The 72,089-nt window shown below is 33.3% G+C and overlaps 1 pseudogene; it reads left to right on the top strand.

Moving 5' to 3' along the window:
- Positions 1-71,303: 71,303 nt before the first annotated feature.
- LOC140626998 (proliferating cell nuclear antigen pseudogene) lies at positions 71,304-72,086 on the top strand (annotated as a pseudogene).
- Positions 72,087-72,089: the final 3 nt, after the last annotated feature.

Genomic DNA, 72,089 nt, shown 5'->3' with positions numbered 1-72,089 from the left:
CAATAGAAGAGAGAGAACCAGTGTGATGAAGACAGATGGGACAATGGGGCCATTATTTGAGGTCTGAATCAAATTGTATGGAAGCTTGTAATTATATACCCGTGTGCTTTGCAGTTTTATAGGTAATATATATTTCCCTACCTTGTATATTCCCCAAAACTGTTTTTCTTAAGCAAGTTTTTCTTGAATTTTCTGTCATTGGGAATTTCTAAAAAGTCCCTATTAGTTAAGAAAGATAAAGTATGCGCCTATGATTCTTCCCTTCTTCAGGGGACTAACTACACCTCTTTTTTTCTGATCATGCGGTTCGCATGTGGCTGGAATGTGTATATAAGCATTGTTAGAGATGAGGGTTTCCTGGGTTGTCAACACGAAAAACTGCCTTTCCCTAGATCTTTTAAATGATAAATAAGGAAGTCAATCTCACTAGTGCAGAGTCATACATTGTAAATTATTGAAAGCTAGAAACAGTTGTGTTTCTCAAGTTGTTTCAAAAGCCTGCTCCCAATGAGATAGGAATATTTGCTGCTAAAAATGGAATTATGAATACTAAATAACCTAATGATGACACATTGATATAAATTCATGATATTCTCAAGTGGAAGCAAATAAGACTATTTTTAATTGTTCAAAGGTCAGATAAATTAATAGGAATTCAAAACCTAGGGAGAAGTCAGAAAAGAAAAAAAGTTAAACTCTGGAAATTAATTAAATTTTACTGTAAATTCACATCAGGACCTGGAATGTAATTTCACATCCTGGACACTAAAGTATTTAGTTATGAGGAAATATATGTATAATTTCATATGAAGTTTGTCTGGAATGTCACTGAGGTAAGAACTCATAAGTGATAATGTCTAGAGATGGAAATAAGGAGAGACAACAATGAACTGGGATATCTTATTGATTTCCCTCAGTCTCTTTTTTACTAGAACGCAGAAAATGGAAATAGCTTGGTGATTGTGGTAAGAAAAGGCATATCACACTTTTCAGCCCCAGTTTGCTCTTTCTTTTCTGCAGTATAACAGGAATAGAATTACCTATTGGCTATCTTGTCTGAAAGAAGAAGTTATGGCAGTATAAAAGAAGAAATCAAATTTGCAGGAAGAGAACGTAATGCATCTTGTGTTGCATTATGATATTTACTCAGGCATTTACCTTGCATTTCAAAGCCATAAAACATAATAGGCATTGCTGACAGTCATTCGAGGAATCAAGGAGTTCCTTTTAGTGCTGTGATTGCCCAAGAAAGAGTGCTGTGCAGTGTGTTTAACGGATAACCTATCAGAAATAATATTTGAAAGATTTTAGATTCTTTAGTCACAGTTTCTCCTTCATGCACAATTTCCCAAAATGCAAATCTGTTATTAGAAACTTGTAATTAAAAATATATTACTGGGATTTGTAATTATTAATTGAAAGTCTTATGTGGTTAAATCTGTAGCATGGATCTATGGAAAATAATATCAATCATCTTGCTAAGCTGTCCTCATTATCACTGTATATAATCAACTGGAAAAATACATTGCTATTGCTGTGTTTCTCTCTATTGTTTTAAAACTCTTCTTTGGAAAATTTCTTTTGTAAACAAAAAGACACCCTCCTTTAACATTTCATGTTTCTACTAGGGGCTCAGAGTAGTTTTGGAGATGGTCTTTGACACTTTATTTTTTTTTTAACTGACTGACCTTGGCTTATTTATTTAACTTCTTTAAACCGAATTTTCTTTATTTGCAAATATTATTGATTAAAACCAAATTAATAAAGTCATTGAGCAGATTAAAGAAGTAGCAAAGTCCTGCTCGTGTTCTGATACCTGACACAGCAATTGCTTTATCTTTGTAGACAGAATGAAAGGTGATACCTCATAGAACATGTGTCTAAAGAGATAAGCTTTAGTTTAATATTTTTAAATAGAAAGCTACATATATTTAAATTCTATATTACCTTAACATGTACCAATAGGATATGGTGTTAACTTTGGTCAATTCTAAATTTTCTTTTTAAATTTTTAATTATATATTGTTTTCAATTAAAAAATCTTAATTGGGGCACCTGGGTGGCTCAGCTGCTTAAGTGCATGACTTGATTTCCTTTCAGGTCATGAGCTCAGTGTCATGGGATCAAGCCCTGCATTGGGTTCTGTGCTCAGCCTGCTTGTCCTTCTCCATCTACACCTTCCTCACCCTATCAAATTAAAACAATAAAATCTTTTTTAAAAATCCATCTTAATTAGAAGGGGTATTTCTTTCTTTCTTTCTCCATAGTATATGCACAGCTAGGTAAAGGAAATGAAGACAAAAGTTTAAAGTAATTTCTTCAATATAAATCAAAGGTATCTTAATTAAAAATAAATTTTCTGTAATCTTATTATTACCTCAAATTGATTCTCTTTCTTGGTAAGAATAATCTTCTGGAAAGACTTTTTAAAACTTATTTTTATTTTTTCTATAATTAATATGGTAAATGTAGAGGGAAGGATGATTCGAAACGTCCCTTGAAGCCCTTGTGCATAAAGAAAAACAAAGATATTATTGTATGTATTAATTAGAATAGTAGTTGGCTTAATGACTGTATGAAAAACAATATATACATCTGTATAATAAATTATTTTATATTGTTTAGAATTTTATTGTCTTATCAGTGGATCAATTTATATTTTATTCCATAATCAAAATAAAATTTATAATAATCCTATTTTGAGAACAAATGAGCTATACAATTAAACACATTGTGAGAAGTTTATATTTCCTCCCAGGTGAATTCAAATAACTGAGAAAACTAGAATTTTAAGAAATTATTTTTGATTCTCAAGCATATTTTTTTTTTCCTATTCAGGAAATTTAGCAAAAATTTCAGTCTCAGATTTTAGAACTCATATTTGATCCAAAGGAAATGAGAAGAAAAGCTCATTTTTTTTTTCAAACAATGGGATTAATGCCTCAAGTCACGACATTACAGTCAAATTTTATATATTCCCTTAGGAACAAGAATAAAGCAAGTTAGACTTTTTTTTGCAAAGAGGTCCCAGAGATAGCTTGGATGACAGCTCTTCCCTAGGTCACTCTGAACTCCTATTTGAGAATGTGACTCTTGAAAATGTATCAATCACAAGGCCAACATTGGTGAGGGAAAAAAGAATAGCAGTATATAAAACCTAAATTTATTTAAAGCCTTAATCTAGGCATGCTGTTGAAAGAATTTAAAATAGTCTTTTACTGGCTCTGTGAGATAAGTCTTTAATTACAATTGCTTTAGGATTAAGACTGAATTCCCTTTTAATAGAACAAAATATTTGTATTAATTTATTTTTAAGATGTATCAGTATAATATTTTTTTTTCTCTTTCTCCTCTTTCTTTCCCTCCTTTTTTCCCCCTCTCTTTTCATGTGGATTTTGGCACATAATGAATATATTATCAGCATAATCAACAGACCTGAGTTCATGCTGCTTGGTTTATATGTATCAGAGACAGTTATCCTACTTTTGGATTTATTTAGCTGAGGTGAACAATTTGCTAATATTCCTTTTGTTGTAATATTTCCACATTTGATTGGCATCTCCAATGTTCTGCTTTGGCTTTTCTTATGAAAATAAAAACAATTTTGGTAATATAATCCAACTGTGGTGTGTTTACACATAGAAAACAGTTACCTGATTTATACTGCTGTCTTGCTAAAGAGGTCTAAAAGGATTGCACTGAAATAGACCATTAAAAAAATAGAACTCAATCTTAATATTTGCTGGAAGAATGGTGAGACTCTGCCAAACTTCTGTAAAGTCAAACTTATAATTATCATTCACAAAAGGTAAATTTATAGCACTCAAAGTCGGTAAGGCATTTTTAAACTTAAATACATCACTGTAGTACCTTGACATTGAGTATCACAGTCACCTACTTAAAAGTACCCTGCACAATTTAAAGCAGGATATGTCACCTCAGCACTTTATATTGATTGAACAAAATTTCACTAACTGGAAGTTGAAGCATTTTATCAGGCACAGATTGTCCCCACCATGCAAGTTCAATAAACTCACCTGGTCCTCTAACGATAATAAAGTGGCATTTCACCACCTCTATTGTGATGAGAATAATAAATGAAGAGCACTGCCCAGCTTCTAAAGCCTCTTCTTAGAATAAAAAGGATTATATTAAGGAAGAAATTTGTTTATGAACAATCATAACCTCTAAAGTAAACAAAGATCATAAACATAGTTGAGAGATACATACTCAAGATGTTTTGAAATGATAAAAGGTTAATATAGCACAGTTCTAAAATGTTAACCAGGAATATAAAATGTTCCAATCACACAGAATGATTTAATCCCAAAATAAGGACATTGTTTAGCCTGTAAGAAGAAGTTTATGAGTTAAATAAGATTTAAAAATCTTTGAATGTATTTGAAAATGCAATTTCTAATGAGCATAATTCCCACATTTTTTTTTAAATTTATTTATGATAGTCATACAGAGAGAGAGAGAGAGGCAGAGACATAGGCAGAGGGAGAAGCAGGCTCCATGCACCGGGAGCCTGATGTGGGATTCGATCCCAGGTCTCCAGGATCGTGCCCTGGGCCAAAGGCAGGCACCAAACCGCTGCACCACCCAGGGATCCCCAACTCCCACATTTTTAATGCAAAAACTATAGTATTATTCATAGCCTGAGGGGTGGTCAAAGACTGAAAAAAAAAAAGACAAAGAAGACCATGTTTCATTTACTATACTCCTTTTTGTAATGGTGAGAAGTGAGGAAAATACTATTCTGGAAATATCTATAATTTGATTTTTAAACTTGAATTAACACAGACTTTATAATTGGAATGATTCATGAAGTACTTGTTTTATACTGTAAACATTTAGGGAATCTGATTAAAGATAATGGTATATCCAGGTAGTGTTTTGGTAGTGTTTGTGCCTGCTTTTCTCCATCAGGCACCATACAAATCAGGCCATTGGCTTCTCATTATATTTTCTTAACTGAGTCCCTACTTCTACTCCTCCCACCTCAGTCCATTCTCTGATGAATATCGTGTGTGTGTGTGTGTGTGTGTGTGTGTGTGTGTGTGTGTGTTTTATCCCTAATGTGAATTGGATCACTTCCTACTTAAAGCCTTTTAAAGACTTCTACTATGCTTATAATAAAATCTCAATTGCTATTTTGACCTATGTTACTACCAAATGTTTCTCCAATCTCACTCATCTTTCCTTTCTAGAGCTCACATTGCTCCATTTACCTTTCCTTTTTAGGTCTGCAAATACACCAGGTTCCTGCTGCCTCGGGAGCTTTTAACATTTCCTGAAGCCTGATGTAGCTCCATCCTTCTCAGCTTCTGTGCCCAGATGTAGGATCCATCACTAACCCAGGGAAGCCTCCAGAGACATTGAAGGTAAAGTGCTCCTCGGCATTACTCTTTATATTATTACTTATCCTTCTGTCAGTGTATGCAACTAGCAGTTACTTTAAATTCTTAGTACATTTATGCTTTCTGTTTCTGGACCTCTGACTAAAACTAATTGAGGTTAAGAACTATGCCCATCTCTTCACTACCGTATTCAGGTCAGCCAGCTTCAGGTCAGATACTCAATGACTGCTTATTGAATTAGTGAGTGGTTAGTCAATCAATCTCGTGCAATAAGAATACCAGGTAAGACAAAGTTTATGACTTTTCATGCATAAATATACACTTTCTAATTCTAGTGGTGTTATGTAACTATAATTTTGATTGTTCATATCAAAGGTGATGCGTTTTATGATCTCTGTTGGTTTGATTTAAAGCCTCCTGCCTTGTTAATAGTTATTCCCTTACTGTAGAAATAGGAACTAATTTTTACTTTTATTCTTTGGACATTCCTTCTATATTTTATGTTAGTTTACTAACCCATCCTCAACTCTTACAACTCTATCAAATCCAGTTTAAATTAAATCTTATTTTTAACAATTTCTTGCGTCTAGACAAGTCATCATTTTGGCAAAGAGTACAAACTTGTAGGTAGAAAATAATTCTGAATATCTAATGTACAACATTATTATTTTAGTCAACAATTTTTACTGTATAATATACTTCAAAGTTTCTAAGAAATAGATCTGCAATGGTCTCACTATAAAAAGAAATGATAATTATGTGAAGTGAGAGAGGTATTAGCAAACACTATGGTGATAATCACATTGCAATATATAAACATATCAAATATATACCTTGTACATATTAAACTTACACAGTGTTATATGCCACGTGTATCTCAATAAAAAACAGAATTGAAATTACTAGGTTTCACTAGTCATTCTCTAGAGTCAAAATTTTATTTCACATGAATTTGTATAAAGTAAAATTACTACAGTGGTTATAAGAGTTATAAGCATTGGTTCTGAAGACAGACTTACCAGAATTTAAGTCTGCCTTTGCCACTTAGCAATGCATTTTTATACCATTTTTCCAAAGTATATCTGAATTGAAAGCAACCATATAGGTTTTTTCTCTTAATGATTTGCTTAGAAAAAATAGCTTGTTCATGTATTCAGCAATTATTTTTCTATCTTCTTCTATAGCACTATCCAAGAGAAATAAAATCAAATCACAGAAGTGTTATATATATAATTTTAAATTTCCTGGTAGCCATGTTAAAAATAAATTTAAAAAACAGGCAAAGTTAATCATATACATCTATAATTTAATTAAAATATTATCATTTTATTTTATTTATAAGATTTTTAAGATTTATTTGTTCATGAGAGACACAGACAAAAGGCAGAAACATAGGGAGAAGGAGAAGCAGGCTCCTCGCCGGGAGTCTGATGTGGGACTTGATCTCCAATCCTGGGATCAGGCCCTGAGCTGAGGGCAGAGGCTCAACTGCAGAGCTACAGGCATCCCAAAATATTATTATTTTAACATGTATTCAATACAAACATAATTAGTGAGATATTTTCCATTACTTGCTACTAAGTCTTTGGAATCTGACATGCATTATACACTTACAGCACACCCTAATCTGGAGTAGGTGCATTTCAATGGTTGATATATGCTGCATTAGACAGAGATTTAGATTTGCTCTCATAGTAAGGATTCGGCAATGAACAAAGCAACTCAATTTGGGAGGAGGCTTATTTCAGAAACAGAAAAACATTGCTTCTGTTAATAGTGTCATGCGTACTCTGAGGTCATGTGTTATAGCAGTTACAGCAGATACTCTGTTGACCAGGCTGCTGGGTTTAATCCAACTCTTGCACTTCAGAATTATGAGACTGCAACCAATTTTCTTAGCTTCTTTATGCTTCAGTTATCACAGAAATTTTTAAAAAGGCATAATAATAGTACTTATCTCAAAGGGGTAGTCCTAAGGATTAAATGAATTAATATATGTAAAGCAGTTAGAATAGTGTCTGTTACACAGGAAACAATATATGAATGTTATCTCTTGTATAATTAGTAGAATTGGTTGGGGAGATAAAAAATTGAAGCATGGAGTAGAAGGACAGAAGACGGGCATGTTGTTGCAATCTTAATTGAGGTACGAAGGGAAGACATGATGGAGCAGGTAACATTTGAGTGAAGGCCTGAAGGGGTTAAAGGAAAGATCCATATAGTCACCAGGAGTAAGAACAATCCACTTAGTGACAACATCAATTGTAAAGCCTTTAAGGCAGAAGCATGTCTGGCATGTTTATGGATTAGCGAGGAAGATTCTGAGAGAACAGAGCAGAGTAACCAAGGGCTAGAATTATAATAGATGATTTTAGATAAGTCATGAGGGAAAAGTGAAGACCCACATATTCCATATATCAGCCTCATCAGTTCAATCAGTTGACTCCTGATAAGGGAATATTGTTCTTTCTCCTGTTTATTTCCTCAGCTTTCTTGGGAATGAGGTGTAGCCCTGTGATTATGTTCTGGTCAATATAGTACAATTAGAAATAGCATGTTCAACTTCTGTACTGTGTCTTGGGGCAAGTTGTCCAGGGTGGTGGTGGTAGTGTGGCTTTATTCTCCTCTTTTCAGTTATAATGCTGGCTGAAATGTGGATTTTACCCTGGAGCCTTAGAACTTATTTTCAATGGTAAAATGAAAGTTTCATTTTGAGAGTGAGTGAGGAGCCCCAGCCCTCATAATCCTGCTCTCATCATATCTACCCAAAAGAGAGAAATAAATGTATGCTTTTTATAAAACATTGTAATTTGAGGAGGGGGTTGTTTTTTTATCACAATATTTCTTAATTTTATCCAAACATCTTTCTAAGGGCATTTATACTTAAAAATGAGCTAGTATTTATTGACTGCTTATTATGCTCCAGCTACAAGGAAAAGCCCCTCACATAAATTGTCTCTTTAATTCTCACAAAAAAAAAAAATCTGTGAGGCTAATATTGTTAATAGTTGCATTCCCTGACAGGGAACCGAAACTTAAAAGATGTCAAGTAGTATATCAAAGGCTATACATCTGGAACTAACAGAGGTGGATTTAATTTGGTGATGTCTAGAGATCCAAAACAGTTTGTAAGCATTACACAACAATATAAAGAGAAAGCTTCCAGAAGAAGCAATGTCTTGCACCAAATAAGGGTTTTCTGGCAGTACTTAGGAAGTCTGGAAAAGCTGAGTTTGTGGGGTAAGATGAATTTAATGATTCTGAGGGTTAAATTTTAGAGACTTTCACATATCAGCTAAAAACAATTCCAACTAATATGAAAACAGTGGCAAATCACTTAAATAGCTAAAATTCTTACCGCGTAGGGGCGCCTGGGTGGCTCAGTTGGTTAAGCAGGTACTTCTGGCTTGGGTCATGATTCCAGAGTCCTGGGATTGAGCCCCACATCTGGCTTCCTGCTCATCAGGGAGCCTGCTTCTCTTCTCCCTCTGCCTTTCCTCCCTACTTGTGCTCCCTCTTTCTCTCTCTCAAATAAATGAATAAAATCTTTTTAAAAATTCTTAAAGGACAAAGAAATGAAAATCAAGAATATTTCTCAATTTTTCAAGTTTCTACAGATGATATTATGCAAGTATATATGTGTATATATGCACACCATATAGATAAAAGTGATAACTACTACGAGAAACTACAGTAAGTTTTTAACAAATACTTATTGGAATATATTTGAAAGATCCTTTAATTGCAACCATATATCAGTATCAGAAACTATAGATATGTGACCAATATCTAGAGTGATACATCTATACACATATAGATATGTGACCACATCATTAGGTAGTACATTCAGGTATATTTTTTTCCTCTATTGAGGCTCTACTATCACTTTAAATATTCTGTACTAAAAATTATTACTAAAATCCATTTGCAAAGAGAAGTTTTTTTATTATCCTTAATAAAAAAATAAGAAAATTTTAATAGAAAGTTTTAATCTAATGCTCAAATATGAACATATATATACATCTATATATGTCTAATCAGTCATTTTACTATAACTTTTTAAAAACATTGAAACAAATTTCCAGACATAACTTCAATTGTCATTCATTTAGATTATATGAACCATGGATAAGAATTATTTCTTCCAGACTAGAAGATAATCCTATAAATTAACTTTCAATTTAATATTTTATATATTATGACTTTTTTGGTCTCTTTCATGATTTATTGACCCAATTACTTTTAGATATCCACGTGAATAGGCTGTGCATGTTCTTGACATGTTTCAGCATCCAAATAAATAATTTGCATTGTTTTTTAAAAGGAATTTATTTATTTATTTATTTATTTATTTATTTATTTATTTATTTTTAAGATTTTATTTATTTATTAATTATAGACACAGAGCAAGAGAGGCAGAGACACAGGCAGAGGGAGAAACAGGCTCCATATAGGGAGCATGATATGGAACTCGATCCTGGGACTCCAGGATCATGCTCTGGGCCAAAGGCAAGTGATAAACCACTGAGCCACCAAGGCGTCCCTAAAGGAATTTATTTTTATCTCATTTCTTATTTCACAGTAGAGTTTTCCACATAGGGCTCAGTATAGTAAGTTTAGTGGTTGCTGATTGGTGAATTTAAAAATAATACAATAAAATGAATTTAAATAGGACAATCATAATATATAGTAAAAATAACTAATGCATGTTATAATTTTAATTTATTTTTTAAGGATTTTATTTATTTATTCATAGACAGAGAGAGAGAGAGAGAGGCAGAGACACAGGCAGAGGGAGAAGCAGGCTCCATGCAGGGAGCTCGACGTGGGACTCGATCCAGGGTCTCCAGGATCACACCCTGGGCTGCGGGCGGCGCTAAACCGCTGAGCCACCAGGGCTACCCTATAATTTTAATTTAAACAGTTATCTTGCATCGTAAAAATGGGATACTGACTTTCACTACTTAAAGAAATATATTAATCTAGTGTGTACTAGGAATAATCAAGATGCTGGGATATAATGGTGACTAAGACAAAGCCTGTCCACATGATACATTCTAGAAGGGGATAGCCGTAAGCAAACAAAAACATGTATGTTTCAATATTCTATTTTAAGAAAAATCATTTAAAAAAAGACAAGAGAGGCCCGTAGTGATTGTGAGACAATGATATTAACGTAGGGCAGTCACCGAATTTTTTAGTAGATTACATGTTAGCTAAGCCATGAATGAAATATGGGAGCCAGAGTGACATGGAAATGAAGTGAGGGAAGGAGTGAGCCAGGAGATAATCTGAGAGAAGTTTATCTCAAGCAAAGGAAAGGACAAGTCCAAGGTTCATATAACAGAGCTGAGCGTGGGATGTTCATGGAATAGCAGGGGCAGCTATGATTGGAACAAAGTGAATATAAAGAAGATTGATAGAGGAGGAGATGAACGTGGCAGCAGGGAGCCAAATCACGTAGAGTCTCTTGGGCCATCATAAGGTATTAGGACTTTATTCTGAGTATGTGAGGAAAATATTCACTGGTATAGGGCAGAGGACTGTCATAATGATATGATTACTTTGTCATGTGTATGTTTGACTAGAGGTAGAGGATTATAAATATGAAAGCAAGGCAATAGTCAGGAAGTTATTGATATAATAAAGATGAGAGACCACTGTGGCTTCAAAACGATATGACATCTTAAGATTTCAGCTACATTTTGTAAATGAGGATTCTCATTTCAGTATAGACAGGTTAAAAATATAGGTACATCTACTTTCACACATACCAAGCGACCATCTATTTAAAGACTTAATAACATCCCTTAGCATAAGAATTGAATATCCTTTCAAATAACTATCTATACTCATTGGGTGCTGCTAAGAAAAATAAAAATCATTTGAAATATCAAATTATAGCATTTTATACATAAACTCCATAAGAATGAGCATAGTATACATAGATAAATGGTCCTATGATAAAATATAGTGGCTATATTTATCTTTTGGAAATATGGCAAAAGATCTTTAGAAAGGTAAGTAAAATGCACTCATTAATATTCTATAGTATTTTCTTAAACCTATATACATATTGTACATTCCAATGTCAAATTCTATTGCCGCATCTTTAACATTAACATACATTTAGTTTATCTTCTCTCCAATTAAGCATACAAACTGGGGAAATATTAGTCCAAATCACTTTCCATGTTTTCCTACACAAAGACGCCTCTTCCCATAATTGATCCCAAACTCATTAACCCACAAAACTTGAGTTTTAATCTCAGTTATAATACATAAGAATCATCATAATCATCATCATAATCATAATCATCATTACAGTAAACATCTAGGAGAATTATGTGGTATATGAAACAGCATACAAAATAAAAAGATTTAGAACATATTTTTATTATAATATAATTGTAAAATTAAGTAATACATAATTGACTAGTATAGTATGTGTAGGGTAATATGGGGAAAATCAATAATTTATGAGTAATATGTAGAATAATAAATAATTGGTAAATAATATAAAGAAAACAATCTTAGAATTAGCAATTGTCCATAAACATTTTAATCTATAGGAACTGAAGCTGTAGTGCTGTGATGGTTAATTTTATGTGTCAATTTGACTGAGTCCGAGAGCCCAGATTAAACATATTTCTAGTGTGCTTGGGAGGGTCTCTGGATAGGATTAGCATTTGAATCAGTAGACCAAATTAAGCAGATTGCCCTATACTGTGTGAGTGGGCCTCCTCCACGCTGTTAAGGTCCTGAACAAAAGTTAGAGGATAGGAAAATTCACTCTCTGGCTGATTGCCTGAGTTGGGATGTTGGTCTTCTACTCCTGGTTCTCAGGCCTTGAGACTCAAGCTGGAATGACACCCCTTAGTTTCTTGGGTCTCCAGCTTACAGATGGCGAATTTTAAGACTTCTCAGTCCCCATAATTGCATAATTCCTTATAGTACATCTGTTTATAGATAGATGATAGATATATAGATAGAGGATATATGTTACATGCATGTATATTTATATATTAATTAGATAGAGGATATATGCTACATGCATGTATATTTATATATTAATTATGTTCTTTTATTTCACTTATATATACAAATGAACTAAAACCTTTCTGTAGGGGAAAAAATGTCTTGAATAGTAGAATTACATAATCATAAATATATGTGTGTAGATAATTCATACATGTATAATTATAATCAATCAAATGGGCATCTAGTTAATATCTGAACATATGTGTCTGTATATTCTCAAAATATACAAATATGCACAAATATTATATCTCTAGAAGTTCTTCTCCAGAAGAGCTATAAAATATTCCAGTAGAAACTCTTCTTTATTCAATAAACTAACAAGCTATAGACTTTTCTGGGCATCATGCCAAAAAAGTATGATAATGCTGATTTGAAACATGAAGCCCTCTTGTGGAAAGACAGCTATATGCTCATATATTTCCCAAAACCTCATAGAGAGGGAAAAATATCCTAAACATATCTCTTACTATACTCATTAAGTACTGTGAAACCATTAGGGCAAATCATCATTCATGCTGTACCTCACTTTGTTTGGCTTTGTTTATAGAATTTATTTAGAAGCACTTGGAAAAAACATTTGCCAAATTTTTAATCACTTATCAAATTCCTAGTAAGTAGAGTGCTTTCAAACACTAACAATCTATAAACATAGCTATAAAATCAAACAAAATGATATAGAATCAAACTGACAACTGGATAAGCACTTCAGCTGCATTTGTTGGAATTATTCCCACCCTCAAATGCTTTCAGCTAAAAAAAAAAAAAAAAAAAATAGAAAGAAAAGAAAAAAAGAATGATCTTTGCCTTTTTTTTGAACTGCTGAACTAGAGTGGGCAGTTGAATTAAAACCTTTTACTCTATTTTTTTCTAATTAAAAAGATTTTAAAGACTGAAGAATGATGATAAAATTTTACAGAAAATTTTATTTCTAACAATGTGTTTTATTATTTTATTATCTAATTGCCAGAGAAATAATAGCTTTCAAATGGACATGTGTGAATCTGAACTTTGATAATTGAAAGGAGTCACACACAATTAAGCATTCACTATAAAGTAAATGCTTAATTATAATATACTATATTTTAACTTATCAACCTGTTTCATAATTCTCACCACGTAAGAGCTGTATAAATACATTGCAATAAAAACAAGACAAGCAAAGAACAGTCCTTTACAATAATGTGTAAACTTGGTAACAACAGAATACCATTGTGTGTAATGGGATTTTATATCCTTTTCTATTTTGCATGATTATGTGTTCCTCACCTATTTCTCTAATTTTCATAAAGATTTTGATGAATAATTTTACTGCACTGAGTTACACTGTATTTTATTATATTCAGACTCATTTAATCAGAATAAATTTGAATATACACGGAAATAAATGTTGTAATAGTGTGTGGTAGAGAAAAGATAGCTACCTTGAAGGCTAATTCCATGGTAATTCTCTTTATAAAAGTAAGAAGTTTCCAGATATGAATAAAATTCCTAAAAATGTGTAGTCTCTTATTAATGGACACATTTCAGAAATCTATTCCAACTCTGATTGATATTACTTATTAGAATTTAATAAAAGTTAAATACAAATACAATAAAAGTAAATATAAAAAATAAACATATATTTAATGTAGTTACAGAAATCTCCAAGAACATATGTAATATTATAAAGAAATTTACATATGTTTTCCAAAGAATAATTTCTTTTTTACTGAAGTATAATTGACATAATATTCAATTAGATTCAGATATAAATTATAGTGATTTGATATTTTTATATATTATGAAATGATCCCCATAAGTCTAGTTTCCATGTTCCAAAGTTCTTACAATATTATTGACTAGATTTCGTATGCTGTGTAAAGCTTCAATACACTTAATAAAATCCTCAAAAACTTTCTATATCTTATGAACAAATTCATGCATCACATTTTAGTTGAACATCAACTGTGGCCAAGTTATAGTCTGGGGAGACAGTGAAACTGGGATATAAAACATCACAATCTAACTATATTTTTAACATCCATGTTTTAACCCCTCTTCTGGTAATGTTCTTTAATAGTTGAAAACCCTTTTGGGTTACGAGAGGGCCCAAAGAGTCGGTTTGCAATCAGAGCTGCATCAAAATGCACTTGGGGCTAAAGAGATAGTGTAAAGACTCATTTGCTCTTTTATCCAGATCAGATTTATTTTATTTTATTTTTTATTTTTTAAATATTTTATTTATTTATTCTTAGAGAGAGAGAGAGAGAGAGAGAGAGGCAGAGACACAGGCAGAGGGAGAAGCAGGCTCCATGCGGGGGCCTGATGTGGGACTCGATCCCAGGTCTCCAGGATCACGGCCTGGACCAAAGGAGGTGCTAAACCACTGAGCCACCTGGGCTGCCCCAAATCAGATTTAATTTAAATCAAGCCTGAGATCCCTTTGAATCAGTGTCTGAAATTCCTTCTCCCTTTTGTCACCCGTTTTCCCTTTTCACTATTTCAGATCCCTGAATTCCTACTATATCCCACATTTTTGGTGTTTAAACAGATAGGCTCAGTTTCATACTTCCATCTCTTAAGCATATACCAATAAGTCCTTGATTAAATATGAACAAAATAAACAATTAGCTCAAATACTATTAAAACTTATGTCTAAGGTACTTACATCATCTTATCTGATATATAATAAGCTATCTAATGATGAACATATTTGAAGATCAAGCACAATATTTATATTATCTGCAATTTATAAAAGTCTATATTGGGACACCTGAGTATCTCAGCGGTTGAGTGTCTGACTTTTGCTTAGGGCATGATCCAGGGTCCTAGGATCGAGTCCCATATGGGGATCCCCTAACAGGAAGACTGCTTCTCCCTCTTCCTATGTCTCTGCCTCTCTCTCTCTGTATCTCATGAATAAACAAATAAAATCTTTAAGAAAAATAATAAAAGTCAATATATTACTAGAGGCCTAACAAATATTTTGTGTTTTGATGTTCCCAATGAATATATATATATATATATATATATATATATATATATATATATATATTCTTTTTTACAGAGAACTTACAAAATTTTCAAGATAAGATTTTCTTTTTTCTTTTTTTCAATTTTTACTGGAATTTTTGTAAACATCATGACGTATAGTTGAGTACTATAAATCTATTGACATGATAAATAGTGTTTCTTGATACTCTACAAGCATACAGCATCTAAATAGATACATTTGAACTGATCTTAAATTTCCTACCAGGTGCTTCAGTCCTCCTAGTCTTGGCAGCCTTAAGAGGTTCAAGTGGATTAAAGGAGGAGCACATGATTTTCTGAAATGTGATGAGTATAAAGATTGGCACTGGGCAGCAAAAGAGTGTTGATATCACCATAGGGAGTGTTTCACCTGCAATCACAAAATGTGACCTGTGGCATGTTAGATATGGCTGAGATACTTTAGTTTTCCAGAATGAACAGATGGGAGAATTAAAAAAAAAAATAACCAGCAGAAGGGTAAAACACCTGCTCCCAATTTGGGGCAAATACTGAAATTGCGGTTATAGAGAGATTTATACATTTCTATTCTTTATTCTAAAGTCTTGACTATAATCTTGTAATAAAAACACTTGAATTGGTCCAAAGGACCTACAAAATGTTTTTTCAAATATAGGTTTTACTATTGCTATGAAATAATTCTCCTTATTAAATCCAGTCTAGTAAATATCCTGCTGGAATGAACCTTTCTGCTTCTGCTTGATCATTATTTATGACAACTGATCCACTGAAATATCAAGTGTTGATAAAGAAGAGACAATGGTGGAGATGTGCTCAAATGCAAACCAGGATATGATTTATCAGTAATACAGTTTAGGAAGTGTAATAAAAAATATTGGCATATTGAAAATCTAGCCAGAGTTGTTAGGTGACATTAGAAATTAGATTGAGACAATGTTAAACTAAGAATTATTAGGCTGTCTATAGGCTCTGGGGATCTCAAGTAGTCATTGTTTTCAAACTGGATGGTATAATTAGCTTCTGGTTGGATGATACATAATTACATTTTGCAACCAACCCTGACACTTATTATCCTATGCCCAGAATTGACACACCATTAGTAGCTTTGGGAATTGCTAAAATCATCTTATCTATGGATTTATGTAAGCAGTATTGGCAAATAGCCTTGCATAAAAATCCAGCCAAATGAAATTTGTGTATTGGATGTGATGTACATGCTCAATAGTATATCCTTTAGACTAAAGGAATCCATTTTTTTTTTTTTAAGGCAGGTTAATGATTTAGGTAGACTTAGAGAATTTCCTTTAAATTTATTCCTGAAGGTTATTTTTAGTTAACACTACATAAACATCAAAATAGTTTATGGTAGTGCCAGCAAAATTCACCAAGTGAATCTTGATAAATCTAACCCAAGTTTTAAAAATTTTAAGACCTAGAATACAAAATGGGGTTTTCTCTAAAAGAAATCATCTATTAGGCTTAACAAATATATACAACTAAGAGATACTATTATTTGATAAAATCAGAATAATGCACTTTTATTTTATAGTTTCCTCAATTTGTTCTAAAATTAATAAAGTACTGGGGCAGCTGGGCGGCTTAGTTGATTAAGCATCTGCCTTCTGCTCAGGTCTTGATCTCAAGGTCCTGAGATGAGCCCTGAATTAGGCTCACTGCTCAGTGAAAAGCCTGCTTCTTCCTCTCCCTCTGCCTCTCCTATCCCTGATCCTGTTTGTGATTGTGTGTACTGATGCTATCTCTATCTCAAATAAATAAATAAAATCTTTAAAAACTTAAAAAATAAATTAAATTTAAAAAGTGTATAAATCTTAGGCTTCCTTATTAAAATGCATTATCATTACCAGTTTTGAAAATCCTTGCCTTTTCCAGACTTTTTCTAGGGATATCCAATATATTTACTACTATATTTGATACAATTTATATGACTTTAAAATATAGTTTAAAAAGCCCTTGTAATGTATATTTGTAAAATATGTCTGTAACATTAATATTTTAGGCTTTTTGGAGGAAAATAAGCTTTGTAGAATGTCTTACAGACTAAGACATCGTACAATAATTTATTGCTTGGAAAAATCATTTAATTTAACTTTAGTAAATAGGTGTAAACATTTAAAAGAAAGAGCAATGGATGATTTGGCATAGTTTTTGACGTTTTACTGAAATAAAATGTTAAGTATTATAGGCTTCACGATAAACAAATATGATTGTCACAAATTATTAAAGATAATTTAAATAGTTATATATTGGTATAAAGCTGTAGCTAAATTATTATTACTATTCTCTGGATGAGACATATTTTCTTTCTGAAAGCAATTTCTGATACTCTTTCTAGAAGCAACCATCTGTAAAATCTAGAACTAAATTTCAGCTATTGTTAGAAAGACTTCAAAGTTTTTTATAACTACATAGTTAATAACCAGAATAGTTGATGGAATCACCTTTTACATATTTTCTCATTATTTTAAAGTATTATATTTCTTCTTTTTTGCTTTTGGAAATCCAATAAAGGTTTGAATTATTTTCAATTTTCATTTATGTTATCATATGTGGAAGAGAATGCAAGATTGTCTACAGGGCCATTAGGTACATTTCTTCAACTTGTGTAGAGTGTAACTAGATAGACAGTATCCCAGTAATTAGCTGTACAGTCTAAGAAAAACTAATAGATATTTGTTGTATATGGAAGATTGAAGTCATCAGCAATTGTGAAAAATAACTCAGGCACGTTTGACAAGAGCAGCTGTCTGACAAGAAAAAAAAATGAATTAAAGCACTTTTAATGGCAAAAGAAATTGGGATAGTTGAGGCATACACAAATCCCAGGAAAGATCTAAAATCATTAGAAGATTCAAAACCATAGGTACCAAACTGTGCTTTAGAAACTGTAGAATAAAATAAAACTGGGATAAAATACTAACACAAATAATTAAATATTAACAAAAAGAATCTAATTTTGTTTAAATTATATTTTTACTTTGTTCTATTAGGGAAGAGGATAAGACAGAAAAGTCTTCAAAGTTAGTTATGGGAAATTGGTAGGTATTTGTTTAAAACTATACATAAAAAAAGCAATTTATAAACATGGAAATAAATGCAAGAATAAGCAGCAAAATTGTTGAAAGTGGTTATATTGGGGATTGAGAATGTGGGATGGGGATTGGGAGACCCAGAAAGAATTGTTTAAAACACAATGCCTAGTTGTTAATTTATACTCAAATGTCAAGTATGAATTACATTGATGAAATTCATAATTTCCAGCATAGGGAAGGTTTTGTTTGTTTGTTTTCTGCAGCTTCTCTTCCCCCATTAGGTAAGATCTATCATTCAAAAATGTATTTCAAAAATTTTAAATGGTATTTCAGACCTCTGCCTGATTTTACTGTCTGCAAAATTGAACCATTAGTTGGTGAAAAAAAATCTTAAAGATGAAATCTCTAAATATAAACGAGAAATATCTCAAAACTAACAAAGATGGGCCCTTAGATATCTAATACAAATGGCATTAAAACTATAATTAAATTCCTTCCAATATGTTTGTTTTTATTTCTTATGGTTTTTGTTAAAAATGATTATTAGAAGTGGATATGGGAGACCACTCATAAATGGAAAGGAATTTATTCATCATTCAATCATTGATTAAGTTTTTAACCATTCAATATCTGTCTACAGTATCCAGATATTTGAAAATAAAATAAACATTATTTATCTTGCTCATTAGAAGTTTACTGTCTTGGGATGCCTGGATGGCTCAGAGGTTAAGTGTCTGCCTTTGGCTCAGGTCATGATCCCAGGGTCCTGGGATCGAGTCCCACATCAGGCTCCCCACAGGGATCCTGCTTCTCCCTCTGTCTGTGTCTCTGCCTCTCTCTCTGTGTCTCTCATGAATAAATACATAAAATCTTTTTTTAGAAAAGAAGAAGTTTACCATCTTACTCAGATAAAATAAGAGAAATAAACTAAAAAATACAGTGTGGTATGAAAAATTTTAAGATAGTAGAATACACTGAGTTCTAGCAGAGGACAGGATGGGGTGTCTAAATAAATCTGTCATGAAAACTCATCCTGTGTGACAAACTAAATAGTATTAATGTATGTATTTTAATTAACCATAATTTTTGTTTTCATTTTTTTTACAATCTCATTAATTATTTTACATACACATATGCAAAATTAAATTCAGATAATATTATGACCTTCAACAATTAAAACAATGAAAAAATGTGAAAATGCAAAGCAGATAGAAATGTATACATAAAACAAGAACAGAATTGCAAAATATTTAAGAATGTGATTTTAGTGGTATTTAAACCACTGGGCATTACTATCATTATGTTCTTAATGTTTTAGAAAATAGAATTGTTATGTGCAAGTCAAATGTTTATACCACAAATAAACCTACTGCTACATAATACTAATAATTAAATTCAGAAACTTAAACTATGTCTTCAAACAGACTAGCGGGGTCTTCATAAAGAGTCCGAGTCCTTATAATGGACAGTTAGGGTACTTGTCAAGGAAGAATTGGAGGAAAAAAATGGTGTGACCTGAAATACATCACTTGAATTTCAAGTTATGGCTTACACAGCACACTTGGAATGCTGTTTGAACCAAATCAGTAGCTTGAAGTCGGAATCCGATCTGTGCTGAGAACAGAGGGAAGATATGCTGTCAAACTATGACAGCAGTATTCAAACCAGAGGTATCAGAATAAGCCAGATTTGATCCACTTTGTTTGTTCCTTTATCACACACACTGTTTGGATATGATTTGTAGTTTACTCAATACTTAAAATACAGGAGGTTTTACACAAGAAGTCCAGCTTTCGATTTTCTCAGGAAAAAGGTACAGCATTGGCCTTACTAGGTCCACTCTCTTGCCCACTGTCTTGGTCATTTTTTAATGGCTTCTGTTCCTGAGTCAGAGAGTCAGTTTCTGCACTGGGTCTCACTTTATTGCCCTTCAGTTCCAAGTTCACCTTTTTTGATTGCTCTGTAAAAATGGACCTGAGGCCTTTTAATTATTTTTTCTTTTGCCAGCTGGCACTAAAGCTTTGTCAGCAGAGGGCACTGGAGAGACACTGAAGGAGGAGAAGGTTTTGTGTCCTGGTCCCAGTGTGTTCCATGAAATGGCACCTGCAAGGCGAAAGCCTTCCCCGAGCTTCCCTGATGCAACGGAGCGCAGGTTGGGTAGTAGCACCCAGTGACCACGAAGTTCCCTAGATACCACCTACTCCTCAACATCTCTCTGGTTGTTATGTCACTGAGTGACACCACCCAGCACTTTAGAGGGCAGATTTCCATCAGGTTCTCTGCCATCCAAGGAGCCATTGCCTTGCCCTCTGCAACCGGGCTGGCCCCTCCTGGGGTCCTATAGCTCTGCCCTGCTAAGGGGCTGTTGACACACAGCAGTCCTACCTTCTTGAGAGTTCTCTTCTTACTAGCCAATCCTGAGTTCCTCCATTCCCATGCTAGAGTTAATAATCCCTTTTATTAAACTTTCCCTGTTCAAATTACTGTGGGCTTTATCTCCAGTGATTAGATTTTGACTGGTACCGTTTCCAACTATCATGGGGCTTGCTCTTGTTTTCCTTTATATTAGACAAATATTTCACTATACCCATGTCTTTATCAAAAGTGAGAACATGAAATTGAGACACATTGGACTTTCTCAAGAAAAACATAGGGGTATATTTTCTTATGGAAAGGCAGTGTATTCCCATGTGTTTAATAAGAAAAATATGGAACTATGGCAAAAAAAAAAAAAAAAAAAAAAAAACACATGCCTAAGATTTCAATAGGATTCAAGCCTATAGGGAAATGTGATTTTTTTTTTTTTTTTTTTTTTTTTTTTTTTTGTTAAAGCACTGCTAAGCTGGAGGCAAGATAACTGCTCAGGGATGCCTGAACCCTGATTCTGCTTCTTGCCCCCACTTCCCCATATTGATACTGCAGCTTTGTTGTCACCAATTTTGGTTCAATAACTAAAGGAGCCATATTTCCCCAAATATTTTTTTTAAGATTTGATTTATTGAGTGAGTGACAGAGAGAGCACAAACAGGGGGAACAGCAGAGGGAAAGGCAGAAGCAGACTCTCTGCTGATCCGGGAGCCCAATGTGGGGCTCAATCCCAGGACCCCAGGACCATGACCTGAGCTAAAGGTAAATGCTTAACCAACTGAGCCAGATGCTCTCCTAAATATATATATTTCTTTTTTTGGGGGGGGGTTATTACTGCATATGGCACAATGTTTAACATTTACAGGATCATCTCTGGGAGGAAGTAGATTAAGATATTTAAAAATAAAGATAATTTACTGAAGCGTCTCTGACAATCTTACTTACTAGACAGCAAGCAATATGTAATACTGAACAAGTATTTCTTTACTCAGAAACGGAAAGTGGACATTTTAGTACATATAGATTATTTAACTTGAGTTCAGCCTTTTTGTGAATTTTTTGAACGTGCAGACAATTCTTGGATTATATTAAGTAAAGTATACAATATGCATGGTTTCTTAAATTTACTTTTAAAATCTAAAAAAAAAAAAATCTATGAAGAATCTCAAATGCATAGATAATATGTTAAGTTCTCTTGGAGGTGAAAAAACTCCAAATAACACAAAACAGAAAAACCCTTAAGAGAATGTAGAATGTATATAAACACAAAAAGTATGCATTGAAGATCTATTTCTACCAATAAATATTAAAACCAAAAAAACAAACAAATATCTATTTTTTTTTAACAGAAGAAAAAAAGCAAATTGTTGGTTTAAGTTTCTCCTGGTATGTGTGTAAGCCCCAAGCTTTCACTCCAGTATAAAATATAGTTGACTGTATTTGACAAGATCACCATGAGTAAGATTTACAGCCACCTTTTCCTGAAGGTATCCCCATTGAGTGGCTTGTGTGGTTCAGGGAATCTTAGGGGAGCTATGTAGTGTGTATTCTTTCTCTGTTTGCATTTGTCATCAGTTGATTTTCTTTGAGTATTTTTTACTAAATAGGAAGCTTGCATACTATTTCGTGTGTGAGTTTCTTTCCCAAATCAGTTAACCCACGTGCAATATTGCAATACCGTAATAAGAACCATAACAAGTTTATGAAAACAGGAAGTAGTAGAAAGTGTTACTACACTGAAAATAACCATAACACTTCATAGTTTTTAAAATGTTAATTAATGGAAACATATGAAATATAGTGATATATAAAGTATAAAAGTTGCCTGGAGCCAAATCATTTTACTGATGATGGATTTAAAAATAAATCTTTTGAATAAAATACAAATTAAATGCTCTGAACCAAACCAAACACTTTCAGAAGGAATCAGGCTGGAAATAATTGTGCCTAAGCACGATTTGCCAAGATATGGCTGAGAACCTATAGGATGATCTGTGTAAAAAATCTAAATTACACGTGTCATCTTCCATTGTAAGTGAAAAATGGACAGATATGCATAAATGTCACCTAATTATATGCGAATATTCATTCACTGAAGACATTTTGACGTGGTATCTGTGAATACCGTGTATGTGTATGTATACTCACACAAGAGAAGAGTTTGAGAAGTTTATTGCATACTGGTCAAAATTAGGAACTGCAAAAACAAGGCTAACATTGCGTTGTTTAATTTTAATATTATACTTGTAATATTTTGTTAACATACAACATGGGAACGATTTTCAAGGACATGGAAATAAAGTCTGGTTTTTTTTTTCAGGATTTTATTCATTTATTCATGAGACACACACACACACACACACACAGAATGAGAGAGAGAGAGAGAGGGAGAGGCAGGGACACAGGCAGAGGGAGAAGCAGGCTCCATCCAAAGAACCCAATGAGGGACTCAATCCCAGAACTTCAGGATCAGGCCCTGGGCTGAAGGCAGGCGCTAAACCGCTGAGCCACCCAGGTGTCCCCTAAAGTCTGTTTCTTAAACTAAAAATGTTAAAGCAAGTTTCAGTTGTTAATTGTACATACATCTAGTCACTTTAACTCTAGACTAGTATATTTACCAGTATATTCGAATAGTTTAAAAATTATTTTTTGTTCAACTATGAGCAAGCTATGTTATTCAATGATGTAATTTCCCCACTTAGTATTACAGGCATTTTAATATTTTTGTACATACTTACTACTTAAAGTCATACGTAACACTTTATGTGTCTGGTTATTTTCCATGTTTCTGTTCTAAAAATTTACATAACTTTAATGATGTTTAGAATATTCAGGATATTATCAATTGGTCATTTCTAAACATAAAGCTAAGTTCGCATCTATCTACAAATTATTTTTTAAACAATTATATTCGTAGGGAATCTTCACTTCTGGTTATGGCTAGAGCAGAATATCTTATCTCCTGAGAACAACTAGAAAAAATGGAGAAAATATAAAAATCCATTATGGGGATGCCTGGATGGCTCATTGGTGGAGCATTTGCCTTTGGCTCAGGGCATGATCCCGGGGTCCTGGAATCAAGTCCTGCATTGGGTTCCCCACAGGGAAAGAACCCTCTGCCTATGTCTCTGCCTCTCACTCTGTGTCTCTCATGAATAAATAAATAAAATCTTAAAAAAAAAGTCTGCAAATTTTCAGAAAAAATCCATTATGACTGATGTTCACATAAGAAGAGTAGACCCGGACAGACACATACACAGAGGAATAATCATATGAAGACACAGGGAGAAGGGGGCCATCTATAAGTCAAGGAAAGAGGCCTCAAAAGAAGTCAGCTCTGCTGGCATCTTGATCTTGGACCTCTGGTTGCCAGAATTGTGAGAAAATAAAATTCTGTTGTCTAGTCACTCTGGCACTTTATTACAGCAATCCTAGCAAACTAATATAGTGACCTAGAGCATCATATACAAGAAAGATCTCATAAACTGAATTCCATGGAGAACTGGGACATCAGTAGATGAGTGAGGATCTGTAACACCCTCCTTTCCTAAGGGCAGATGTCTAATTTGTGTACAAGAAAGTCTGATTAAGCAGAGAGACTCTGGGAAGATGAGAGGAAATTACCCAGGCCTTGAATGACAGGAGAATCAGAAACACAAAAATGATCATGAGACCTGGCAATTCTTCCCTTACCTCTTCAATTTTACCAAGAAAGTAGCGTGAAACAGAAAAGGGTAAGCAGAGAGACAGGACATAGAAGTTTGCTTACCTTCACAGTGGTTGTGTTCAGTGGCATTGCTGGAGGTAGAGTGTGAATGAGCATGAAGTGGGATTCCTGGGGCACTGGTAGTATTCAGTATTTTCTTTTTCTGTGATGTTTACTCGGGTGTGGATTTCCTTTGGTGCATTCATTAATCTGTATGCTCCTAACATGTGCACTTTGCTATAAGCCATATATCTGAAAATTTTATTTAAAACATAAATTTTCAGCAACTTGTATATGTCTCAAACATTTACAAAACAATATACATATGTTCTTAATTTTGTAAGTATATTTCTAAATGTGTCAACCAATAGGTTCATCAATCTACTCAGTAGGTCTAGATATTACGTGCTTTGAAAATATACCAGTTATAAATACTCTAAAATGTTAACATTGGTTCTTTCAGTATTGTGGAATTGTAGAAAAGCTTTCCTTAATGTATTTCCAGGAATTTTGGAAGTTTCCCTGAATTTTCATTGAGAAAAGAAAATAATATTTGTAAAATATTTCATGTCTCACAATCTAGAGAGAAAAATTTTATTTTATTTTATTTTTTATTTATTTAATTTATGATAGTCACACAGAGAGAGAGGCAAAGACACAGGCAGAGGGAGAAGCAGGCTCCATGCACCGGGAGCCCGACATGGGATTCGATCCCGGGTCTCCAGGATCGCGCCCTGGGCCAAAGGCAGGTGCCAAACCGCACCACCCAGGGATCCCTAGAGAGAAAAATTTTAATATGGAATTCCATTATGGGATCTTTTTACTTTTTATTGAGGTCTTTGTTTCATTACATTTATTCTCCACCTCCTGTCAGTAACTGCTCTTTCCCTACTCTTATCACTTGCTTTCTTATTTTCAATTCCAGTGTATGCTACTTCATTTCTTATTTTCCTCTACTCTTCCACCCCCTTCTCACCCCTTCCCAAATATTCAATTTGGGATAATTTGAATATTATATTGCTTACTAGTATTTTCCTTAGGAACAGGCTACAAATCTCTAATATATATGATTTATATATAATTACATATATAAATATTGAAATATAGGTATATTATTTATATATCTAATACATATTTATATTAGGTATATATATGAAGTAAGGCATCTTGTAGAAATAGTAAATTCTTAAATTAGCTTCAGAAGAAACAATATGTGTAGGTAAATGAAGGAAGGAAGGAAAGAAGGGAATAAATATATCCATATTGGTCCAATTAGGAGAGAGAAACCACACAGTAATTATAACAGAAAAAGTTTAATATAAAGAATTGCTAACTATAACAGGGGATTTGAGGTACAAGAAACTGGATAGTAAGAAATGAAGGAAAATCTAAAGAATGTAGAAAGTAGGGCTGAGAGAGAACACTCAAGGAAAAAGCCGTGTCAAGGGAGAGATCCAAACCTATTGGAGAAAACACAATCTTGGCTCACGGAATAGCAGAGAGGCCACTGTGGTGCCACGCTGGCAAAACCTGTGGGAAGGTTGCCCTTCAACCTCCAGAAATCTTCCCATGAGGGTGCCCCGGAGGTGTCTCCCCCATGGCATCCTGGTACAACAGCACATAAGCAGGTGCCAGGGGAAGTTGCAGCCACTGGATACTTCTGCCCACTGTGCATCTTCAGGGTCCAGACATTGGACAAACTATAAGCATGGCGTGAACTTGGTGCTAGAGAAAGCTGAAGGAGCTGAGCATTGGGCTGGCCAAATGTCTGTAGGAGTAGAGGCCAGACAACCTGTGCACCTGCAAGAATCCACCCAGTGAGCACACTGGAATCAGAAAGTGGCCCTTTTTCCTTGTACTGTCTCTAGCATACACTCTATTGACAAAAACTTAACATTATGCCAGCTGGCAAAGGAAAGGTATTTAAAGGACCCAGATCCATTTTTGCAGTGTAGCAACAAAGGTAGAATTTAGACCTGAGAGTAATCTGCTGAGAGTAGGGAGAAAGATAATGCAATCTGCTGAGAGTAGAAAGAAAGATAAGAGGGAAAAAGGAAGGAAGGAAGGAAGGAAGGAAGGAAGGAAGGAAGGAAGGAAGGAAGGAAGGAAGGAAGGAAGGAAGGAAGGATAAAAGGGAGGTAAGAAAGCCACATGAAAAGTGCCACTTTTCAGACTCTATTTTAATTTCTTTCTTTAACTTACCTTCATACCCAAATTATGAGCTATAAGAAGAAACCACTTTCATTGTCTATATAAGGCTCTCATCTTCGATTGGATTATAGTTGATTGATAAGTTTTTTGTTCAGTAGTGTGTGTGCATGTGTGTGTGTGAACATATCATATATTTTTCTTATTTTGAGTCAAAATCAAAATGTTTGAAAGCCATGGATCAAGGTAACTCTTTTTAAGGGATCAAACAACAAACCTCTTTGGATGTGTAAGTTGTGGTCATTTTTAATAGTATTTTAGTCATGTCCATTACATCTGGATTTACTAATCTTTACACTTTGGGGTTGCTGAATTCAGTTACCTTATAGAAAAAATTCACTGCTCACAGTTGAGCAATTTTATGTCACATATGCATTAATCAAGCCAATACCAAACAGATAATCAAACATATACGAATAAAACTTTATATATAAACTAAAAATAAAAGAAAAATCAAAACTTTATTTTTTTATAATAAATTTATTTTTTATTGGTGTTCAATTTGCCAACTTACAGAATAACACCCAGTGCTCATCCCGTCAAGTGCCCCCCTTAGTGCCCGTCACCCATTCACCCCCAACCCCGCCCTCCTCCCCCCACCACCACCCCAGTTCGTTTCCCAGAGTTAGGAGTCTTTATGTTCTGTCTCCCTTTCTGATATTTCCCACACACTTCTTCTCCCTTCCTTTATATTCCCTTTCACTATTATTTATATTCCCCAAATGAATGAGAACATATAATGTTTGTGCTTCTCCGATTGACTTACTTCACTCAGCATAATACCCTCCAGTTCCATCCACGTTGAAGCAAATGGTGGGTACTTGTCGCTTCTAATAGCTGAGTAATATCCCATTGTATACATAAGCCACATCTTCTCTAACCATCATCTTTCGATGGACACCAAGGCTCCTTCCACAGTTTGGCTATGGTGGACATTGCTGCTAGAAACATCGGGGTGCAGGTGTCCCAGCGTTTCATTGCATCTGCATCTTTGGGGTAAATCCCCAACAGTGCAATTGCGGGGTCGTAGGGCAGGTATATTTTTAACTCTTTGAAGAACCTCCACACAGTTTTCTAGAGTGGCTGCACCAGTTCACATTCCCACCAACAGTGCAAGAGGGTTCCCTTTTCTCCACATCCTCTCCAACATTTGTGGTTTCCTGCCTTATTAATTTGCCCCATTCTCACTGGTGTGAGGTGGTATCTCATTGTGGTTTTGATTTGTATTTCCCTGATGGCCAGTGATGCAGAGCATTTTCTCATGTGCGTGTTGGCCATGTCTATGTCTTCCTCTGTGAGATTTCTGTTCATGTCTTTTGCCCATTTCATGATTGGATTGTTTGTTTCTTTGCTGTTGAGTTTAATAAGTTCTTTATAGATCTTGGAAACTAGCCCTTTATCTGATAAGTCATTTGCAAATATCTTCTCCCATTCTGTAGGTTGTCTTTAGTTTTGTTGACTGTATCCTTTGCTGTGCAAAAGCTTCTTATCTTGATGAAGTCCCAATAGTTCATTTTTGCTTTTGTTTCTTTTGCCTTCGTGGATGTATCTTGCAAGAAGTTACTGTGGCCGAGTTCAAAAAGGGTGTTGCCTGTGTTCTCCTCTAGGATTTTGATGGAATCTTGTCTCACATTTAGATCTTTCATCCATTTTTAGTTTATCTTTGTGTATGGTGCAAGAGAGTGGTCTAGTTTCATTCTTCTGCATGTGGATGCCCAATTTTCCCAGCACCATTTATTGAAGAGACTGTCTTTCTTCCAATGGATAGTCTTTCCTCCTTTATCGAATATTAGTTGACCATAAAGTACAGGGTCCACTTCTGGGTTCTCTATTCTGTTCCATTGATCTATGTGTCTGTTTTTGTGCCAGGACCACACTGTCTTGATGACCACAGCTTTGTAGTACAACCTGAAATCTGGCATTGTGATGCCCCCAGCTATGGGTTTCTTTTTTAAAATTCCCCTGGCTATTCGGGGTCTTTTCTGATTCCACACAAATCTTAAAATAATTTGTTCTAACTCTCTGAAGAAAGTCCATGGTATTTTGATAGGGATTGCATTAAACGTGTACATTGCCCTGGGTAACATTGACATTTTCACAATATTAATTCTGCCAATCCATGAGCATGGAATATTTTTCCATCTCTTTGTGTCTTCCTCAATTACTTTCAGAAGTGTTCTATAGTTTTTAGGGTATAGATCCTTTACCTCTTTGGTTAGGTTTATTCCTAGGTATCTTATGCTTTTGGGTGCAATTGTAAATAGGATTGACTCCTTAATTTCTCTTTCTTCAGTCTCATTGTTAGTGTATAGAAATGCCACTGATTTCTGGGCATTGATTTTGTATCCTGCCACAATGCCAAATTGCTGTATGAGTTCTAGCAATCTTGGGGTGGAGGCTTTTGGGTTTTCTATGTAGAGTATCATGTCATTGGCGAAGAGGGAGAGTTTGACTTCTTCTTTGCCAATTTGAATGCCTTTAATGTCTTTTTGTTGTCTGATTGCTGAGGCTAGGACTTCCAGTACTAGGTTGAATAGCAGTGGTGAGAGTGGACATCCCTGTCTCATTCCTGATCTTAGGGGAAAGGCTCCCAGTGCTTCCCCATTGAGAATGATATTTGCTGTGGGCTTTTCGTAGATGGCTTTTAAGATGTCGAGGAATGTTCCCTCTATCCCTACACTCTGAAGAGTTTTGATCAGGAATGGATGCTGTATTTTGTCAAATGCTTTCTCTGCATCTAATGAAAGGGTCATATGGTTCTTGGTTTTTCTCTTGCTGATATGAGGAATCACATTGATTGTTTTACAAGTGTTGAACCAGCTTTGTGTCCCAGGGATAAATCCTACTTGGTCATGGTGAATACTTTTCTTAATGTACTGTTGGATCCTATTGGCTAGTATCTTGTTGAGAATTTTTGCATCCATGTTCATCAGGGATATTGGTCTGTAAATCTCCTTTTTGGTGGGGTCTTTGCTGGTTTTGGAATTAAGGTGATGCTGGCCTCATTGAACGAATTTGGAAGTACTCCATCTCTTTCTATTTTTCCAGACAGCTTTAGTAGAATAGGTATGGTTTCTTCTTTAAACGTTTGATAGAATTCCCCTGGGAAACCATCTGGCCCTGGACTTTTGTGTCTTGGGAGGTTTTTGATGACTGCTTCAATTTCTTCCCTGGTTATTGGCCTTTTCAGGTTTTCTATTTCTTCCTGTTCCAGTTCTGGCAGTTTGTGGCTCTCCGGGAATGCGTCCTTTTCTTCTAGATTGCCTAATTTATTGGTGTATAGCTGTTCATAATATGTTTTTAAAATCGTTTGTATTTCCTTGGTGTTGGTAGTGATCTCTCCTTTCTCATTCATGATTTTAGTAATTTGAGTCTTCTCTCTCTTCTTTTTAATAAGGCTGGCTAATGGTTTATGTATCTTATTAATTCTTTCAAAGAACCAACTCCTGGTTTTGTTGATCTGTTCCACAGTTCTTCTGGTCTCGATTTCATTGAGTTCTGCTCGAATCTTTATTAACCCTCTTCTTCTGCTGGGTGTAGGATCTATTTGCTGTTTTTTCTTTAGCTCCTTTATGTGTAGGGTTAGCTTTTGTATTTGAGTTCTTTCCAGTTTTTGAATGGATGCTTGTGTTGCGATGTATTTCCCCCTTAGGACTGCTTTTGCTGCATCCCAAAGATTTTGAACGGTTGTATCTTCATTCTCATTAGTTTCCATGAATCTTTTTTAATTGGAGCTATAAATAAATACTTTGGTAAACCTAAATATTTATTTACATATTCAAAAATGGTCACTCTATTTTTCATAGTAAGATTATTTAAATGTCTTTTTTTTGTACATTTTTTTCTTCTTTTGAAATTAAACCTATTATCACCATAAAGTAAAGTCAGGTTTAAGACTGAAAATGTTTTGAATCTATTTGATTATACAAGATAATATAAAATGAGTCTTAGTCTTGACGCTATGTTCCAAAAACCTATGAATCCTAAAAAATAGAAATGTCCTTTACAGATTTATGTGTTTTCATATAAGGTTATCTATGAAGATGAATTGAATGAGGAAAAAAAACATGAAAATTTGATTTATGAAATATTTAGAGCAAAATACTAATTGGCTATTTCTAAGCCAATGTAACAACATAAAGTAAACCAACTCAGTGTTGTCAAGTTGGGAACTCTAGAAGATCTCTCCAAATTAGCAATAAGCAGCATTCATAGTTAAATTACTAAATTTTATTTGTTAAGAAGTCCATCTAAAAATAGTTTAAAAGTATTCAGATAAAATCCATGGAGAAGTTCAATTACCATCTCCAAGGCAAGTGTATGATGAGTTGTGATACATAGTCCTGACTGGTTTCTGGCTTCATAATCAAAAGTTGCCAAGAGCAAAATAAGACCGAAATATTAACTAGAACTATCAAATTCATAGTAAATTAAATTAAATTAAGACTCTATAAAGTAACCATGTAAGCCTGCATCTTTTTGGCAACTGTGTCACAATTATTTCTTCATAAACAGTACAATCAGTCCCTCTAGAAAACTTAATAAACAAACATTTTTGCTAAAAATGTCTTTTTCTCATAGATATTTCAAAAAAGTTATCCTTAACACTGTCTAAATAAAGAAATTCTGAATTACAAAGAAAGACCTTACTGGCAAGATAAATTATATATAGAAGATATTAATATAAACTTATATTTATTTTCAAAAAAAATAAAAAATAAACTTATATTTACATATACATATTAGAAAATGCTACTTATATAAATACATAGATGGAAGGTATTGCACTAAATATATGATAATTTATAATATCTCACATAAATACATCATATTAATGATATGAATTATTTAGCACCCATAGCTAAATTTTGCCAAGAAGAGCACTATTGCCTTCTCATTAAATAATTGTAGGGGCACCTGAGTGGCTCAGGAGGTTAAGTGTCTGCATTTGGCTCAGGTGATGATCCTGGGGTCCTGGGATTGAGCCCCTTGTCTGGTTTCCTGCTCTAAGGGGTTTCTGCTTCTCCCTCTGCCCATGCTTCTCTCTCTACTGCCACTTTTCGCCCTGCTCGTGCTCTCTCTTGTGTGCTTTCTATTTCTCTCAAATAAATAAATACAATCTTTTTTTTTTTTTAAAGTCATTCTAGCCTTACAACTGTCTGAGGCTGGTGCTATGTCATCAAATGACAAAACTAGAACAATTAACTGATGAGTTTGATGTCCTCCATGCAAGGGAGAGTAGTCTATGGATTTGGGGGTTATAGTCATGGACCCAAACCAAATTAGATCAAATGGATCATAGAAAGACCTCTTTGGAAAAGTCACTTTTTTAAGTCATGTGGCTTGTTTACTGATCTTATATAATTGTCTCAACTTCCCCAGAAGTGTTCATCAAAGTGTAGCCAATAGTATAGTATAGACCATAGCACAGACAGCTCCTTGCTCATCTAAAAGGTAATCAAGGGCTAGTCTACTACCAAGAATTTTGGACAGAGAGTCTAGGAATTTTGTAGAGCAGCTGTTGCTTTAGCAATAGATTCTGACATATCTCCAAGAGTTAAAGAGAGATTGGTGATCATAGCCTCATTTAAATGTACTCCTAGCTATGGGAGGATGGATCTGCCAAACAAAATGAATTTTGAATCATGACTTCCTGCTGGCAATTACTGTCTGAGTTTGTAATGTAGGCTGAGAGTGCAGCTTATCGTCATGAAGTCATGGTTCAGTTGTAGGCAGCCAGTGCCTTGGTAGCCCAGACCAAAGCTTTTCACCATTTTCCTTCTAATTAAATGTTCAGCTGCCCATGCATGAGGGGCCGCTAGTCCTCCAAAGATAAAGATAAATCCAAGAGGAGAACAGACAGTCTCCCAAAAAGGTATTCCTGTATATACTGGAATTGTGAAGGTACCAGGTGATCAGCGAAGGCTCCAAATTGGAAAGATTACAACTTTTGGCCAGTGAGATTTAAGAGTCTGAAGACTGCAGACACTACTGTTCCAATTTATCTTAATTAATACAGTTAATTTGTATATTGGGACTCACAAAATTGAGGCCACCCTGGTAGCTCATGTCACAAATCTAAAGCTAAATCGGCCTGCACTTACAGGAAACATTTCAGTGTCAAGGAAGCCTAGCACCAATCGCAATGCTCACTTCTGTTTTAGTTAGATTGCTTTACCCTAGAAAATAGAACCTGTCAGCTTTGTTAAGGGAAACCCCAACTTCTGAGCCAATCATGTCCTATTTCTGCATTGTATTTTTGGGCAACTTCCTCTTGCCCCAAATCCTTGGGGAACAGTGCTCCAGTGCTTGTGAGGCACTGTACTCCCCTATTCTTTGGAGTGTTTTCCCTTCAATAACGGACATCAGTTTGTTACTGAATTGCTTTAGTTTTGTGACTTGACCATGACATCTCACAGGTTAGAAAGTATAAATAGAAAGCATCATTATGTTTTGTGACATTATGTAAATAGTGAGGTGCACAGACAGAATCACACTTCTACACAATCTGATCTGTAGCATATAAATTGACCTCAATATTACAGTAAGGGTATTTGTTTTGGGGTATAAACCTTAAAGCAGGCATTAATTACATAACTGTGTTTCTAGTAGTAGTATTTCCTAATACTTGCTGAATTTTAACAGTCACAATTAGTAATGAAAGTATACGTATGCATATAGATATGTATATCTATGCAGATATGCCAATATCTATATAGTTGTTTTCATCAGGTAAAATGCTGAGATTATAAATTGCCAAAGAAAATATTTCAATTAAGCATTTTCAAAAGTCATGCAATCAAATTATACACCAAATAATTAAATTGTATTTTGAAAATTGTTAGAGATGATAAGAAAAATAATGCTACAGTTGTTCTCATATATCTCAAGAAAACTTTAGTCTTCAAAGAGGAATGCATTGAATCTTTGCATTATTAACCTGGCAGTGCATCTCTCTCCTGTATCATTACTTTATTTCGGGTTATTCTTTTCCATTTAAAATAATCTTTGTTTTTAAAATCCGTATGTTAAAAAAATGAAATATTGACGGCAAAAGTTCAGCCCTTCTCTTATATTTTGTGATCTAAAGCCTTTTGATGATAAGCCAAATAATGGATGTAATAAAACAATTGCTTCTTTCCCCCTAGCCTCCTAGAGATCAAGGAAACACAAAATACCATTCAAAATGGAAAATTATGTTTTTAAACAAAATATATTGTCTTGATATTTTTCTCATTTTGATTGTGTTTATGTTTAATACAAAACAAAAAATAAAAATAAAAAGGAAGTATAGCAAAAATGAAGGGACAGTGAACAATTGTTTTAAAAAAATCTCCATACCAGCAAGATATCTCGTGTATTTATGTTTTTACATTTAGAACCTGACTTTCTTATCTAATCACATTAAGATGTCAGAGAAATGTCAGCAAATAATGGTTGAAACATTCCCTTAATTGTTTTCTTGCAGAGGTGTACAAATGCTGTAAATAATTGGAAACAAATTGTATCTACTGAGCAAAAGAAACAATCTGCATGTGCTTAAATACAGCAATTAAAGACTATTTTCATTAGAAACAAATAAATGTATGCAGATACCTTAGATAACAAAAATGGCCAGTTCAAAGGGAATAAATGACTGATATTTTATAGCCAACAAAAAAAGAATTTATATGTAAAACTTTCACTTATATTTAGCAGAGAATAAAATATTGCATAGAATTCTAAATGGAAAACAATAAAGAGAATCATTTTCAACCTCTGTATTAATCACAAATTTAAAATGTTATTTTTTGATTTTATAATTGGTTAACTTTTTAAAGTGATAATGTCCTGGGCAGTGACATAATATGATCATTTATATTACTGATTAAAACTCATATATCTTTATTTCTTTTTAGAAACTAATTTAACTACAATATGTATCAGGGCAATTTCTTGTTATTGTTAACCTTGACTCTACCATATTTTTTTATTAATGTAGTAACTAGAGAGATAATACCAATAATGCCTAAGAAGTCTTATTCTCCATATCTTTATCATTTTGCTTCATTATGTTTTTGCAAATTTAGCCATTCCTTTGGGTATCTACTTGAAAATTTAATTTGTATTATTTCATTGAAAACTAATGAAGCTGAATGCTTATTCATTTATCTGTAAATTGATAGGCTCTCTTTCTATATTTTAGATATAGTAATAATCTATATATTATCAAATTTATGTAAATATATATATATTTATACACTTTGTATAATATATTCTCTACTGCTTTGCAGGTACATTTTTCATAAATTGATTATACTGTACAAATGTGGTTTTCTTCCCATGGCCTTAGAATAATTCTTGAGTGTTTTCTAATAATCTCCTTCATGGATGTATAATGTTAATGCAGTAAAATCTCCCCTTTAGCTGTAGATTTTGATGATTCATAACAAATATAGAAACATGAAATCAGTATCATAACCAAGATAAAAAATACTTTCATCACACTCAAAAGGTTCCCTTGTGCCCCTTCACAGCCAATTCCCACTCCTAGACCCACTGATGTTTCTGAACAAGATTCCATTCTAAAGAGATAGTATTTCTGAGGAGAGACCAGCAAGAGGGAAACCAGCCAAGTGAGAAAAGGGATTCAAAGAGGAAAACGTGAACAATTGTCAAATGGGGCTGATAACTCATGTGAAATGAGATCTGAATTAGAACCAATATTTGGCTTTCTCAATGTGGAGGTTATTTGACAAGAGCAGTTTATGTGAAGTAGTTGAGAAAGCCTGACTGGAGGGAGTATTTTTAGATGAAAATGAGAGGAAGAGAATAAGGCTTACTGAGCATAATGATGCAACTCTTTCAACAAATTCTGACAACAAAGCAAACGATAGAAAGGAGGCAATAGCTTACCTCTCAGAACTCCTACCCCAATGTCCCTCCCCTCCTTCATTCTCTGACACATCGGTCTTTTGCTGTTTCTCAGTCCTGCCTTTCATAAGCCCCAGCGTTGGTGCTTCTGTCTGCTTGGAATGTTTTCATTATCCCCTGTATATATCCCCTATATATCCTCTTGCCTAGCTTCTGTCAAATTTGCTTCACAATTTGGCTTTCCCTGTCCACTCTTTTAAAGTTTCATCTCTTTCTTCTTCCATGGTCATTTTTAAAAATCCCACTCAGGGCAACCCGGGTGGCTCAGCGTTTTAGGGCCACCTTCAGCCCAGGGCCTGATCCTGGAGACCCGGGATCAAGTCCCACGTCGGGCTCCCTGCATGGAGCCTGCTTCTCCCTCTGCCTGTGTCTCTGCCTCTGTGTGTGTGTGTGTGTGTGTGTGTGTGTGTCGCATGAATAAGTAAATAAGTTATTTAAATAAATAAATGAAAATCCCACTCAAACTGCTTCATTTGTATTTTTCCTAGCACTCAATATCTTCTAATATATTATAAAATGTATTTATGATGTTTATTCCATTGTCTGTCTGCTCTACAAGAAAGGTAGCAGGAATCTTTGTTTTGTCCCCAGGTGCATTATAAGCACCTAGAAAATTGTCACAGAGTAGGTGCTCAAAAGATATTTGTTGAATAAATAAATCAAGTTGGAAAATAATGGCTTCGAACAGACCAATTGAAAGCTGATATTCATCAGAGAATGATGAAACACGTCTTGTTCTGGAATTCAAAAAGGGTGGATATGTGGAACTGTGAAGAGGCTATGTTATAGTTTTGTCTTTTGGAAGATTAGCAGAAGAAAGAGTATTCCAAAAGAGCATTGCAGAGGTGAGAGGGTACATTAATTAAATCATGTTCCTCTATATGGAATATTTTCCCAGTTAGTAAGCAAAATTTACTTCAGAGAGTCGTGAAAACATGAATTTTTAGAGGGAAGACCAGATACAGATTCATTAAGAGGATTTGAGCAGTGACTCACTTAAATGTGCTGATTCTGCACTAATACTTATAGCATAATATATGCTGATGGGATTAAAAGCATGGTTGACATAATAAAAATAGTATAAGTCAGCAAAAATTCTAGAGAATATCATCATAATCTAAAAACAAAGAAGCCTCTTAAAAGAAATACAAAAGAAAATCTGAAAAGCACATGTCATCAAAGCAACAAATAATTGCACATTAGTATCAGGATTTTCAAAAACAGATATTTAAACTGCATATGCAAATGACATATTTTTACATACCAATGAGTGTTTAGGTTTGCAATTATCCCCTTTTACATGGAAGTATCTTTTAAAGTATGCAAATAAGTTATTTGCATACATAATATGGGCACTCCCTCTGAATATTGGACTTGTTAGAAGATTGCTAATGGTAGCAGGAATACAATTTACCTTCTGACAACTGCAAACATCAAAAATTCAATTTGTTTAGTGTATTTTCATGAAAGACAGAAATTTTTGATTTTTATAATCAAGAATATGTTCCTTTGATGTAGATTTATTTGTTTAATTTTAATGTGTTGAAACATACATAACATAAAATTTACCACCATAATCATCTTTAAGTGTACAGTTCAAAGGTATGAAGAATATGCTCACATCGCTGTGCAACCAATACCAGCATCCATTCCCATAGCTTTTCTATCTTATACAGCTGACACTCTATACTTATTAAGAAATAACTTCCCAGTTTCCCCTCCTCCAGCCCCCCTGGCAACTAGCATTATACTTCTGTCTTTATGATTTTGACTATCTAGGTAGAATCCGTACAGCATTTGTGTTTTTGTAAAAGTTTTATTTCACCTAGAAATAATATCCTCAAGATTCATCCAAGCTGTAATATATTGAAGAGTGTCCTTCCTATTAAGGCTAAATAAGGGTGTTTGGGTATCTCAGTCAGTGTGTCCAACTTGATATCAGCTCAAGACTTGATCTCAGGGTTGTGAGTTCAAGCCCTGCATTGGGCTTCACACCTCAAATACAGCCTACTTAAAAAAAAAACAAAAAAAAACCTGAAAACATTTGTTTATGCATGCATTAGTTGATGGACACTTCATTTGCTTCCAGTGAGATAGTGATTGTGAATAATATTGCTATGAACACGGGTGTACAAAGATCTCTTTGAGACCTAGTTTTCAATATTTTTGGGTATATACTCAAGAATGGAATTTCTGGGTCATTCTGGTCATTCTGGTAATTTCATTTCTGGTAATTCTTTTTTAGTTTTTTTGAAGAACTTTCATACTGTTTTCCACAGCAGCCATACCATATTACATTCCTACCTATTTCTTCATATCCTTGCCAACAATTGTTGTTTTCTGTCTGTTTTTTTATCATAACCATCCAAATGGGTTTGAGATGTTATCTCATTGTAGTTTGATCTGCATTTCCCTGAACCCTGGTATATATGATTGAATAATTTTGGCAAGGGTGTCAAGACTATTCAGTGCAGTCTTTTTCAACAGATGATATTGGGAAAACTGAATATCAATCTGTAGAAGAATAAAGTTAGCCTCTTATCCAATGCCATGTACACAAACTAATTCAAAATCAATCAATGACCTAAATATAAGACCTGAAACAAGAGTTTTAATTTTTAGAAGACAATGAGAATATAGGACAAAAGTTTCACAACTTTGGATTTGGCAATGATTTCTTAGATAATAACACCAAATGCACAGGTAACAAAAAATAAAAAAAATAGGCAAATTGGTCTTCATGAAAAAATTTAAATTTATTTCACCAAAAGGCATTATCCACAGAGTAGAATTTATTTTGAAGGGAAAAAATGATTGTTCTATAATTAAAATAGGACATCACAAATTGTGACACTTATAAATCTAACAGATCAAATAAGTTAGAGAAAAGCATAAGGTTGGCCAAAACTCAAATATTTTTTTCCAGAAGTTATTAGAAATTATGTATCCTATTTCTTTTTTTTTTATGTATCCTATTTCCACTCTACATGATTTTCCCCCTCAATACTATTTTTGCTTAGTTTGTTATCTGAGAAATTACATAATAAAACCTTTATAAGAACGACCTCCTATTTTATACATACAGATTATTTATAGCTACTTTGTAAGCATGATTACCTAATAAATATTTTGAGTACCTAATATGTATAAGAAATTCTTTTTTTTATGTACAAGAAATTCTGATGAACAATGATTTTAGTTCTAAAACTAAGTGATTTATGCCACCAAAGAGTTTACCATCAAATTAAAAGACCAAGGGATTAAATTATGTTGTAAAGCACTCATTTACCTGACAACCACTAAAATGGATGCACGATAAATTAGTCCAGTTAAGGAAGAGATTTAATGTGATTAGAGAAAACAGTTAGAATTAGTATTGAAATTGAGTCTTACTTCAAATTATTTGGAAAATGTCTTCAAATGGTCTCCAAATGATTCAGAAAGCATGGAAGGTCCATAGTGAAAAATTTGTTCCCTGGTTCCCCTTCACCTCCCCCAGTACACCCCCACACCCCATTTTATAGCTGCTCAGTTTCATCCTATCCCATTTCCTCAGAAAAAAAAGATCTACAGAGTCTTGATAATAAGAGCTGGCTAAGGTGTTAACAGAAAATAATATCACAGAATAATTTCCTCTGGTCATAAGTAAAAAAAAAAAAAAAAAACTAAACCAAATATTACCAAATTATATCGAGTGAAAAATAAAATGAACAAGACAACATAAAACAATGTATTTGTGCTGCATTTATTTTAACAATGTAAGATTAGGGATCCCTGGGTGGCGCAGCGGTTTGGCGCCTGCCTTTGGCCCAGGGCGCGATCCTGGAGACCTGGGATCGAATCCCACGTCGGGCTCCCGGTGCATGGAGCCTGCTTCTCCCTCTGCCTGTGTCTCTGCGCCTCTCTCTCTCTCTCTGTGACTATCATAAATAAATAACAATTAAAAAAAATATTTTAACAATGTAAGATTGGTATAAATTTTGTGACATTTAAAAATCAATTTATATAATTTTTACATATTAATTGAAAAAGAAAAAATTCATTTGATTATCCCAAAACATATAGAAAAATAATTTGATAAAATTGAATACTTGTTTATAACCAATATCTTAGAATACTAGGAATAAAATGGAATCATTTGTTTCATTTTATTTGTTTGATCTAGTAAAACAAGTATTTTTTTTTTCCTTAATAATGAAATAGTATATATTTTTCTCTCAAAATCAACACTCAGATGAAGATGTTAACTATTCTTGGCTTTATTCAATGTGTTACTAGTGGCCACAAGAACATAAGTCAAAAATAGATAGAAAATTTTAAAATTTAGTATTAAGCAATTTAGATTAGTAAGTAAATATAGCAATGGAATCTGATAAACATGATATACAAAATTATCCATATACATACAAAAATTATTTAGAAAAAATAATATAAAAAAATCAAATAAATACCTGAGGATAAATCAAGTTAAAAATGTGACAGGCCTCTACTCAGAAAATTAAATACTTAGCAGAAATTATAGAAAACCAAAATAAAGGAGTATATATTATGTTAACGATTTGGAACACTCAATATTATAAAGATGTTATATGGTATTTGATATTTAGATTAAAGATAATACAGGTAAATATCCAAATAGGACTTTGGGGTTTGTTTGTTTGTTTATTTATTTTGGTTTTGATCAAAACTATACAAACTGATTCTAAAATTTAATGAAAATGAAAGGGACCAGGAATAGCCAAAAGTTTTGAAGAAAACTAAATATGGAAGATTGTACTAGCAAATAATCAGTATTCATTATCATTGCATATAAAGAGATTAATACAATGTGACATGGAAACAAAGACAGTTAAACCAATGGAACAGAATTTAGAGAGTAAAAAAAGATTCATGCTTGTATGAACAAATGATTTATGGATAAGGGAACCCTGTGCAACAGCAAAGAAAAGATATTCTTATAATAAATGATTCTGTGTCAATTGGTTATATATATTTTTAAAATAACTATTGATCATACCATAAACAAATATCAACATAAGATTTATTGTAGCTCTAAATAATAATAAGATCTTATATAAAAGAGAAAAACATCTTCACGATCTTGTGGTAAAGTCTGAATACCCTAATGAGAATATCTTTTTATTTATTTAGTCATTTGTTTCTGTTGGTAATATTTTGTGCTTTATTTTACACAATGTTTAAAAAAATGTATTTCTGGGTATTTTAAATTTATGGTATATGTTTTCATCTTTATTTGCCAATCATTTGTTAACATATAAAAATATAATTTCTGTGCACTGTTGCCACTTTCTTGTTAAATACACTTACTTCTAGGATATTGTTTCTTTTTTTAAAATTTCTGAATTTCTTATAGTTTTCTAAGTATATAACTATGCCTTCTGCAAATAAATAAATGTTTGGTTTACCTGCAATTTCTCTCTCTCTTCCTTTCTTTATTGCATTTTCTGAAGCACAATATTAAACAGGAGTGGTGAGACACATATCTTTATTTTATTCTCCACTATAGAGTGGGGATGCATTCAGTACTTCTCCATTAAATGTAATGTTAACTGTAGTTCTTTAGTAAATGTCTTTTATCATATTTAGTAAATCCCCTTCCAGTCTTAATTTGCTTAGAGTTGTTAGCATGAATGTGTGTTAAATTTGGCAACATGCTTTTTTTAAGTGTATAAAGTGTATGGCTTTATTCTTTCTGCTATTGTAATGAGTTATATGGATGGATTTTCGATTGCTTAACAAACTAAATGCTGGTAAAACATAATTTGGAAATGGTGTATCAACTCGGTTATATATTGCTGAAATATATTTGCTATTGTTTTGTTAAGGACTTCTGAATCAGAATTCCAGAGGTATAATATCCTGTAATATGTTTTTGTATAATGTTCTTGTAAGTTTTTAGTATTAGGATTATACACATCTTATAAAATGATTTAGAAATTATTCCTTCCTACTTTATTTTCTGGAAGAGTGTATTAGATTCATATTACTTCTTTATGTTAACTTTTGTTTAGACATTTATCCAATGTCATTGCTATATTTACTTATTAATTTGAATTGTTTTATTTGATAGAAACCCTATGAGTCTGGAAGTTTTATTTATTTATGTGGGAAGTATTACAAATTCATTTATTTAAACAGATATAACACTATTCAATTTTCTATCTCTTTTTGTGTATGATGAATTGTATTTCTCAATGAATTTGTACATTTAATCTATTTTTTTCAAAATTGTATCTTAGTATCTTAAGAAAGAAACACGAATCACTGATTTTAAGTTATTCTTCTTTTGTAAACAAGCATTTAAGATATAAATATTTTTAAAACTGTTTTATCATTATCACATAATTTTTATTTGTTGTTATTTAATTATCATTCAGTCCAAAATGAATTTAAATTTTGTTGAGATTTCCTCTTTATGAATTATTGAAAACTATATTCTTTGATTTTCAAATTTTCAAGGTTTACTAGGCATCTTAATGTTATCAAATTCCAATTTAATTGAATATATTCAGAGAACATACTCTGTAAGATATGCTCTATTTAATACTTATCTAAATTATTGATGATTATTATATAAGCTCCTAACATAAACTACATTGGTTAAGTTTTCATATATTCGGCATAATGGTTATTCTGTAGTTTTTTCACATAGTATTCCATAAATATCGATTAAGTCAAGCATTGGCTGATACTGCTGGTTTATATACCTAATGCATTTGTGTCTACTTATTTTATCAATTAAGGAACATAGGATGTCAAAAAAAACTCCAACTGCAAATGTGGTTTAGTCTTATTTTTCCTTTAGTCTTGTTAGATGCTATATTAGAAACTGTTATGTATAAACATGTGTAGAATTATGTCTTGTCTCACCCTTTTTATCTTTATGAAATATTTCTCTTTATCTCTTATACTTCTTGTCCTAAAATCAATTTTATCTGATAATAAAAATCATAAGAGCTCTCTTAGGCTTAATATTTCTATGCCCTATCTTTTCCTCTCTTTGTATTTTCTTTCTTTCTTTCTTTCTTTCTTTCTTTCTTTCTTTCTTTCTTTCTTTCTTTCTTTTCTTTCTTTCTTTTTTTTTAGAGGATCTTTCTTTTTTTAAGTTAATTTATTTTTGAGAAAGAGAGAGAGCATGAGTGGAAGGAGAGGCATAGGGAGAGAGAATCTTAAGCAGGCTTGACACTCAGCACAGAGCATGACATGGGGTCTGTCTCACAACCCTGAGATCATGACCTGAGCCAAAATCAAGAGTTGGATGCCTGACTGAGCCACCCAGGTGCCACTCTTTATATTTTCAATCTAGCTATGTCTTTACATTAAATCCACTCAAGTACTCAGTGCAGTCTGCTTGAGTTTCTACCTCCCTCTTTCTCTGCCCTTCCTCTCTGTGCCCCCCCAAATAAATAAATATAAAATGGATAAATTTTAAATATTCACTAAATCACTAAAACAGCAAAGATAAACCCATTACAAAGTGACATAGATATGGATTTTTATTGAAATAACCATATTTTCAAAAAATAGTGAAAAAAGCACATTTACTTTTTTTATTTTATTTTATTTTATTTTATTTTATTTTATTTTTTTAATGATAGGCACACAGTGAGAGAGAGAGAGGCAGAGACATAGGCAGAGGGAGAAGCAGGCTCCATGCACCAGGAGCCCGACGTGGGATTCGATTCCGGGTCTCCAGGATCGCGCCCTGGGCCAAAGGCAGGCGCTAAACCGCTGCGCCACCCAGGGATCCCCCACATTTACATTTTTGAGTCCTCTTTAGTGTCTATTGAAGAAAGGATAATTGGATTATTATATTTGCTTCCACATTTAGTCTGTTACAATATCATGTGTAATGTAGCTTCTGAAAAAGTTCACAGGTCACTCATGAAACAATAGAGTGAATAAGGTGATGCTCTAATGTGTTATTTCTTCTCATCCTGAAGAATTCCTTTAGCATTTCTGTTGCATACTTCAGACTGACCTAAATACCTTCATATTTCATTTTGTCAAAAATGCTTTCATTTTTTCCTTTTATTTTTTTAAAGATTTATTTATTTTAGAGAGAGAGAAAGCAAGATGGAGGCACAGAGGGAGAGAGAGAATTTCAAGCAGACTTCTTGCTCAGTGTGGAATATGACAGGGGGCTCAATTTCATGACCTTGAGAGATCCTGAGACCATGACCAAAACCAAGAATTGAAGGCTTCACTGACTGTGCCACCCAGGCCACCCCCTTGTCTTATTTTTTTTTTTAAGATTTTATTTATTTATTCATGAGAGACACAGAGAGAGAGGCAGAGACAGAAGCAGAGGGGAAAGCAAGCTTCATGCAGGGAGCCTGATGCAGAACTTGATCCCAGGATCCCAGGATCACACCCTAAGCTGAAGGCAGATGCTCAACCACCGAGCCACCCATGTGCCTCAAGTGCACCTTGTCTTTACAAGGTAATTTCACAGGATAGAGAATTTAGAGTTTCCTTTTTCCTCAACACTTTAAATATGTTATTGCAGTTTCCACTTGCTTCCAATTTTTTTTTTTTTTTCTGATGGGTAATCCTGCTTGGAGTTTACTGAGCTTGATGTTTTTCATCAAATTTTTCATTTTTTCTTTTGAGAAATCTAATTGTAACTATCAGATATTGCATTTGTTTTTATTTTAGAGTTGTTTTTGTTTGTTTGTACTATAGGTTGTTGTATTTTTTTTTATTTCCAGCAATGCTTTATTCATTAAGACTAATAATTTTTTCTCCTCTCATGTAATTGGCCAACATTTTTCCTCAAGTTTTTAATTTTCTTTATACATTTAAATATGGCACTGTCTATAGCCAAGAATATTTTATTGATTGTGAAGCCAAATATACCAATATTTTATTTTATGGTTTTTGGAATTTAAGTCATAGTTGGAAAAGCTTTCTTTAAACTAAGATAATAAAATTATCACCTTGTTTCAGTTGGCTGGAGTAGTAGAAGTTGAGTAATCCAGTCAAACGTTCTACAGTCCTGAGGTCTGGAAGTCTGAGAAGAAAGTGTTGGTAGTGTTACAAGTTATAAAATAGTAGTGACAAAAAAAAAAATCAGAGAAGTGTAGTAATAAATGTGAGTCAACTTAGTAGAAATTTCAAACTCCATTTCAATGAATGAAAAAATGAGAAGGGATCATAAAGAAAGGCAGAATTACTATCCTGTGGAGAAAGCCACTAATTACCTTGCCTTAATTTTCTCTGAAAATCCTATTAGCCATGAATAAGTAGATCTCAAATTTATGGCCTCATCAAAGCATTATTATGCCTTTACTACTGTACCTGCTATGTTTATAGGTGTAGATTGTATTGAAAGAGCACCTTAACACATGTGCAACATCTAGAGAAGCAGGATTATTTGATACACCTCCTGCATAAACTTAGGAATTTTGTTTTCTGTTAGGTTTGTAACAATCTTATGACATAATCTATATTGGTAGGCCACCTAATTTGGATGAACTCTCCTACTGAAAGCATCTGAAAAAAACTGGACAAAGTTAAAAGCTTCTGTTTGACAGCATCATGAAATTAAAAGGAGAAAAGGTTTGTTTGTTGTTTGTTTTAGGTCAAGGCATAAAGGAAGGAAGGAAACCAAAAGAAGAATCGGATCCTGCTAAAACCCAGATTTTGTTCTGCAATCTTGAAGTGTTCCCCCTAAGGTAAGTATAAATCAGATATAACTTCTACCATGTAGGGATGGAGGACTAGCCTTGGATTTTCCCAACCCAAGCTTGGATTCAGGTGATTTGGAATTGTCATTGCCTCTAGTCACCGGTTAGAAGGAAAAGTAGGTGGAAAAAGGGCATTTTCAGAAAACAAAACAAAAACAAAAGGAAACTTGGAGAGTCCATCACAAGCAGTCATGCACCAAATAAAATACCAAAGATGTTCTTCATTCAGAAGGTAAATGAAAAAAAAAAAAAAAAAGAAGGAAAATGAGTTAGTTGTTCTATGTACTTTTTAAGGATTCTACATTCAAATGTGCTTAAGATATATTTATACCTAGTTGTTCAAATGTTTATCTCTCTCAAAAGAATGTAAAATAAACATCACAAAAAAGGTGGTTTGCTGTTTAATCATTATCTTCTACCCCTATTTTGGCTGCATGCTTGATATATAGCAACTGCTAAATTATTTTCTCCAGGAGAAAATTATAAATTAATTGTTTGTTTGCTAAGCATTTAAGATTTTCACTTTCCATAAGACTACCCCTATAAAAGTGAGTTCCCAAATTTTGCATTTGATTTTTAATCAACAAAGCATCAACAGCCCTGTGCCTATTTAACAGATATTAGGATCAATAATTCCACCTTCTTTAGCTCTTACTTTCTCTGCTTCACTTCATCTTTTATACAAATAGGAAGAATAAAAAATAGTATAGACCAATAAAAAAAAGATATATAAGTATTTTTTGGATATAGAAGCAGATTGACAGGAGATTCAATGTTCTAATTTTCAAATCATCCATATCTTAAGTATACGTAAGCAATTTGTTTTGTTTGTGTTTTCTGTAATTAAGATCAATTTTTAAAAGACTGGGTTAAACTGTGGCTTCAATACAAATGTCCCCTCATCTGTTTTCTAGCTACCTAAAATTCCCTTCTTTAGAGGGGCTTATATTTTTCTTGTGTATTATAAAATGCAAACATTGTCAAGAAAAGAACTAATTGAGTTGTTAATACCTTATTTCTTATTATAACAGCAACAAAGTAGAGTTTAGGGGAATTGTGAATAACCACAACAAAAAAATCTAAATAATTCTACTGAGTTAGTGTAATTTTTCTTTAATGACTAAAGCATCATTACACAAAGAGTGTGGGTTTTGTAACCACGGATATAGAGTAATCACTTCGTTATTTTTCAAGAATATTTTTGGTAGAGCTGAAATATATACTTTATCCATTTACTATGTTATAAAAACTCCTTATATATTTAATATTAATGATTGTGTAATATAGCAGGATATAAAAGTACCATAACATATTTAAGCATCTATTCTTCTGCATTTTGGCCATTGTCATTTTTATTCTTATCATTATGCTATAATAAATATTTTTTCAAATAAATCCATATGGAACCTGTTTTTTTTTCCTTAGGAAAATGTCTTATAAGTGGAATTATTCAGTCCAAGGGTATGAATATTCTAAGTAGCTGTACAGAATGGCCATATATATATATATTCTTTAGCCTGTTACATTACTGCGTTTTTTTTTATTTTATTAGTTTGATGATTGAGAAGATTCATATTTCTAAGCAGACATAGTATATGAGCACTTACTATATGCCATATAATGTATTACATATTATACATTTTTCATCCCATTTAATTTTTAAAAATGCTAATATTATAAGTTCAACTACCAGTTTTTCTAATTATAAATGTGTACTCTTTTCATAAGATTACATTTCTTATTTTTTTAGATTATACTTCTTTAAGATCTATACACACAGATTGTGTATCAGTACTATCAATGTTGGTATCAGATACATGCATGTGCAGTTGCATGTGTAAGCACATATGTATGTGTGTCTATAATATTGTGTACTTAAATAAATTTGTTTATTTTTTATTATTTTATGATTGTCTTGTTTTTTTCCATGAACTTAGGTAGGCATATTATGTTTTCACTGCTTCAAAATCATATAAATATACCAATGTTTCTAGTTAGTTTTTAGTGAGGACTCATGGCCAGCCTTTTAAGTTTCAATCCAATTTTAAAATATTGGATATCTTAACCATGCTTTCACAAATTTTGTCCAATAGAAATTACATTTTAATTAAAATTTTCCATAATCTTGAGACGGATGGGACCACATTACAGTAAAAACACATGACTTTGTAACAACCCCATGTAGTTTCAAATATAATACCTATTCTAATGTTTAACTTGACCGACAAGTAAGCTAAATGAGTACTTTCATATCAATAAGATATCTTAAAATGAAAAATTTTGGCAAAGATTCAGGCAAATATTTAGCATTGAATTATATAGTTTTTGTATCTACTAAAGCTATGAATTGAAAAAATCTACAAATGATTATGGAACAGTTTTCTGACTGTCATTAAAATAATGTACAATTTATGTTTATGCCATGTAATTACAGACTTTAGTTCTTGTTCCATAATTCAAAGTATATGTATGATAGCAGTATATATCCTATTTGCCAAGCCATGTAAAACATGAAGTATTCCATCAAATGATGCTTTCTTTGCCAAAGACTATTTTTGAAGTTAATGAGTTTGTTTCTCTTGTACTATCCAAGTCCTTAAAGACTGTATTAGGTAAAACATTTTCTTAGTTCTTGAAGTAGTCATTTCATATAGCCTATTCTTGCTTCATATCACCTTTCAGCAAAAGCTCTTAATTTTAAAATTAGTATTACATCCTCTACAGTCATTTTCATGGTTCATGCTGTTCACAACACCCAAAGGCCTGCTTACTATTTTCAGGCCATAATTTGTAGAGTAAAGATCATTGAAGATACTTAAATTGTTAACAACAAAACTCTACCGAAACAATATCCTAAATGTAATAAAATTTGGTAATATGTAAAATCACCTTGAGTCCCTGACAGGAAGCATTAACTCTGGAAGTACAATACCTCATTATAAAATGATTCCATTTTAATGTGGTTTTCTTTCATAAAATTGAGAAAATTATCTTTTGGAGATTAGATGTATTTTTAAATTCAAAGTGTTGTAGATTTACAATGCCAATAAATAAAACTCAGGAGGCAAACTAAAAATCAAACAAAACAGATATTGAATTTCTGGTATGGGGGTTACTGTATACACTTATTGTTCTTCTTTCTAATTATAACTATCAACCCAAGAAATAAAGCAATCAAAGGAAACTTCTGAAAGGTAGAAATGGGAAAGCAAAAGGGCTTGGGACCCCAAAAGTGGAATAATAGCATAGTGGCAGAGCATCTTCCATACCCAACCCAGCAGTTAAGACAATTCTCACTTGATATCTGCTGATCCCCAGCATTGACACAACGTGACTCAGATGGGCTCATTTCACTCTGGAATCAGATTCCAGGAGTGAATCTGATTCACTGTAGGAATCCACAGTGGGAGTTCCACTGATAACACAAGACAAAGGGAAGTCTACAGATGGTAAAAAAGACAACAGAAATATCCTTTTTATCATGGGGCCTGAGGCTCTACACCATACCCCCACCAAGAGCCAGTCTGATAGTACTGGACAGATTAGCGACATTGACCAAGGGGATTCTCCATAACAATCAGGAGAGGTCTTCATCCTCAGACACTTGAGAATCCCCTCCTCCATCTAGTTTCATCAGATGGCCAAGTGGCACTGACAAGATGGACAGCAGAGGGACAAGAGTTCACAGCAAGTATCTCAGGTTAGAAAGTTTTGTCATCCCGTGGTACTGAGAGTCCCTTCCCCCGCATTGAAACATCAGGATCATCTTTCTGGGGGAAATCTTTTTCCATACCTGGGCATAAGATACAGACAGCACTAGTAGCTTTAGCTGTGCCAGATAAACTAAGCAGAGAATTCAATTGTATTTGAAACAGCCCATGAAAGTAGACCAAGAGCTGAGTGATAAAGCAAACAGGACAACTGCATACAAAAATAATGTAAAAATAACCCAAAGTCTCCTAACATAATATAGAAGACCTTAAAATATAATAAAATGGTATATATTACATATATATAGACCAATCTACCTAACAATACAGAATATAGTTTTCTTTCAAGTATCATAAAATATTCACCAAGATAGAATTTATCCTGAACCATAAAACCAATCTTGACAAATTTAAAGAACTGAAATTATAGAGTATATTCTCTGCAAGGAGTTCTTAGACTTGACACTAAAGTATTATCTTACCCATAGAAGGAAAATTTGATGAATTCAACCTCATCAAAATTACAACCATTTTCTCTGCAAAAAAATCTGAAAAGCTACAAAAATTGTTTTTGAGAAGATACTTTTAAACCACATATCAGACAATGGATTAATGCCTAAAATATAAAAAGAATTGTCAAAACTCCACATTAAAAAATAAAACAAAAAATAAATAAAATAAAATAAATAAGATAAAAAATAAACCAATTAGGATGAATCTGCAAAATACTTTCAGTAATTACAGGAATTTTCACAATGTTAATTCTGCCAATATAGAAACACAAGTATCTTTCCATTTATCTGGGTTTTCTTTTTTTTTTAAGATTTTATTTATTTATTCATGAGAGACACAAAGAGAGAGAGGCAGAGACATAGGCAGAGAGAGAAGCAGGCTCCACTCAGGGAGCCCAATGTTTCACGCCCTGGGCCAAAGGCAGGTGCTCAACTTCTGAGCCACTCAGGCTTCATGTGGGTTTTCTTTAATCCCTTTCATCAGTGTCTTATAGTTTTCAACGTACAGGTCTTTCATGTTTTTGGTTAAATTTACTCTTAAATAATAAGTTTTGGCAAGGATGTGGAGAAAAGGGAATTGTACAGTGGATGGGAATGTAAATTGATACACGCATTATGGAAAACAGTATAATGGTTCCTCAAAAATTAATGAAAAATCAACTACTGTATGATCCAGCAATCCCATTTCTGGGCCCAAGGAATTGAAATCAGTAACTTGAAGGAATATCTGTTCACTGATGTTCGTTACAGCATTATTCACAAGAGCCAACATATAGAAACAGCCTGTGCCCATCAACATGTGACTGGAGAAATGAGATATGGTTCATATGTTTGTACAATAGATATTGGTTTATACGTTCACACAGTGGATATTCTTATGTTTTGTTTTTAAAGATTTTATTTATTTATTCATGAGAGACACAGAGAGAGCAGCAGAGACTTAGTCAGAGGGAGAAGTAGGCTCCCAGCAGGGAGCCTGATGTAGGACTGGATCCCAGAACCCTGGGATCACTCCCTGAGCAGAAGGCAGATGCTCAACCACTAAGCCACCCAGTGCCCCTATTCTTATGTTTTTAAGTGATCATTTAATTTGACTTGTACAGAATTTTCAATTTGATAAAAATCAGGATAATGAGCCAGAAACGCTCACTGATTTTAGATAAATTAGAGATAAAGTCCTGAAGCTTAAGCAAAGACTGAATTGGAAAGGAAGGAAGGAAGGAAGGAAGGAAGGAAGGAAGGAAGGAAGGAAGGAAGGGAGGGAGGGAGGGAGGGAGGGAGGGAGGGAGGGAGGGAGAGGGAGGGAGGGAGGGAAGGAGGGAAGGGAGGGGGGGAGGAAGGGAGGGAAGGAAGGAAGGAAGGAAGGAAGGAAGGAAGGAAGGAAGGAAGGAAGGAAGGAAGGAAGGTGCTTCATCTACCATTAGTAGTCATAATATTGTCAAGTTATTTCCTTCTCTGACCTATTGTAGAGACTTAAATGGGCACTATGTGAAATTATTTTCTTTTATAAAATGTTTGTTTATAGGAAGATGAATCGATAGTAATAAATAACAAAAATTTAATCCCTAAGTAGGGAAACTATATATTATATCCTTAAGCTTCCTCTTGAATCATCAGACTACCTTGCAGAGAGCTTCCCTTATTACTCTGTACCCTCCTACTGTTAAAGTCTAAAATCGAACCCACTTTTCATCCTTAATATCAATTCCTCAATCAGGCTTCCCAGGCCAAGTTAATGAATCTCTAGTTTTTTTGCCGCAAAAGATTCAAAAGTGGTTGGATTTTTTTTCTTTAACATTTGTTCTTGCTTTATCTTCTGTTCTGGTCAATCAGAAAAGGTTCACCAATCGGTTTTTAATATTTAACTCATGAATTTATTTTTTTTTGTATTTAATATATGACAAGAAAAACAACTTTTGAGAAGTTGCTGCCATTGCATTTTACAGTTTGATAACCCTGCTCACACCCAGAATCTGGCCATTTCAATAAAAAGCTCGAGTTTAGAAGGCCTGCCATAAGTTCCTTCTGTACTTTTCCTCAGAAAAGTTGGGTGACTTCCCCCGCCAACCACCAAAATAACAAAGTAACAGGAGCTTTCCATCTCCAGCGGGCTCCTGACCTGGGATGGACTGCCCTCCTGCCCCCCTCACTTCCCCTCCTGCCACCCCCTCCCCCCTTCCCCTCCCTCTCTCCCCTCCCCCTCCCCCTCCCCCTTACCCTCCCTCTTTCCCCTCCCCTCCCTCCCCTCCCCCCTTCTCCCACTCAACTGCACCCAGGGGTCTCACTTCTGGGGTCTGTTAGTAATAAACCTTTTGATGGCTCTGTGTGGGTGTATTAAAACTGTGCCTTCAATCAAAATGACCTGGTGGGTTTCACTTCCCCAAACTGGAAGCTCAGATACTGAGGGATCCACCTGCACCCCCGTGTGGGTGGCTTGTGCCTCCTCATTCAGCAGGTCATGTTAATTCAATAGAGTGGTGACTGGTAACCTATTTCTAGTCTCTTTACCATAAAATCTATCATCTGACATACTGACATCGCATTGGGTTTACTAACATGCGGTTTTGTACATGTCACAGCCTTATATGGAATCACTGGCCCCTGTCCATTGAAGTAAAATTTGCCTACTCTAGATTGACTTTGTAATCAGACAGACAGAATCTATAATCTCCCAAACTCACATTTTCTATGTCCTTATTACCATAGCCTGATGATAATCTTGACTCTTCTGTGTTATATCCTTGGCCAGTGCAATAGCATTCCTCCTAGAATGTCTGTTTCTCCTTCATTACAAAAAAAAAAAAAAAAAAATCTATCTTTATTCTGGGCTCACCCTCATCTAAGCCCTTCCATGAAAATTTTCCTGTTATTTGGCCTCTAAATCTTTCATACTTCTGAAATTCTTTAAAGAAGTATAGTAAAATGTTCTTCTACGTTCGATAATGTTAGTATATGTGCTGCCAAAGCAAGCATACATTGGATAACTTTAGAGTGCTGTGCTTTTATCTTTGAAGAGAAGCATTTGCCATTTAATCACATCTTTCGAAAACTAATTTTTAATAGCTACATGTTTGCTTATTCATCTCAGCTATATTTGACAGAAATCAATTATTGCACTCAAGCTAGTATTTTTGAGTATAAAATTTTATATTTTCTAGGTGATTTGGTATATTTAGAAATGCTGGTTTAATTATAATTATTTTGATTACCATTATAAAATTTTATTAGCATTGGTGCTAGTCACTTATAGCTCTCCTTTTGAGTAGTGTAATAATAATATCCATTTATTTATTGAAGTCTTAGAGTTTTATGTGATTCTTATCCTTTCCTTTTATATGAACTCATATTATTTAAGACAAGGATCCTTTCTCTTTGAAATGCAAAAAAAAATATTTTTTGCTTATAAATTGTATTTACCTACCTTCTTTTTTTATTTTTTTATTTACCTACCTTCTGATATTAAAAAGAGTTTAATATTTGAAAACTAATATGTCCATTTTACCCAGTGAGTACATCTGTTTCTTCTAAGGTTGAAAATTCCATCCAATCTTCAAGTTTGAAAACTACCCACTTTAAAAAAAAAAAAAAAAATATATATATATATATATATATATACACACACACACACATATATATATACATGTATATGTATTGCAATGTTTACTCCTCACTCCATCTGGAATTTATTTTAGTAAATAAATAAAGTAAATAAAGTAAAAGTGCTGTGAGAATATAAATTGAGACCTTTTATTTTAAAAAGAAAGCTTACTCAATCATATCAATACCTTTTATTGAATAATAAACATGCTTTCTTTGAGTTGCCTGATGTAACATACATCAAGTTGTTTATAATTGAGTCTACATGTAAGCAACCAATTTTTCACAGTGATCTATTTATTTTTGAATAAATATTTCGCTATTAAACTTACAGTAATTGTGTATGTTTTAATGATTGCCAGGTCTAGGGGCACCTGGGTGGCTCAGTCCAATAAGCGTCTGACTCTTGATTTTGGCTCAGGTTTCGATCTCAGGGTTGTGAAATGGAGCCCCAGTCTGGCTAGCTGAGTGTGGAGCCCGCCTAAGATTCTCTCTCTGTCCCTCCCTCCCTCACCACCACACTGCATACTCTCTCCCTCTTTCCAAAAAAAAATAAAAATAAAAAATAAAAAATGATTGGCAGGTTTAATTATTACTTTTTCTTTTTTTCACCTTCTTATTTTCAACTGTTTAAACTTTGCAGAGTATGTTTTTCAGATATTTTCTTTTAATAGCAGTGTCCTTTTATAACATTAAGCCTGTGCAGCAGGCAAGAATATAAAGCAGATGAAAGCCGAGCTGCTCTGGTTGCACAAGCCTGAAACTCTGACCACCTGGTTTGCCCCACATTCCATTTGCAGAATTTTTAGGCTCCTTAGACTCATGTAAAAATGTACTTTTTTTTTCAAATTTTCCCAATATTGAATTTTTATGTTAGTTGAAATTACATTAAATCTACAAATTAATTTGAATGTAATTGATAATTCAATCTATAAGTTAATTTGAATGTATTTGGTAATTACAATTGTGCTTGTTGACAGTTTATTGCCTCTTGGATCCAAACTAACTAGTCATTGTCTTGCCTGTATTACTACAGCATATCTCTTGCTTGCTAGCTGAGCTTTATCTGCAGAGGGAGGAGTAGCATTTTTTTTTTTGTTTGTTTGTTTTTTTTTTTTTTTTTTTCTTCTTCCTGTTTCTTCTGTCCTTTTCTTGACTTGATGCCAGTAGTGCTTGGCTTCCAGCTTGCTAGTTACACTTGTAGTCTCTTGTCCCATCAGCCTCTGTCAACCAGCTTCTCCAGGGGGTACCAGGCTTGGAGATTCCCTTCTGCCTTCTTTAGCCCATTGATTCCCCAATAGATGGTTACTTCCTAGAAAGTCCTGGCCTTGTTTCCCTGCTCATCAATCTTGGCCTTCTTACAGTGACCTGATTGAGGTTTTTGGACTGCCAGTCTTGGCCTGCCAGCATCCTTCTGAGAGTTTTAGTGAGACTTTTATGGGTGGCACCCAAACCAGTTATTTATCTACAGCTTTAGTTAGATGACATCCCAATGGAGATTTTCTGATTGACAGACCCAGCCACCATTCCCTACCCTCCAGCCTCAACCCAATGGCACACTGATGAAGAGCTTCTTCTCAACTACTGCCTAGAGTTTCCCGCTCACTGGACTCACTCCACTAACTGTGGACCTGCCCTGAGTAGAGCAACCCAGCAAACTTCACCATGCCTTGCACCATAGTAACACACCCTCCAGTGATATCTGAATTATAGTTTTAGGAAGGAGAACCCCCTTCCAACTACCTTCTTTTTTTCAGTATATGTCTTTAGTCTTACAAAAATTTTAGACATTTTTTATTTACTCTTAGTTGCTTATCTTTTGGAAATTGTTATTTTTTTTTATATTAAAACCTTCCTTCTTCAAATTACTGTGTTTTATGTCTTTTTCCTAGACACTACCAATAACCTTTTTCTCTTCTCTTTTTCATTTTCCTTCTTCTCTTTCTCTTCCTTCTTTCACTCCTTTAACTAAAGGATACATCTCTCCAGTTATTCACATCTTTTAAAGTGGATTTTTGTTGTGAAAACTTCTTTGTCTTATTTTTATTTTGTAGTATTGTCTTATTTTAGAAATACATATGCAGTATTTTATTCCTATGGTAGATGGGCTACTTTCCACTCTATTTTTTCTTGAAATTTATTGATGCATTAAAAAGTTGATGCTCTACTTTTAAATATATTTAACTTCCATTCTTTTTTTTTTTTAAAGATTTATTTATTTATACGGGGTGGAGGGGGAGAGAGGGAGAATCTTCAACCAGGCTCCCTGCTGAACACAGAGCTAGACTAGGGGCTGGATCCCTGGACCCCGAGATTATGACCTGAGCAGAAACCAAGAATTGGACACTTAACTCATTGAGTCACCCAGATGTGCCTCCATCATGTCTTTTAATACTTTATGATCAACTTTCATTTATTTTTGAAGTTTTCTATTTTTAACAATTTTATTGTCTGTAAATAATGATTATTTTGTCTTTTTTGCTGTCCTAATTTCTGAGAACTAGATCTTATGTTTATAAGATAATTATTTTTCACTTCTATATAAAGGAGTAATGAGTAATGAAAGGAAAACTTCTGTGAATGGAACTGGATGACACAAGAACCCCTCCACATACATCCTATTCTTTTCACAGAGGACCTCACTATTTATGTAATATTTTGAATAAAGTATTGGATTTAAAAGCAAAGTCTCTTACTCATAATTATGTTTGTACAGCTTGTTTTAAGAAGTTAGCAGGAATTTCAACTCCCATTTTTCAAAGCACTCACCAGAAATTTACTACTATTTTGATCTATCTTCCTAGAAACAAACAATTCAAGGAAGTAATTACATATCATATCATTTTGGGATGAAAATCCCTTGTGATGTGATTCCACATCATTTCATTTGAGATGAAAATTAAACTAACTTTAAGACTATTTTTAATATTAACCTTAAATTCATCTCTATTTGATTTCCTACTCAAGTTTTTCCAAGCTATTTTCCCAGGTGAGTTAACCAGTGTTAACTATGATAACAATAACTAACACTTATTAGGTTCTTATATGGGATTATGAACATAATGTCTTTCTATGTGGTACTTTATATGCATTAACTCACTTAATTCCCAAAACACCTCTTTTAAATAATATTATTATTTTTTCAATGCTGCAGAGGAAGAAACTGGGGACCAAGAATATAATTTTCCAAAGCCATATTAGCCAGTCAATTTTAGATCTAAGATTTGAAATTTGGTGGTTTCTAAAATCTTGATTTATTGTCTCTTCACATGGCAGCTGAGATCACATGAAGTAGTGCTAGGAATATAGACATTTCCCAAATTGTGCAAGCTGCATTATATGAATTACTAATTTATTTTTAATATCTACCTTATTTCTCTAAGGTATGAACCATCATTGTATTTACATATGAATATAATGAGGTTTAAATACTACATGAATAATTGGCCCAAGGCTTCATTCTTTCCTTTCAGAGAAAGTTGGGAAGTGAATCTAGGTTGGGTTGACACCAAAATCCGTAGTTTTCACTGCAATTAAATAGAGCTTTTATTCTTGAGACAATTTTCCAAAATTAAATACCATTTTTACCTCCAAAACCAAACCTTCTATTTCATATTTTTTATTCTGTTCATTATCAGCAGAGAGGATTACACCGAAGACAGTAAGTAAGCATAGAACACCTTAAACATACATGTACAGACCTTTGAAAACTGTCCAGGACCAATAGCATACATATTATTATACCAGAAAAAAAAAATTAGTACAAGAATCAAGTCTTTTTCCTCTTCTTCTTCTTCTTCTTCTTCTTCTTCTTCTTCTTCTTCCTTCTTCCTTCTTCCTTCTTCCTTCTTCTTCCTTCTTCCTTCTTCTTCCTTCTTCCTTCTTCTTCCTTCTTCTTCCTCTTTCTTCTTCTTCTTCTTCTTCTTCTTCTTCTTCTTCTTCTTCTTCTTTTTCTTCTTCTTCTCCTTCTTCCTCCTCTTTTGTCAGTAGAAAGCTATTTGACTATGAAGTTATTGGAGTGGAGATTGGTCATACAAAAAAATGGAAAACTTAAAATAAAAAGAAAAGTGAAAGAAAGCAAAAGAAAGATTAAAGAAAAAAGAGAGGTGCCTAGGTGGTTCAGTTGATTGAGCATCCAACTGGATTTCAGCTCAGGTCATGATCTTGGGGTCATGGGATCACTGGTATAGGGCTCAGGGCTCAGTGGGGAATCTGCTTGAGATTCTCTCTCTCCTCTCCCATCTGTCCACCCCCCACTCATGCACACACATTCTCTCTCAAATAAATAAATCTTTAAGAAAAGAGAAAAATCTGTCTTCACTATCCTAGCATCCTGATCAATCTGATTCTGTAAGAAAAGTGAGGAACATCTCCCATAAGAAAAATAATTTGATATGTTTCAGCATTTTCTGGAATATCCATTATATATTCACTGTCTCCTATTTTGGAGTGGTACTTAAATATGTATCTTCATTTGTAATGTAAAAATTTGCAATGTAAGTAATGAGTCACTCTCACTTACTCTTCCCCTTATTATCTATCCCATTAATCATTTTCAAACTTATATCCCCAGCACACTGAATGTTGAATTAAGAGTAGATTCTTTCTAGATAGGATTAAAAGAACTTAATGCATTTTTTCTGATTTTAATGTAGCTCATTCATAGAATAAACATGGAAAGTACATTGACCAGGAATCTGATTGATTCATTATTACCTTTTCTTTGGAGGAAACAAAGAGAAACAGAGAACAAGGGAACCTTTCTTGGCCTTCAACATCAGGCTTAAAGCTTCTTTTATTTATCACCAGACGTGTCCTTCCATATTACTGGAAATACTCTTAAAGTTTATATTGTCTAATGTAATTATAGCCAGTACAGCTTTCTTTTGATTAATGTTCATAGGGTATATCTGTTTCTTTCTTTTCTTTTCTTCTTTTTTTTCCTTTTTTTTTTTAGCTTGTGACTATCCAAATCTTCATATTTAAAGTGAGTTTCTCATATGCAGTTTATAGTTGAGTAATGCCATTTTTTTTTTAGTATTGCCATTTCTTAATGAAATCTGAAAACCTCTCATTTTGTATTGTGATTTCAAGTCCATTTGCATTTAATGTAATTTTAATATGGCTGCAATTAAATCTACCATCCTGCTAGTTGTTTTTTATTTGTTTGTTTGTTTGTTTGTTTGTTTAAGACACATCTTTCCTTTATTATTTTTTGTCTCTCTTTTCTGGCCTTTAAATTATATATTTGTAATGATTCTATATTATTTTGAAATTGATAGCCATTTTTATATTCTGAGTGGTGACATGTTTTGCAATGTACATCTTTAACAGTCACAATCCATCTTCAAATGTAACACCACTCTACATGTGCTTCAAGAATATCATATCAATATATTTCTATTTCCCATTTCCTATTCTTTGAATTATTCTTTTTTTTTTTAATTCTTCTTATCATATGTTTTAGTTCCTATATTGCCATATAAAACAATGCATTATTACAATTTTTACTCTGTTAAAGAAATTTTTTTAAAAAAATCTCATATCTGTTCTCATTTTTTCCAAATTTCTAATATTTTTTTCATTTTTGGATAAATACAAATGCCCATCTGATATGTTTATTTGGACTCTGAACACCTTTAATATTCATTGTTTTGCTTATTTACCGACAGTAAATTTGTCTTTTATTTGTCTGAAAAAAGTTATTATTTCCTCTTTATTTTGAAATATTTCTTTTGCTTGGTAGAATATTTTAAGTTGATAATTTTTAAAGAGCTTAGAGTTGCCCCACTGTCTTCTGGCTTACATAGTATTTGATTTCTAACACTTCAAAATGAACATGTATTTAGTGACTGAAAGCCTACATTTTCTGTGGTTGAAAGTGTGGGCAAAGTTTAACCCTGCTTGGGTGCAGCAAAGCTAAAATTAAGGTATAAACCAGAGCTGTGTTCTCATCTGGAGGCTTAACTGGGAAAGTATCTGGTTTCAAGTTTTTTGATGTTGTTGGTAGAATTCATTTCTATGTTGCTTTGAGATTTGTAGTAGATTATTGTTAAAAGCCAGAAAAGGAGGAAATCTACAATGAGTTTGTAGCAAGACAGATTCATACATAATATAAAATAATCACAGGTATGACAACCTACTATTTTTGCCACATTCTATCAATTATACACAAGTCAAAAGTCTGGATGATAAGAAGGAAATATATAAAAGCATGAATACCAAAACACAGGAATTATTGGATGTCACATGTAATTTCTTCTTTCATATATTTTTTTACCAATCCATTTTTTAATTTTTAAATTCTTGACATTACAGAACTAAACTGAAGTTTATTAACATTCCACTCTTACATTTCTTATCGACAAACAGAAATAAAATTCATGAGCCAAAAACCCAAAACAAAACTAAAAACAGGGAAAAGCTTATAAAACTAAATATGGATCCAGTATTAACAGCTGAACAGAAAATGTGATTTTTAAATTATTAGCAGATGATAAAGTTGTGTAGAAACTGAACACTTACAAATTATTTAAAACCTGGAATCACTGACCAGAAATTACACAGTTGGATCATGGGTAAACAGCAGAAAGGGATTGTAATTCATACAAGTGTAATTCATTCCTTTGTTTCTTTATAGGTTATATTTATTAGTTCACTGGCCAGCTTAAATATATAAGATAGATTTGAGCAAAGACTCTAGTTATGAATTTGAACTGAGAATTTCAGTTTTAACTCATTATTAACTTAAAACTAAAAACCAGGGATGCCTGGGTGGCTCAGTAGTTGGGCATCTGCCTTCATTCATCTCAGAGCATGATCCTGGGGTTCTGGGATCAAGTCCCACATCAGGCTCCCTGCATGGAGCCTGCTTCTCCCTCTGCCTGTGTTTCTGCCTCTCTCTCTCTCTCTCTCTCTCTCATGAATAAATAAATAAAATATTTTAAAAAACCCTAAAAACCAAAGTGACAATAAAACAAACACATGTTTTTTAGTCCATTTGAATGATGAAAGAATAACTAGAATAACTTCTTCAAAGTCATGAGTACTTCCAGTGCCAAAATATTGGCTGCTAAATACTGTTTCTTATTAAAATATTCATTGAAGAAATGGCTGATGTCAAGTCTGGGCAGAAGTAGAGCAAGATGAGCCTGAATCTGAAACATCTTATCATAGCAGTCGAAAAGGTACACAACCTATTCGGGATGACTTCCACTGGGCAAAGATGGGATAATTTGAGTTCCATTAAGGATAAAATGATGATAATAGCAGTAGATTGAGATTAAAAAAAATGTGTATGATTTAATTTAGTATATGTGTAAATATACATGCATATATGTATACATGTACATGTAAATATATGTATATACATATACACACTGCTATATATTGAGTGTGTTTATCTCTCTAAAGTTCTTGTGTTGAAATCTTAACCCAGTAATGTGATAGTAATAGAGGTAGAGCTTTTGGGGGTAATATGGTCCTTAAGTCTCTGCAAATTTAAGAGATTATAGTCTGTATAAAAGAGACCCTAGGAGGATCCCTAGGTGGCTCAGCGGTTTGGTGCCTGCCTTTGGCCCAAGGAGGGATCCTGGAGTCCCGGGATTGAGTCCCACATCAGGATCCCTGCATGCAGCCTGCTTCTCCCTCTGCCTGTGTCTCTGCCCCTCTCTCTCTCTTCTGTCTCTCATGAATAAATAAATAAAATCTTTTTAAAAATAAAATTAAAAAATAAATTGATATGAGGATGAATAGAAATATAGATGAGGCAAGATTTGTCGTGAGATGATTATTACTGAATTTGGATGATAACTACATGGATGTTTATTACAGATTTTGTCTATTTTGCATATATTCGAAGGTTTATTTTAAAATGTTAAATAAAAAGATAAAGATCCTTTTATAAGAAATTTAGCACAGAATTCTCTCCAAGAAATGGTGAGAAGATAAAACTACAGCAAGAGTTTAACATTAAATACTCCATGTTATCTTTCCCAATTTTTAAAGATATAGGGTAGTAGTGTGCTTAAAAGGATGGGCTGGAGAGTCTGACTTACATGGTAGGTTACCTAAGATTCCTAAGGCTATAGCTAGCTTTCTCACTTATAAAATGTGTATCATAATAGTATCTGCATAACATAGCATCTTATAAACACTGAGACAATGTCCAATATTAATTCATGATGTTAAAATAACTCTTACAGGTATTGAAATCATCATGTCTCTAAAATCAATCTTACTATTAATGATATATACACAAATAGTAATATTCCAATATTAGTATTCTGTTTCAGTTGTATTTAATCCTTCAAAATAATTGTTTCTTATAAGAGGTTAAAAACTAACTTCCAGTTATTGAACGTCATTCAAATAAATATCAATAATATCTGTGTAGAACAAGTTGGCCTATAAAACAAGTGTCAAAAGACACTAAATATATATTAGAATACAGATCAATAACCCCTAAATAGATCAATGACAAAAAAGTTAACTCTGATGAATTAGTATGTGATCTAGAAAAAGGATGGACTTATTTCATACAAAATCTTATCAAGTTTACATATTTTAAAAACATTATTTTGAAAGATCTGCCTGCTATGATAATATTTAATATACAATGAACTAGTAAGACATTCCACAAAATAATTAAACATAGAAAGAATAAAGCTCATAAAAGTTGTTATTCAGGCACTCCTGAATGATAATCTAAAAACACTAGTGAGTTCTTTTTGTGTATAAATCAGACACTGAAAAAAAAAAAAAAAATTAAAAAAAAAAAAAATAAATAAATCAGACACTGGACTGTAGTTTGCAATTGTTTCTGTGACTTTTTAATACTCATCATGTATTTTACTGTGTTCTTATAGTTTATGAAGTCAGTATAAAATACAGACTGAATTATAACCGTCTGTTTTCTCTGGCAATATTAAATATTCCACATATGAATAGATAAAACTGTGGACATAAATTACACAGTTTTTAAGCTTGTTCATATGCAAATAAATGTAAATTTATGGAGAAAAAAACCCCTAAAGTTACAAAAATTAAAATCTTTCATTTGAAAACATTGTGACAAGGTTTTAACATTCAATGTAATTTGAATCAAGAACAATAAAATATTATGGCCTGCTCACATTTGAAAAACAAGTTATGTTGAAGGAATCTTCAGTCAATTAGGTCTCATTCAGCTTTGAAACCATTATACAAAAAGACAACTTGTAACTAAGGCATAGAAAAGAAATTTGCAATTTATCAAAGGGTAATTAAATTTTATATCAGTCCAGCTTCATTTATCACTATCTTTGGAATATCACCATTTTCTTAAATGTGGACAATTGAAAGCAATTTTTAAAATTAGTACTTTGCTCAATGAAATTGATCTAATTTTGACCTTATTGCCTTAAAGAATGAATGGCAATGAAAGGAATCCATTAAACTACCCAATCTTTTCCGATTTTACTTTGTAAAATTTACCATTATAACAAAGATCTTTTGTCTCTCTAAAAAAATTTTTAATCTACATGATTCTAGTTTACATAAATACATTATCATCCACATCTTTATTCAAAATATACTTAAAGAATTATTCTCTTAGTTTCAAACATTGCATTTTAGGAAGCTATATTACTATTGTTTTTAAAGATTCAGATAGATAAATTTTTTTTTTTAATTTTTTATTTATTTATGATAGTCACAGAGAGAGAGAATGAGAGACAGAGACACAGGCAGAGGGAGAAGCAGGCTCCATGCACCGGGAGCCTGACGTGGGATTCAATCCCGGGTCTCCAGGATCGCGCCCTGGGCCAAGGGCAGGCGCCAAACCGCTGCGCCACCCAGGGATCCCTTTTTTTTTTTAATTTTTTTTTTTAATTTTTTATTTATTTATGATAGTCACAGAGAGAGAGAATGAGAGACAGAGACACAGGCAGAGGGAGAAGCAGGCTAAGATTCAGATAGATAAATAAAAATTATTATCTGAATTATTTTAATCTTAATCATATAAACTGAAGATGTAATATAAAGTGTTTATAATAATGAATTTTAGCGGTTTTTTGTAAGTTAAAAATACACATTTGATTATCTCTTTGTTTACATGTTATTTTAAAATTAAAAAAATTGATACATATTTGCATACTTGAAAAATTACATTCAAAAGATAATACTTTATATAGTCTATACTTTATAAAATTCACATTAATATGAGCCTAAATTAGATGTGAATATGTTATTTCATAGTTTCAATATTTTAAATTGACTTGCTGTATATTCTTTTTTTATTATTTCATTTATTTATTCACGAGAGACACAGAGAGAGAGGCAGAGATACAGGCAGAGGGAGAAGTAGGCTCCTTGCAGAGAGCCTGATGTAGGACTCGATTCCAGGATCATGCCCTGAGCCAAAGGTAGATAGATACTCAACCACTGAGCCACCTAGGCATTCCAACTTACTGTATATTTTAAAAGAAGTTTATTTATATAAGTGAATAATTGTTCTCTCAAAAATACCATTTTACTTCTGAGTTTATTTGTTTGCTGTCTTAAGCCAGAGATTTTATTTTGGTAATGAGGCAAAACAAACAGTTTTGTCTAAATTTGTCAGGGACCACCAAACATATCTATTGCTTACAGTCTCACTGGGTGGTAATTAACTGACAGCAAGAAAATAGCAGCATTTATAAATTGTGAAATCCTTCCAATGATTAACAGCTTTAGAATCAAATTTTGAAATTCTAAGTATGTAGTTCATGAATTGAAAACCAATAAAAGCAGTAGAAAGTAATCCATATGTACTTTGCTTTCTATAGAACTGTATTGAAATCCTATTCCAGAAATTTCAGAAGTGCTTTATGAAGAACTTTTGGTGAAAAAGTTGTTGACACATTTAAAAAAATAACTAGTAATTTTATTTTTTAAAGATTTTATTTATTTATTCATGATAGAGAAAGAGAGAGAGAGAGAGAGGCAGAGACACAGGTAGAGGGAGAAGCAGGCCCCATGAAGGGATCCTGGAGCTGGACTCGATCCCAGTCTCCAGGATCAGGCCCTGGGCTGAAGGCAGTGCTGAGCTGCTGAGCCACCCAGGCATCCCCCTAGTAACTTTATTTTGAGCTATTTTAGGATTACAAAAATACTGAGTAGCTAGTATGCAGATTTTATATGCCCAGTATGGAGATTTCATAAGACCTTTAATCTTTTCCCCAAGTTCCCCTATTATCAATATTCTTGTATTGGTGTGATTTATGAAACAGTATTGCTATGTTATTAGCTAAATTCGATAGTTAACATTAATGTTTGCTTTTTGTGTTGTACATGCTATGGGCTTTGACATGTGTAATGACATATATCCACAATTATAATATACAGAATTTCACTCTCCTACAGTACATCCCCACTGTACCTCTATTCTTTCTCTGTAGATTTTTTAAAATTCAAAACACTAATTAACCAACTATTTTTTTTTTAAGAAATAGTAGGACTTCAGGAAGGTTATCTATTCCAGTCAATACAGTAGACCAGGTAGTCATGAAAATCATTCAACTGAAAATAACCTTGATTTCTAGAAAATAAAACTTAAAGGAACTAAAGAGTTGGCAAGAAAGTATTGCATATACAGGATAGAAATTTAGTGAAAAGAGAAACCCAGAAAATTCAGTAGAGCATGAACAAAAGGACTTAGCAATGAGGGCATTTGCCAACAGAAATGAAACATGTTTTAATTTTTATAGGTTCTTAGGGACAGAAGGGATGGTATACAAAGGAGAATTCCATTAAATTTGGATAATATAAAAGGGAATACTTACTAAAATGGGATTTAAATTTCTAAATATTCATTGTAAAGGTGAATTAGAAATAAGCCCATGCTCCAGATCTCTAGGAAAATTATCTAATTGTGCACCCAGTGAAGTAGAAAACAAATGCCCTTGAAAATTAACAGCCAGAAGCCAGCGTTCATATGAATCTACTGAATGAATTCGCACTACTCCAAGCAAAGATTTATTTAAAATAGTCCACTACTGGTAATTAAGTTTTTATGTCTATATTTTCTCCAGATAAAAATAAAAGCTTTTTGAATCAGAGATAGACTTAATTATTCATACAACCTCTTGATTGAAAGGGATACACTGATGGCTCACTGGGTAACACGATGAGAGTCAGATGTAGCCAGAACATACAAAGGGATTTTTTTTACCTGAGGAGGAGGATCTTAAATTATGAGCTTGTATAGTTCCTCATCCTTTCCTCCAGAGGACAAAAAGAGTCCTATCTTTCAAATGTAAAAGAATTCTCTCTGGGGAAAAAAAAATGAAAGTTTCCAAAGTCAATTAAGTTACCCTTTGGAATGTAAAGAAATGGCTTCAAAAAAAAAAAAAAAAATGTTTCTAAATCTCTACTGAGTCACCATTTTACTTCCAAGGCTTGTTTGCCATTGTAGTATATTTCAAACCAAGTTAACAGTAATCTTTGCTCAGAAAGTCATGACTGTGAAGAAACATGAAAAAATTTGTGAAGCATTGTTTCCCAACAATAAGTCCCTCAGATGTTTTAAAGATTGAAAGAAAATTCTTTCAGAATGAACTTATAATGATTTTAAGAATCAAATAATTCCTATCTAATAATTTCCCCCCAAATTTGAGGTTACGTTCATAAATAACAAAATACAGAAGGAGACATTGCACGGTGAATTAGAGCTATTAAACACAGCAGGGAGCAGAATCACACCAAAACTTCTCAAATGGAATTCAAAAATACAAAATATAAAATGATAATATTTAACTTATTTATATGCATAAAGATGGAACAATTTTTAGGTGAAATATATTGCTAGAAATTAAGAAGGAACATAAAAATTAATATAATATAAATCATTGACAAACCCATTTATATCAATGACTATACCCGGTGAAAGTGTATTTCTTGCTCATGCAACATTTCAGAATGGGATTTTCTAGTTGGTGGCAAAATAAAAAGTTAGGATGTTTTGCTCCACACAAGCATTCAAGAACTCTGGTTTACATAGTCTTTTCCATATTAAGAATTTATCTGACAGTGTCATCCAGAGACTGGAAGTCCAGCTCTCATAGAGGAAAGTCAAAGGAGGTTTAAAGTTGGTAGGTTTATGGGTCAGGATGGATATGATACTCATCTACTCCTGTTTACATTTAATTGCAGGAACTCTATCACATGGCAATGTCTAACTTCAATAAAGGCTGATAAATGTAATTTAGCTTTGAGTCCTGGAAGAACAGGGCATAAATTTGTGACCAGTAAGTAGTTTGATAGTTTGATGCCCTTAATAATGATAATGTTCTACTCCTGCAAAAATATATATAATTCACATTTTTTAATGATCTTAACACAATAATCTCAAAATATATATGATGCAAAAATAGACAAAAACAGAAACAAAAATTTCCAAGTCTCTAATTACAGTGGGACACACCATTGTAAAAGAAAAATCACCATTGGTAGAGAACATTTTAACAAGTCACCAAAAAAATTTTAATGTAATAATTATAGGTATAGAAGACTATAATCAACGACTGGGGGATACACTTTCTTTAAAAGTTTAAATATAACGTTTACAAGGACTGGACACATATTAAAATCTAGGTAAATATTTTTTGACTATTAAAAAGTTGAGGGTGGAGACAAAAATCTTTCAAAAAGAAAACTCCAAAGCCTTTTCACAAATTCACTGAAACACTCAAATGGTACACACATCTACCACCCAGGACACACACACACACACACACAATCATAATACACAACACACACATATATTTTCTATTGCTGTTGCCATAAAATAAATCTTCCAGATTAAAACAGCAGGAATTTATTCTCTTAAGGCCCTGGACCCCCCAAATTTAACTCCTATAGAGTTAAAATCAAAGTCAGCAGTTTTTTCTTGAGGCTCCAAGGGAGAACCCATGGTCTTTCCCAGCTTCTGATTGCTGCCAGCAGTCCTTGTCTTAGGACCACATTATTCCAGTCTCTGTTACATCATTACTGTTCCTTCTCTTCTGCGGTGAAATATCCTCTAGTCCCCCTTTAATGAGGAAAACTTTCATTATATTTAGGACTCATCTAGCTACTCCAGGATAATGTCTTCTTCCTCAAGATCCTTAATTTTATTACATCTGTTAAATCACCTTTGTCATATAAAGTAACATTCATAGTTTGCAAGGATTAGGGCCTGAATATCTGTATAGCCATTATTTAGCCTAACAACTCCAGGATTGAGAAAATTTATCACCTCTCAAACTTATTTCATAAAGATAGTATAAGTTAGATACACAATTTATCAAGATCAGTATTGGAAAGCAATATTTATATTTAAAATGGAAAATTCCTTAAACAAACTAGTAGCAAACTACATCTAACCATGTATTTTAAAAGGGTAATAAGACAAGTTTTTTTTTAAACTTGTATAAGATGCAAATTTACAAATCAATTAAGATAATCAAATCAAGTTAAAGAAAAAATGCAGATCACAAATTTAGTAGAGGCAATATAAAAAGGTTGAATATAGTAGCAGTCATTTTCTATAAAACTGCTTAACAAAGTGGAAATGAAAAGAAACATACTTAAATTGATCACATATATCCTTAAAGTTATACAGCTAATACTATACTTAGCTGCTAAAAAATAAGAGCATTTTTGTGTTCAAACTACATGTGAGGACCTAATAACACCACCTCTATTTAAATTGTATTGGGGATCCTACTCAATACAAATAAGTAATATTTAAGGTTTAGAAAAATAGAAAAAATATTATTTACAAATTATATGAATCTCTAGCTAGAAAACCCAAAGTAATCTATATATAAATTCTTGGAATTATTATGTTTTTCAGATTTTCAGTATTTCAAGTCGGCATTAAGAGCCAATGATTTTTATAGCAACAAGCAAATAAGAAAATAAAATATAAAAAGAATAATGAAATTCATGAGGCATAGACCTAAAGAGACATCAAAATATGAAGTATCTAGAGAAAAAGGAATATAATTTCACTTATTCTCCAAATTGTTAGAAGCATTTAAAATCACAAAAACGTATAGAAAAATCATTATATCTTTATACTACTACAAAAATAATTTCCATTTGGGATCCCTGGGTGGCTCAGCGGTTTGGCGCCTGCCTTTGGCCCAGGGCTTGATCCTGGAGTCCCAGGATCGAGTCCCGCATTGGGCTCCCAGCATGGAGCCTACTTCTCCCTCTGCCTGTGTCTCTGCTTCTTTATCTCTATCATAAATAAATAAATAAATAAATTTTTAAAAATTAATAATAATTTCCATTATCTAGTAAAAAGGAAGATATGTATACATGAAGTAGAAACTCCACACCTGGCTATAAGACAACATAAAACTCTTGTATGTGTCACTGAAAAACATATGCAAGAATTCCTAGTAGCTTTTCTAGTACTAGTAACACAATTAAATATAAAAATGAGTGTAGAAGAATATAGTGTAGTATATCCTTACCATATTTTATTTGCTATAAACTACATGTCACTAACACACAAAAGAAAATGAACAAAGAACAGTTATTGGCTGCAACATGTAAGTTCTCAGAAAAGTTCTGTTGAAAGAATAAAGAAAATTACAGAAGATGCAGAAAGTATCATTCTCATCAGATGTTAAAAACAGAAAACATTAAAAAAACTACACAATATGCATTGTAATGATACAACTATATTTGGTAAACATTTTAAATAAGCAAGAGAATCGTAAGCACAAAACTCTACATAATGGTTTTATTTGGGAATGGAAAATTGTAGTTAAAAATTAGGAAAGGATGCATGAAGAACTTTAAAATTAATGAAGTAAGTAATAAAAGTGTTCAGTCATGTTTCTATCATAGATAATTCTTTTCTATCTGTTAACATTGAATAATATTTTTAAAATTAGTGATTGTATAATAGAGAGCAAAAAAATATTCTCTAGGTACTGTAACTAAGAATCAAGGCAAATCTTGCATCAAACTTTATCGAATTTAGAATCTATGGTATTAAAAGCATCTGTGTTTCTAAAACATATACACATAAAAAATCACCTTGGATAAAAATGATAATAGGAAACAATATTTTTGACAATAAATTTGAATATAAGTTTCAAATAATTTTTTAGCAAAGCAAGAAGATTATGACAAATTACTGAATTTTAAACATGGATTTTTTAAAAAAGATGTTATTAATTCATGAGAGACGCAGAAAGAGAGACAGAGACATAGGCAGAGGGAGAAGCAAGCTCCCTGTGGGAAGCCTGATGGGGGACTTGATCCCAGGAGACCAGGATCACAACCTGAGTGGAAACAGACACTCAACCTCTGGGGCACTCAGTTATCCCTTAAACATAGATTTGAAATTAAATAATATAAAGTTATTTTAGGCATAACTAATGCTCAAAACAATGTCTTATGTTTTTCAAGCAGAAAACACATTTTACTCTTTATTTTTCCAAAAGGAATAGCCTTGAATTAGCAGCTAAGATCACAGGGCTTTGAAATATATATCATGTTGAAATATTCAGTATTTTTCAGGTGAATTTTATTTTATTTTATTTATTTATTTTATTTCTATGATTTAGAAAGTTTGTTGAACATGCAATTCTCAACAGTTAAATCCTAGCTTTTCCTGATTCAATAGCTTGGATTAGGCCGAGAAGCCGGTATTTTTGGTGAATATGAAAGATAATTCTGATAGAAGGAATAAGTAGTGAAGTCCATTTTGAGAAATTCTTGTTTTAAAGTAATTCATGCTTTTCAGTAAAAAAAGAGAATTCAGCTTTGAAATTTGTTAAAAGAGTAGATCTTAAATGTTGTAAACACACACACACACACACACAGGAACTATGTGAGCTGATGGATGTGTGAATTTATATCGTGGTAAAGTTCACACCACCAAACATCATGTACGCTTTATATTTACAAATTTATTGTCAAATATATGTCAGCAAAGGTGGAAAAGGGAAAGAGTCAGAGAGAAAGAGAGAGAGAGAGAGAGAGAGAGAGAATTCATCCAAAAGATTTAAAAGTTAATGGGAAAGGAGAATATTTACACACCACTTGTTAAGAATGTAAATTAAAATTTCTGTTATCTGGTTCCTCGTGACAACTGTTTACTAAAAATAAGCAAAAAAATTTGCTTTAATTTAATTATAATCTTAATTTACCTTAAGGTCATTTAAGCCTTCAAATGAAAATTAATTTTGTAATTATAATCTTCATCGCAAAGCTCTTAGGAACATTTCTAGACTTTTCAGAAGAAAAAGAACCCAAGAACTATTCAGAATCTACCAGCTGCAATGGTATGATCTTTTTTTTAAAATTTTTTTTAAGATTTTATTTATTTATTCATGAGAGAGAGAGAGAGAGAGAGAGAGAGGCAGAGACACAGGCAGAGGGAGAAGCAGGCTCCATGCAGGGAGCCCGACATGAGACTCGATCCCGGGTCTCCAGGATCACACCTGGGCTGAAGGCAGGCGCTAAACCACTGAGCCACCCGGGCTGCCCTGGTATGATCTTTATGGTCTTTTCAATGGACATACTTTTCTGAGAAATCTGTAAATTTAAACCTTGTAATTAGTATATATTATTAATAGAATTATAGATATTAGTGTACAGAGCACTAAGCCTTAAAATAATCTTTATCACAGAAAAAATAACCTCCGTGTAGAAAGTTAAAACACATTTATTGAGCCCTAAAACTTAAAAAAAAACATAGAACTATATTTGTATGGAAAATTAAATTTTTATATTTAGACTATGGTTTGAAATAAAATTATGTTTCCAGCATGACACTTCCTTTTCTCTTTATTATAAAGTTTCTGATGGGGAAAGTGAGAGGTATCTAACTTTGGGTGAAGGAGCCTTAATGTTCATGCTGAGTTACATAAATCACAAAGAAATGAAAGCCAGACTCTTAAGTTGGCATAATGCCAACAATGAATAGTTTTTAAAACCCTAGCCAATAGAGGCATTAATCAAATTTTAACAATACCATTTTGGGTGATCTTCCTGGGTCTCAGACTTTCACTCCCATGTTCTCTGGCTCCCTCTTATCCTGTGATACCCAAGCTGGCTACGACTTCTCCCTGACCTCCACCTGTAGCCATAACTCCTTGTGACTGTGCCACCATGTTTCAGGCACACCTGGTCCAGGGCTCCATTGTGAAGAAGGTGCTGGAAGCTCTTAAGGATCTCAACAACTAGACCTGCTGCGACATAAGGTGGAGTAACATAAACCTGCAGAGCCTAGACTCATCCCACATCTCCCTGGTGCAGCTCACCCTGTGCTCTGAGGGCTTCCATGTACACTATGACCACAACTCAGCTATGGGTGTGAATCTCGCCAGCATATCCAAAAAAAAAAAAAAAAGAAAATGTGCAATGAAGGCATCATTACATTAAGGGCCATGGATAATGCGGACACCGTGGCACTAGTATTTGAAGCTCCAAATCAAGAAAAGGCTTCAGACTATGAAATGAGGTTAATAGATTTAGATTTTGAACAACCTGGAATTCCAGAACAAGAGTATAGCTGTCTAGTAAAGAGGGCTTCTGGTGAATTTTCACATATATGCCAAGATCTCAGCCACATTGGAGATGCTGCTGTAATTTCCTGTGCAAAAGACAGAGTGAAATGTTCTGCAAGTAGAGTACTAGGAAATGGAAATATTAAGTTGTCACAAACAAGTAATGCTGATAAAGAGGAGGAACCTGTCACCATAGAGGTGAATGAGCCAGTCAGGTAACTTTTTCACTGAGATACCTGAACTTCTTTACAAAAGCCACTCCACTCTGTTCTCCAGTAACAGTGTATCTGCAGATGTATCCCTTGTTGTAGTGTATAAAATTGCTAATATGGGATGTATAAAGTACTATTTACCTCTGAAGATGGAGGGTGAAGAAGAATCTTAGGCA

The sequence above is a fragment of the Canis lupus genome, chromosome 38, assembly GCF_048164855.1.
Source record: "Canis lupus baileyi chromosome 38, mCanLup2.hap1, whole genome shotgun sequence".
Classification (NCBI taxonomy): Eukaryota; Metazoa; Chordata; class Mammalia; order Carnivora; family Canidae; genus Canis; species Canis lupus.
The sequence above is the reverse complement of the archived record's forward strand: the minus strand, read 5'-3'. Positions and strand labels throughout refer to the sequence as shown.